The 72,089-nt window shown below is 36.1% G+C and overlaps 1 long non-coding RNA gene across 1 annotated transcript; it reads right to left on the reverse strand.

The window, feature by feature from the left end:
- Positions 1-14,674: 14,674 nt before the first annotated feature.
- On the reverse strand, positions 14,675-46,493 carry LOC125964211 (uncharacterized). The gene is made up of 4 exons (XR_007476969.1): positions 46,380-46,493; positions 44,436-44,477; positions 34,009-34,153; positions 14,675-14,775 (listed from the first exon to the last, which is right to left on the reverse strand). It is a non-coding gene; the product is annotated as an uncharacterized LOC125964211 (long non-coding RNA).
- Between the last annotated feature and the right edge of the window lie 25,596 nt (positions 46,494-72,089).

Here is a 72,089-nt window from a genome sequence, read left to right on the forward strand (position 1 = left end):
AATGGAATATTACTCAGCCATAAAAAGAAATGAAATTGAGTTATTGGTAGTGAGGTGGATGGACTTAGAGTCTGTCATACAGAGGGAAGTAAGACAGAAAGAGAAAAACGAATACTGTAATGCTAACACATATATATGGAATCTAAAAAAAAAAAAGAAAAAAAAAGGTTCTAAAGAACCTAGGGCCAGGACAGGAATAAAGGACACAGGTGCAGAGAATGGACTTGAGGACACAGGGAGGGGGAAGTGTAAGCTGGGACGAAGTGAGAGAGTGGCATGGACATATATACACTACCAAATGTAAAACCGATAGCTAGTGGGAAGCAGCCACATAGTACAGGGAGATCAGCTCAGTGCTTTGTGACCGCCTAGAGGGGTGGGATAGGGAAGGTGGGAGGGAGGGAGATGCAAGAGGGAGGAGATATGGGGATATATGCATATGTCTAGCTGATTCACTTTGTTATACAGCAGCAACTAACACACCATTGTAGAGCAATTATACCCAAATAAAGACGTTAAAAAGAAAGAAAAGGAGAACAGTAACTTCATAAAATGTTCAGCCTGTGCTGAAAGTTTTAGACTGAAAAGAAATGAACTTAAGATGTTTTTGTTAACTTTTCCACCAGTTACTATAAACTCATGAGAAGCCTCTGAGAGTAAGGGAGGCAACCCCCAGAAATTATAGATTTATAAAGAGAATAAAGTTAAGTCTCCTTGGAGACCTAGTTCTTTTAGGTCAGATCTAACTTGGTCTAAAGTAACTTGAACATTAGGAAAATTAACTGAATGTCATCTGGTTCTTTTTCCTAAATCAAGTGAAAATATTAGAGATTCACAAATTTTAGATGAGAATGGGGCTTTTGAGAATAATGAGCACTGCCTCCACATTTTAGACATTATTTCCACTGAGACATATATTTTATGAAGATAATTATATGATGACTATAATTTACATTGTAAGATAAATAGTTAAAATATAATTTAACCTACCTTAGCAATAAAAGGTAGGTTTCCTTAAAATTTCATAGCTATTCACGTTTAGAATCATTAAAATTACTGTGGGGAGATCCTTAATTGCTCCCTAAACATGAAGAGAATCACGACTCTTTAGAATAATCTAGAAAATTATTCTTATAAAATTATCATTTTGCAGTTTATGCCAAAACCTTTGCCTTTCACATTTTTAATCTATTTTTAAGCTCTATACTAGTGTCCAAATCAGTTGTAGTAATTGTGTTAAATTTGATAAATAATATTAAATACGCAAGTGTATACTGATGTGCATGGGTTGGTATAGACACAACTAGGCTTTTGCTTCCAGAATCCATTACACATTAGGTTTTCATTCAAAACTTGAGACATATATTTTATTGAAATATAAAATAACTTGATTCTTCTTCTAGGGCAGTGATTCTTAAAATCTAGTATGAATGAGGATATTTTTTGTTCTTCTGAACAGTATAGATGCTTGATTCTATTGGGGAAATAGTAGGAATCGCATTCTAACAAGCTCCCAGTCTCTCTTAATCTCAGAAAAGGGAAGAACATCCCATATGATTATGGCTTAGGCAATATGGATAATGTCTGCTTGTATTCAGCAGTATATCTGTCTCTCTAACTTGTCTCCTGTATCTCTGAAGAAAGAAGCATAGAAAACTACATTTTTTAGACCAAATCCCTAGCTGAGTTCCAGCTTAGATTCTGCCCAAGAAAGTCGCTTTCACAAGATTTTAGAGGTAGATGAGAAATAGAATTCATTTTAGTCCTAACAGTAGTAGGCAAGCACACTGATTTGGGCTGAAAGCAAGGTTATGTTGTGTCTTCCAGATATTTGCCTATGAATCAATTAATTAGATACTGCAGGTTGCTGAAATTAGCAGCGCTGTTTTTCTATAATTTCTGCAACTTAAAAATTTCCTGAGATTTCCATGAGCCTTCTCTGACGTTTCCCCCACCCTTCCAAGGGTATTGATAGCACACATTTAAACTCCTTGCCTGAAATATTTTCCTGGCAAGACTTTGACATCTATAGCCTGTGAATAAAATGAAAGTTAACGACATGCCTAAATCCTGGTGACTTTTAACTTATACCTAAATGTATGCAAGACTTCATCTCCATATCAAGTCCCCTGACTTTAGTTATGGGCATCCTTCTTAATATATTGTATTCCAAGAGTATTTCCCTGCCCCTGCTGATTAGAAACTTTATTCTCAGCCACAGAAGCTACTCTTGTCACCATATCAGAGAATTCTCTCTAAACCTAGGGAGGAGAGTCTATATACCTGGCCTTCCGAGTTAGAATACAGTAGACTTATTAGCTTATTATCACAATGTTATAAATGAGGGTGAAATAAAATTAACCAGGACTATTACATCTTCTGTCACGTTATAGAAAAAGACAGAGGCTTCTGAGTGTTATAGAAGAACATACACATTTTTTTCATACAATGTGGTATCCCGATGTCTAATACACCAATGGTTCTCTAACATTACTAGGCCTAAGAATCACCCAAAGTTTGTATTAGAAATAAAGGCAGAGTGACACAGCAAAATGGAGAAATAGATGGTTCCCGACTTCAATTCCCCTCACAGAAAGAACAACTGGCACTTATCCATAGACAAGACACTTTTGTGAAGATCCCACTTGGGAACAGGGTTAAAGCAACCTCTTGGATGACAAAGAGTTGTGAAAAACCACCTCCCCAAGGCTGGTCCAACACTACACCAAGGACCTACCATTTCTCCAGTGGAATAATGAAAGCCCAAGGTGGACATCCAGTTTCTCCAGCATTACAGGATGCTTTTAGGGAACCTACTAGGTATTGCCTCCTGGGAATCATTGGGGGAATCAGCTAGAGACATAGAAGGGTGACAGGGATCACAGCAACAAGCATGCAGATCTTGGCAGACTGCATTCCTGCTGGCAATAGTACCCAGGCAGAGAACCAGTGGCTCTCTTTATCTGCAGAGCCAAGCTAGTGGCCCCATCTGGCCAGTAAGCTCGGTCAGCAGTTCTTCTGAGTTTTACTCACCAGCAGGTAGACCATCCCAGTCTCAGAGCCCATTCTAGGACCCTTCCTGGGCAGGGAAGCAAGTCACCAGCCCACTGAAACAGGAAGCCTGGCCAGAGATTCTAGGCAACTAAAAAGCACATACTATAGCCTGCCAGGGCAGAGAAGCAAGTCAGCAGTCCCTCCCAACTGCTGAGAAAGGCTACAAGAAGGGACTGTTTCCTCAAACGCACAGATACTAATGAAAGTAAATGAAATCCTGAAGAGGTATCTGTACCCCCGATGTTCACTGCAGCAGTATTCACAATAGCCAAGATACGGAAATAACCTAAGTGTCCATCCATGAAAGAATGAAGGAAATATATATACATATATATATGTATATATATGAAGTGGAATATTACTCATCCATAAAAAGAAGGAATCCTTTCCTTCTTCATTTGTGATAACATGATGGACCTCGAGGGCATCATGCTGAGTGAAATAAGTCAGATAGAGAAAGACACATACTGAATGATCTCACTTATATGTGGAATCTAAACAAAGTTGAACTCAGAAACAAAGAATAGATTGGTAGTTTCCAGGGGCTGGTGGGGTCGGGGAGATGCGGCGCTGTTGGTCAAAGGGTACAAACTTTTAGTTATGAGTTCCGGAGATCTAAGGTACAGCATGATGACCATAGTTAACAATACTGTACTGTATACTTGAAAGTTGCTTGGAGAGTAAATCTTAAATGTTCTCACCACAACAAAGAAACAAAAGTGTAATCACGGAAGGTGAAGGTGTAACTAAACTTATTGTGGCAATCATTTTGCAAAATGTATGTGTATCAAGTCATCACATTTTACCCCTTAAATTTACACAACCTTATATGTCAATTATATCTTAATAAAGCTGGGGTGGGGGAAGAGAAGAAAAGATGCTTTGTTCTCACCTGCCAAAGGTTGTCAGGTTGGGTTCAGGAACAGGTAAATTTTAAACTGACAGTCTACAACTGACTTTGAACAAGTAGGATATAGGTGCTGACCCCCGAGCACTCAAAAACTTCATGTATAATTTTACACTTAACCCTTCGTATCTTCAGTTTTGCATCACAGATTCAACCAACCGAAGACTGTGTAGTACTGTAATACGTATTTATTGAAAAACAAATCAACTTATAAGTGGACCTGATCAGTTCAAACCTGTGTAGTTCAAGGGTCAACTGTATTTCAACAAAGACACTATTAAAAAATTGTCCTAAATCATTGATGGACAAACAGAACTTTTTTTTTCCAGAAAGTCTAAGGTTTTCTCTTAAACTAAACAAAGAGCTTTGGGAAGAATTTGTTGACAGGAAAACATTCATTTTGCCCTTCAGAGAGTCCAAATTTAACCTGGTGAGCAGAAAGATGGAATAATGTAGGCTAAGGATATTCCCACCTTTAACCCAGATCAGTTATCCTATAAGAAGATAAATTGTACGTTTAATTAGTCAACAAGTGGTTTATCATCATGGTAATGTCCTCCAATGAATTAGAGTCCCTATATCAAGATTCCTCTGCAATATGGTATCATTACTCTTCTTATCAAAAGGTGAAGTCTATTTCTCCAACATCTTCAATGTGGGGTGCATTCCTCACTTGATTTGACCAATAATAGAATGTGCCCATTTTAGAGATGAGGAAGCAAAGGAGGTTAAGTATCTTGCCCAAGGTTACACAGCCAGGAAGCATTTAATCCCTGGCAGTCTAGGTCCAAATTTCATGCTCTAAATAAGCATATTATATTGATGTTAGTGTATTGAATCATCATATAAAGCATCCAAACTATATGATAAAAATTTCCCATTAGAAAAAAAAGAGGAAAGATGTACTAAAGGAAAAACAATGTGCCATTTTTCAAGTCTAATTCAAAGTTGTTAAAATATTATCACCACCATCAGGTGAGAATGAGATTTTCAAAGGACTTTATCATTGGTTTGCTATTATTCTCTATGGTAAGAAATTGTGGACTGTACAAATGGATTCCAATACTTATAATCAAATTGATAAAAATGAAGTGTTAGTGCAAGATAATCAAATGGATTGGAAGTCACCTAAGTGCTACTGAGAAACCACTGGAAGAAATTTAATATATGAGACCTGAAGCAAGGAGAACAGGGGGAGGATAATGTAATAACTGTAGAAAAATGAAGCAGAGTTTTTTGTTTTGTTTTGTTTTTCAGCGGAAGTGTGGTAAGAATAACAAGAAAAAAAGATTTACATTCGGAGAAATTATTAAAGCCAGAGAATTTTATCCTGAAAATTATTCTTAAAATAAATAGTTTTAAAGGCACATTATTATAAAATCATCACTTGATTTTATAATGATGGTTTGAAAATCATCTTTTTCAAATATAGTAGCTATATGCATCATGACCCTAAACAAGATGCAAAATAAGATCTCTGCTGCAGAATCTTCATGCTAAGTAGCACAAATATAAATACTTGGAAAAAACAAATCTCTATAATATGCTACCATCTCTTTAATATTTGTTGACAAATGACAGTGTATTTGGCTGTATATAGTCTATGCAAGGGTTTACATAAAAGACATGATATCTGGTCCCTGTTTGTATTAGTTTACAATTTACAATGTGAAGAAAGATCAAGCTTACAAATGTCACAAATGTTTCGAGGGGGTCAGAGCATCCAGATACACTCATGAAGGATTTCTGAAGAATAGTTTCAACTGATAGTTCTAGAGATATCTTCTAGATTGCTTTTCCCAACAATTATGTATGGTTTGAAAACAGCATCTTTGAATATGTTCGACTGGGTACCAAATTAAGAATGGAAAAAAAGAATGCTTTCCAACCTATATCTGGTATTTTTAACTTTCAACTCTTGAACTGTTAAAAATAAAAGTTGTAATAAAAAAAACAAATTACTAAAACAAAAATGGAAAGCACTGATTTCTTATTGACTGTCAGTAGTGTGAGCAGCTATGGCTGATGAAGACCTTGAGTACCCAAGTCCTTTGCTCTGTCAGGAATGTCATATTCTGATGCTCGATAGCAATGAGGATTAGTATGACATGATTTAGATGAAAAAAGAGAAATCAAAAGAAAATGGAGGAAAAATCAGATGCCAGAGGCAATTTCTGATGAACAAACAAGTTCAATTCAATCACAGTGAAAAATCACAGTGAAAAGTAAAAATGGACTGCTAAATCACACTCTGGCCATTTCAGAATGTCTCCATCGATACTTGGAGTCCCCATCCATTATCTCCGTCTGCCCAGGGAATCTCTCTCTTCCTCCCCATTGACTTGGTACAATACAGTATTTTAAAGTGTCTAAAGTTTTATGGTTCATGTTCCTACATTAGACCTGTATATGCTCTAGAAAACTTCTAAAATATCCAGCTCTCCTCCCTTCTATCAAAAAAAAAAAAATCCTCCAAGTTATTCCCAAATAACATCTGACTTCCTGGATTTATCTGAGCACTCAATTCTGAAACAAAAGTAGAATATTTTTACCTCTGAATTTAACCAGAGATTTGTAACCATTTTTTTTTTTTTTTGATCCATGGATCACCTTGGTAGTCTTGTAAAGCCTGGACTCCTTTTCAGAATAAAGTTTTTAAATGAACAAAGTGTACAGAACTAAAATATAAACCAAACATACTGAAATATAGTTTTAAAAATATTAAAAACAAACTTACATTATTGTTTCTTTATTAGTGCCTAAAATAATAAGTTCTAATAGTATACTTAATAACTACAATAACCTTGAAGTGTTAATGAGCATGAACTGTATCTCAAAATATCTGCAATAAGTGCTTTGTGATATCTAAAATCTCTCATTTCTATTAGTGACAAAGTTGCATGTACTTCTGATACTACAGTGATATAGATATACACTTTTGCCTTTCATAAGGCATGGATTTTTGTGTTGGAACCCTGAATTCTATCCACAGACCCTTGGGAGTCCATGGGCCTCAGGTTAAGAAGCCCTCTCTTATAAGAGAAGCATAAACTGTCACCTTAAAGAGCCCCTTTGCATATTCTTTTCGGACCACTCACAGGGATTTGAGCATTATCTGTTATTACTCTACAAATTAGTATCCAAATACTCCTACAAGCTATCTCTTCTCTGTAAACATTAATGTCAGACTCTATTTATGGTATCTTTGAAAAAGTCTGGGAAAAGAGACTATCACTGCTGGGTTCCTGTTCTCACTTTGCTTGGAACATGGCCTAATATGCATTGTCTCGTATGCTCAAGGTATGCTTTTAATAGGAATAATTTGTTTGCTCACTTTTATTACCTCCCTCACAAGCCACTACCCACATATATAGAATTTGATTGGCACTATGTTTTTAGTAACAAGAAGGAGACTAGTGGTTCTTATGACCTACTACTTATTATGTAAAAGCATTACTATAATTGACATGCTGGTAATTTGTGCCTCTCTCTGCATCCTATAACTGTCTCTGTGGAAAAAATATCACCTAAAACATTTAAATTTGTGGAGTAAAGATGCTGCAAAATGTAGTTCTTTTCACTGCAAGCAGACAACTGCCAGAAGTATAACAATGATACAAATAACTATATACGTGCTGCGTACACTCCTGTGTATACCCCTATTATTCATATAGAAATTGATTTTTGCAAAGTACTAAATAGAAACATATTAATGGAGCATATTTATATGAAGCAGATAGATAGGGCTGGTTATATTAGAGGATGCTGGCTGCACTGGAAACAGAATGTGGACAATCAGGAAAGGCATCCTTGTTTACTCTTTAAAGGAGCTCTTCAGTCATTCCTTGATAAACATTGCATGATCACTTGATTGTGGAAAATAAAATGGAAGAATGCTTTAATGAAATCATTACAGTGAGAGTCCCATAACCAAACTGCCCTTAGTTTTTGTCTTTTTCTTCCTCTGGGATTCTTCTTGAAGGAGTACAAAGGAGTGAGTGATGGGAGAAGTACTTGCCATTTCTTCCCTCTCTGCTCCTTTCACCACATTCTTTTAGGTGATAGAAGTAAATGAATTATATATTTTGCTATGGCTATTTTTAAACTTATTCCATTTTAAATAAATCCCTGTCTCAAATTCAAGAAGTTTTATTAAAAAAAAAAAAGCAAAACCACAGTAGTTATATGTCCCATTCCTCCTTCATTTTCTGAGTTTATTAATCTCAGGAAATAATCATTTGCAACTCTTTAAGCTGATTCTTCTTCTTTTGCCTCTGCATTTGCTGCCATTTCCTGATGTTTGAGGTTTGAATATAACATTTCCACAACTGGAGGATAAGGATTTAGATCTATCATAGTATATATAGCAGATGGTATTCTCTACTCACACTTACACTTCCCTTCTTCATTACCTTCTAAAGTAGAAGCATTGGAATTTCAAGGATTGGTACTCAGGGCACATAATATTGTAACTTGTCATCACTGAGGATTAAATGTTCAATTCATAAATATCAATGGCTGTACGAATTTCAATTTTATTGGAGCAATTAATTCTTTTTTGGTTTGCTTGATTTTCCACTTTTCCATTCACTGCCAATAGAAACATACATAATTTTCCTCCTGTTCCAATGTTTCAATCTGGCTGGTTCCTCCCTAGGTGTGCTGCTTAGCTGTCATCCTGGTATTTCTCTTGCTGTTTATTTGGAGTGTGACCTTTACGTCTGAGGTGTTTTTTAATCTTCTCTTTTCTGAATTCAATATTATCCTATTTCTTGGTTTAGTCATCATTTTGCGGAACTTATCTTCTAGTAGCTCCTGGAGAAATGGTATATTGGATGAATTTTAAAGATACTTCATGTCTGAAATATCATTATTTTCTCCCTCATACTCATTTTTACTGAGCATAGAATTCTAGACTAGAAATTTGGGACCAGAAATTTTGAAGACTAAATACCAGTGTCTAGTATTACTGTAGGGAAGTAATTCCAATCCCTTTTTTTTTTTGATGTTTTTCCTCAGTGATTTTAAGAATCTCTTTATCTCCTCTGAAATTTAATGATGAATATAAATTTATAAGAGTTTTTTCATTAACTATACTAATCATTTCATTTTATGAGACCTTTAATTCTGGAAACTTATTTTCTTATTTATTTGATAAATTTTTAACTATTTTTTCAGCTCTTTCTTTGTATAACTACTTTTATAGGATTTCCCAGATGGATACTCTAATTTTATAACTTTTTCTCTTTTGTGGTATTTTTTGAGATATTTCTCAAAATATTTCCTCTGATCCTCCTGAAAATTTCAGTTAATTTTCATATATTAGAATTTTAAAGAAAACATGTTATTTATATGGTACCTTGGTATTTAGGTTCTGATGATTCTGAAGTGTCTATGATTTCATGTTTTTTTCTTAATGTTTACCAGTTTAATTAGAGTCTAGGTAATTTTTTATACAGGCTTACTATAAAATATACCCATATCTAATATTTGGCCATGTATATTTTTCACATAAACAACACCAAAAATATTGATTTTTCTCATGAATAAATTTTTAAAACATCAAATAGATGAGTTAATTTTACTGAAAGCAATTTATCACTTAAGTATATGTTCATCATTTTTATCAGAAATGATGTGTCTATAGATAGGGTCTAGAGACCCTGGAATAAACTATAAACCACATGACCACTGTTCTATATATTACTTTTCTGCTCCCCTTATGCTAGTATCAAACCCAGGGAACCTCTTCAAGGTCCCCACCCTTACCCACACACACAGGTATACACGTGTGCAAACAGCATTTGATTTCCTGTCAAAATACAAATTTTTAAGATAATTTTCTTCTCTTTTTTAAAGAAAATATGAAGAAGCACTTTTGTAATGGCAGAGTCAATGTCCATCAACTGATGAATGGATAAATAAAATGTGAAATATTACCAGACCATAAAAAGGAATGAAGTACTGATATACAAACTGCATGAATGACCTTGAGAACATTATTCTAAGTGAAAAAAACTGTCACAGAAATACCACATATTATATGAATCCGTTTATTTGAAATGTACAGAAGAGGCAAATCTATAGAAACAGAGAGTCAATTAGTGCTTGGCTAGGTCTGTGGGGTAGAGAGGAGATAGCAACTGACCGCTAATGGGTACAGGATTTGTTTGAGGTGTAATGAAAATATTCTAAAATTATATTGTAATGATGGTTGCACAACTCTGTGAATATGCTAAAAACCATTGAATTGTAGGCTTTAAATAGGTGAATATTATGGTATGTGAAGTATATATTTATTTATTTCTCAATAAAACGTTTTAAAAGATATTTATTACAGAAAATGAAAATTATACAAAATTGAAGAAAAAGAGTCCATTACATATCCCCTTACACAAATATAGCACTCGTGTTTTTTTATATCTTTCTTTTTACTCATATTCTGTTTGCATTCACACTGTTAATTTTGTATTCTAATTTTATGTTACAGACTATACAGTATTTTTTCCACCTGAGGAAAGTTTGTTAATATAATGTATTTTCTTAATGTTCCATGGATTAAACATTTTGTAATTTGCCTAACCAATTAATTAATATTGGACATTTAGTGCTTGGCTCTTCATACTGATCATAGCAGATAACCTAGAACTTCGGAGTGTCTAAGAGATTCATGTATGAGGGTTCTATGGAAATTCATTATGCAAATTCAAGAATTATCTGACACTGAAATTAATTTTGAATGAAATAGATTTGGCTGACTTTTTTCTCTTGTCAATTTCTCCATTTTTATAGAGTCCATCTTTTTACAGTTATTTCTAGAGGACAATTCGTTCTCATTCCACACTTTACAAGTTCCAATCAAGTTTACACAAATCTATTCTGTCACATACATATTATTCTTAGTTCTCTGGGCATTCTTCCTTTTTTAGTTATGAAATAAAAAAGACATTTAGTATGTAAACACAAATCAGTCAAGAAAAAAAGCTACAGCAATCAAAATAGCATAAAATTGGTGAAAGAATAAATAGATCAATGGAACAGAATAGAGAACCAGAAATAGACCCAAACAAATATACTCAACTGATCTTTGATTCAAAAAAAAAAAAGCAAAGACTATCAAATGCAGAAACAAAGTCTTTTTAACAAATGGAATAACTGACATTTAATTGAGACAATTGGATGTTTAGCTGCAAGAAAATAAGTCTAGACACTGACCTGACACTTCCACAAAAATTAACACAAGATGGATCATAGACCTAAAAAAAAATGTAAAATTGTAAAACTTCTAGAAGATAACATAGGAGAAAATCTAGATTCCTTCGTTTTGGCAATGAGTTTTTAAAACACCAAGAGCATAATCCACAAAAGAAAAAATTGATAAGTTGGACTTAATTGAAATTAAAAACTTCTTCTCTGAGGAAAGTACTGTGCAAAGAATGAAAAAACAAGCCTTAGCCCTGGAGAAAACATTTACATAACATATATCTGATAAAAGACTTGTATCCTAAGTACACAAAAAACTCCTTAAGCTCAACATTAAGAAATCAAGCAACTCACTGTAAAATGGAACAGAAGATCCCAACAGACACCTCAACAAAGAAGATATGTGGATAGCAAATATGCATATAAAAATATGCTCAACATTATATGTCACTAAGAGAATTAATAATTAAAATAAAATAATATTCACTATATACCTAAAATCCAAAACATGGACAAGACCAAATGCTGGTAAGGATGTGGAGCAACAGGAATGCTCATCACTGCTGGTGGGAATGCAACATGGTACAGCTGCTTGGAAACAGTTTCTAAGATTTTTACGAAACTAAGCATACTCTTAACATTTGATCCACATCCCATTCCTTGGTATTTACCCAAAGAAGTTGAAAACAAATTCACACAAAAAACCCGCACATGAACGTTTATAGCAGTTTTGCATAACTGATTAAAAACTGGAAGAGACCAAGATGTCCTTCAGTAAATGGATTAAAAACAGCAACGGTAACTGTGGCACATTTATCTGATGGAATATTATTATTCAGAAATAAAAAGAAATGAGCTGCTGACAAGCCACAAAAAGACATGGAGGACACTTGAATGCACATTGTTTAGTGAACGAAGCCCGTCTAAATGACTACATACTGTATAATTCCAACAATATGACATTCTAGAAAAGGCAAAACTATAGAGATAGTTAAAAAAAAAAAAAATCAGTGGTTGCCACAGGTTGGGGCTGGCAGGGAGTAGTGGAGAAAAGGAATGAATGGGTGAAGCACAGGCATTTTGTAGGGCTGTGAAACTATACTGTATGACATGATAATGGTTGATACATGACATTATGCATTTGGCAAAACCTGTGGAACTGTACAACACAAAGAGTGAAACTTAATGTAAACTATGGATGTTAGTCAACAATAATGTATCACTATTGGTTCATCAATTGTAACATCACACCAGTGAAAATGTTAATTATAGGAGAAACAGAGGTGGGGAAAGGGAATATATGAGAACTCCATACATTCTGCTCAATTTTTCTGTAACTCTGAAACTGCTCTAAAAAACAGTCTATTACTTTAAAAAATTGAATCATAAGTGACCTTTTCCACTTAAAATTACCTGTGTGATTTCCCAAAGGACTCCTGGAAAATCACAAAGGACTTGTGCTTTCGTTTTGTAAAAACAGGTGTGCCAGAAATAATTAGGGTTATTTGATATGTTTTACTATTGATGAGTTGCACGGAAAGAGGTGTCAAATCTGAATATATACATAGATTTCCTTGGGTTAAATTTGCATTGATCAAGTATTATCAATATATTTATTAGAGAAAATATATGCTGTATGGGAAGTCACTGTCCTTGCTGTCCATGACATGTTCCTATTTATTAGCACCTTGCAGCTGCTTTGCCCCATATTAGGCACGGTGTTTTCAGTCATAAATTCAATTAATTTTAAAACATTAACTTGGCTGTAATTTACTTCTTTAATCTAAAATAGCCTCTTCTAGAATACTGGTTTTCAATTGAAGATTTATATCACTTAACTGTGGAGTTTTTATTAATATACAGATGTTTAGGACCTCTTTAGACCTAAAGAATTTCTTTATAGCCTTCATATATTCTTAGTATATTCTAATGATATGCTTGGTATACTCATGGTCCACTATGTCAATTTATTTATATGTTATATCTGAAGTTTTTTTACTCTGTAAATATGTGTTTTCATTCGTACTATTAATTTTAATATGTACTATTAATGAAAATAGGCATAATTATTATGTTTATAAATATTTTGTCCAAAAAAATTTGGAGTTGACTTTTGTCTTGTTTTTTTTTTTTTTTTTTTTTTTCCGCGGTGCGCGGGCCTCTCACTGCTGTGTGTGGCCTCTCCCGTTGCGGAGCACAGGCCATGGCTCACGGGCCCAGCCACTCTGCGGCATGTGGGATCCTCCCCGACCAGGGCATGAACCCGTGTCCCCTGCATCAGCAGGCGGACTCTCAACCACTGTGCCACCTGGGAAGCCCCTTTTGTCTTGTTTTGCATTCCACAGAAGCAACCAAAATCTTTTTTCAGCTGCATTATTCTTGTTATGAATTCTCATCTGATCTTTCCGTTTTGCAAATTATCGGTATTAAGTTAACTACAGCCTTTTCAAGTCCTTTGTCATTCACAGGTAGTTTTTGTTTTATTCTGACATTGCCCTGAAAGCACCTGCAATCAGCTACAAGCCAGAATCCTTTATCTTTAACAAAGGACTGTGTCAGAGATCCCTGGAAAAGGACTATGCAAGGTACTTTTTTGGTATAGGCTCCCGATAGCAGTGTTACAAAGGTTTAGGTCCATTCCATTGGACTGTGTCAGAATTTCTAGAACTCTAAGAAAGAAACAGGTGAGTTCATGAGATGCTAACCCAAGATAGATCACAGAAAGGATTGATTACATAAGACTGAGTTGATGAGGGATGACTGTGGATTATTTTGAAACATTTTTGATGTTTTTATATGCTAGTTTTTGGACATTTAAAGAATCTTTATCTTTTCTCTTAAGCTATCTATAATTCATAACAATTTAGTAAATTACACTTTTGTAAACTGAAATGAAACATTTGTAAACGATATCCTTTGCTCCCTGCCTGACCCTCCAGAAATCAAAAAATCTTACTGAATATTCTTATTTTTGTGGAAATATGATTATTTGAATGGATTCAATAAGAATATGTCTTTCTTGTTAGTAGAACATAATTGGAAACATGCGACCAAGCCCTTGCCTAGGATATCATATTTGATACGCTCAGTTTATCAGATGTGACCAAACAATGTTAAGGAACAAAGGCTGACTTTATGGAGCCAATGATCACAAAGCCCTCTTGGGAAAACTGCCCAAGTGTCTGGCTTACAGGATTTCCAGCCATAAAGGTGACTAAGGAAGGTCACTTCCTGTCAAGCCCAGGAAATATAGTATATTTCGGGGACTATAAGAAGAGAGGCATTCACCCACATTTATAGGTATTTCATGTGACGGTCAGATAGTGTGAGTTTTTACTGCTACTGTAACAAATTATTATGAATTTGGGGGTTTAATACGTTGTAGATTTATTACCTTACAGTTCTGTAGTTCAAAAGTCTAAAATGGGTTTTCTAAGCTAAAATCGAGGTATCAAGAGGACTACATTCCTTTCTGAAGGTTCTAGAGGAAAATCCATTTCCTTACCCTTTTGAGATTCTGGAAGCCGTCCACATTCCTTCATTCCTTGGCTGGTGACCACCTTCCTCCATCCACAAAGTCAGCAAGTGCGGGTCAATTTTTTTCTTTCTTTCTTTAGTAAATTAAAAAAAAACAATTAATTGTAGTAAAATACGCATAAAATACAAAATTTACCAAATTACCATTGTAGTGTATAATTCAGTAGTGTTAAGTATGTTCACATTATTATTCAACCAATCTCCAGAACAATTCAAGGTTTTAAAGCCAAAAGGGTATGAAAACTTTATTATAAGTATGATTTTATCCTAGAATTCTAACAGTATTTTAGTATTCTAAGTTTTCCCATTGTTTTGACAAGTTTCTTCTAATTCATAGCTTGTGGGAGTTTTTGTTTTCATTTGTCCAGGTTTATTGAGGTATAACTGACAAACTGTGATGATGTGATATGCATATACACTGTGAAGTGATAACCACAATCAAGTTCATTAACATATCTATCACCTCACATAGTTACCTTTTGTGTGTGTGTATAGTTAAGAAAGCTTAAGAGCTACTCTAGGCAAATTTGAAGTATACCATACAGTATTATTATCTATGGTCACTATCCTGTACATTAGGTGCTCAGAACTTATTTTTCTTATAACTGAAAGTTGTACTGTAAAGTGCTTACCATAATAAGGTTGCTTAACACAATCCTTCACTTCACACAATTACCATTTAGTTATTGCTGTTGTTGTTATGGTATGATATTAAAGCTGTACTCTCGCAGCAAATTTCAGGTACATAATACAGTACTGTTAACTGTAGTCACCATGCGTACCTTAGATCCCCCAAACTCATGTTATAACAGGAAGTTTGTACCCTTTGACCAATGTCTCATCTCCCCTACCACCTAGTCCTTGGCAACTACCATTCTACTCTCTGTTTCTAGGAGTCCGGCTTTGTTTGATTCAACATGTAATGAGATCATACCTATTTGTCTTTCCCTGTCTGACTTATTTCATTTAGCATAATGCCCTCAAGACTATATACATACATACATATATATTTATTTGCATACAGTATCACACTTGGCTGTGGGGTCCCATTGCAGGTGCCTCCTGGTGGCAGTGGTGAGCTGCACTGGTGAGGGCTGGGGCCAGCAGCAGGAATACCCAAGATAACCATAATCCAAGGTAACCTCAGCATTTTATGGTTAGTTGACTAGTAGCCTTAATTCCATCTGAAATTGTAACTCCCTCTTCTCTCATGTAGGGGTCAAATCTCTGATTCCAGGTATTAGATGTAGATATTTTTCTGGGGGGTGGGAGGGCATTATTCTGCCTACTATACCAGTTTTTGGCTTGACTTCTAGGCTTATGAGGCTTTTAAAAGTCCAATCTGACATTTTTTTTTTTTAATGAAAACACCCAGTAAAGCAAATTTAAGGAGGCCAATATAGTAAATTACAGTTCTTGCTTCCTCTATGTAAACAATCAAACCAAATCTACTGAGGCCAGTCTTATTTTGTGATCGAGAATAATCTTTCCTTGAGATGACTTTTGATCAAAAGAGGGGTTACTTTAGAGAAAAAATTTGTGTTTCAATGGTAAACTATGCATCATCTATAGTATACCATTCTGGGTTATCAAATTCTTGTCCTATTCATTGTCTTTTGAGATATATTTTACTTCCTTCTAAATTACAGGTAACTAACAGATACGCAAATTGTCTTACCTTGTGGAGGTTCAATTGACTTCAATCAGTTTTGATACCTACTGGTAAATTGGACTGGATCCAATTCCATGTCCAAATTGTCAATCCTCAACAAATTTTTAATTTTACCAAGTTTCTCTAATATCTGTCTACAATCCTCCAAACTTACTTTTGCAATCTTTCCCTCTACTGTCTGACTCAGTATCAAGAGAAGTAAAACATGACTGCCCAGCTCACTATCATGACTCTCGATTGCCTTGGAGCTGGCCCTTCTCCTCAGGATCTGCAAGCTGAAGCCCAGCTACTTGATATAAATCTTCAAGGACTCACCACTGTTACAGACCATGCATGGGCCAGAATCTTTCCTGGACAAGTTGCTGTCTGGAACATAAAGAAGTCTGGCAAAACACTTGGGTAATGCATTCAAAAGGTCACTGAGACTGCAGCCAACAACACTGAGAACATCAATTTTCTAGCTAAAAAACATCAATTTTCTGAAAACTCAACTAGCAGTGCTTTGTAACTTTTAACAGCTTCTTGGAATCCACTAGACAGGTTAACCTCAAGGTTCAACACTGGACTCTTTAATATAATCTTATATTAGTATTTCTCTTTTTCATTTTAGGCATTCCTCTTGTAAGCTGCCTTATCTCCAGGACAATAAACCATTGTCACCATAAAGATTCTCAACTTTAAGTGACCCAATAGATGGTTAAACTAGTTTTACAGAAAAAATACCAAAAAGAATCCTCCGTAGACTATTTCTTACAAGCTGCTTTGTCTCACTCAGGAAATTTATAATCAACTCAGAGTTGTTCATCAATGAGCAACATTTGCCTTAAACAAAAGACAGAACTGACATGTTGAACTTCATCATGATCTCCATAAAGCTCCCAGATCCCTTTCATATGAGACATGTCTCACTAATGAACATTTCCCTAATATTGTACTATAGTCTGAATAAAATCATCTCCTTAACTGTCTGCTGCACTTTGTCTTTCACAATCTCAACTCTTTATTTAAAGTACACTTTTTCACCAATGGATTATTATGTAATAATATAAATATGATATTGACAACAATGAAAATGATAATGAGACGACGACGATGGTGATGATGATGACAGTATCAAAAACCTATAATTGTGCTTATTCTTTTCCAGACACTATTCTCAGCATGTTATATATAGCAAAGATCTGATCTTCATGACAAGTCTATGAAATGGATACTATTAGTACCTCTCTTTAACCAATGAGGAAATCCAAGAACAAAGATGTTAAGTAACTAGCCCAAAGTCACAGAACTAGTAAATTGCAGAGCCAGGTTTCAAACACATGCTATCTGGTTCCAAGGTCTGTGCTCTTATGTGCACTTATGTGAACCATCTTACTGTTAAGCTTCTAAAGATATATATTTTTTTAATCCAGAAGTCTCCTCCCATATGGTTCTGCTTCTTTGAATTCCTGTTGTGATTACCTTTACTTTTCTTATAGTGGTGCTATACAATGGCCCTAAGTATTCTGCTTATTATGATTGTTTATAAGGGCACAAATGACATGTATTTTATGCTCCAAAGTTCTTCATGATGTTATCTACTTTTTTTTACTTTTATGATTTATTTTTACTGCTATTATATTTTTATATATATATATATATATTTAAAGTACAGTGATTATCAACATGTCTCTAGATCCCAACTACCTTAGTTTGAATACCTGCTCCAACACTTAGCACCTCAGTGACACCTTGGGCATATTACTTAATCATTCTAAGTCTTGGCTCCATCCTCTGTAAACTGGGGGGTGACAATGGGGCCCAGCACCTGGGGTAGATGCTATACTGAGGAAGGCAATGCATGTAAAGCACTTAGTACAGTGCTTGGAACATAGAAAGCCCTTTATCACTATCATTACTTTTTTAAACTCTACATTTCACTGTAAACTGAGGTTAGTGAAGAGTTTAAATTCCTCTTTATAACCCATTTTTAAGACACCAACTTGAACTTACTATATGTTCAATATTTTTTATAAAAATCAAAATAATTTAGGCCCATTTTAGTCACAGCACACAGCCAATTTCTTTATAATTTCTACTAAACATTATATTGTTTCTACTATTGTTCAGTATGTTCACATAACCTTGTGTAACATCCTGCTGTTTGCTACTCATTTAATTACTTGAAAGATCAGTTTTTCCTGAAAACTTTATTTCAATGTACACAGCTTTTTCTAGATTTTATATAAATAGCAAGTAGATATAGTATGTAGATATAATATACTGCTTATATATATGTAATATATAAATTATATATAATAATTTAATACATATATATAATCCTAGTCCAGACATAGCGACCTCTGCTCTCTGGACTTCATAGGATTATTAGCAAAATGAAATTTGATAATTCATATGAAGATACTTTATAAAATACTACACATAAAATTTAATATATTACTGATACTTAAATTATTAATATCTAAGGATGGGAATGAGGATAAGGTAGTATGGAACAGATCTGCATGTGGATATCTTCACCTTAAGGCCTAACACCCCAAAAGTTTTTCAAAATTAGAACTATATTCTTTCCGAACTAAGCAATTCATGTACCTAGCTTAAAATATAAGGTGTGCAATGAAAAATAGGTATTTTTAATCCATCCTTACTTAACTCTAAGTACTGCAGCTGATTTTAAATTTATTAGCTCTTTTTACTTTCTTAATTCTAAAGATCGTGTATTTACCGCTATTTCTCAAGTTTTGAATTTGAGTCACTATCTACTGTGGAAGAGTGTATAGTTCTCTCCCTGAACTTCCTCCAGTTCTAACTTAGTCACACAACCCATCTCCCAGTGAATCTTTATGGTACTTTTGTTATAGCAGCCTAAAGAGACTAAGACATATGTTATACCTTGGAAGTCAAGTGAGATTCCCAGATTTAGTGCCTGGGAGAAAGGGGGAATATAGGTATCTTTCAAAAAAAGAGAGAACAGCGATGAGGAAAAATATTTCATTTAACAGAGCATAAGTTTAGGCAAGGTGAACTTGAGGTCCTTTGGAACATCCAAGTGCATATGTCTAAAAGTTGGATAAAAATAAAGAGAAAAAATGTGAACTAGAAACATCCAGTTAAGCCTCATTAGAATAGAGACAAGGATACCACCTCCTTCAGAAAATCATTTTGAGCCTCTTTAAGGAGATATAAATATTTTCTCTTCTCTTCTCCCATTAACTTATTTACATATCTATCAGTGAAGACATCACAGGACGTAATCATTTGTTTACACATGAATAAATTTAGGATTTCTCATGAAAGTATTTTTTCTGTAGTTGTTCCTATCACTTTCGTTTAAGTTTCTGAAATATACGTTTGAGTTGTCTCACATAATAGTGAATTGAATGAAAGACCAAAAATGTAAACAATATAATTTTCCATAGGTTGTTTAATATGTAATTTATTTGAATAACATAAGCAATATTTCCTTAAGAAAATTCTAAGGTCTTTCCTTATATCATTGATCAAAACTGTTATTTAGTATAGTTTTATCTTAAAGACTGGCAAGTCTACTATTAGAAAAAAACAATAGTTACAAAATTACAATTAAATATTGGTATTATCATAATATCCTAAAGTAAATAATAGTCTCGTTTGCACAGTTAAGGGTATTAACTAAGAATCATAAAAACACTTAGCAGTGTTTTGTTTTTTGGCCATGCTGCGTGGCTTGCAGGATCTTAGTTCCCTGACCAGGGATCAAACTGGTACCCCCTGCAATGGAAGCATGGAGCCTTAACTACTGAACTGCCAGGGAATTCCCAAACACTTAGTGTTGATATCATAGACTATTTCTGTGGCAGTTTCCTACCACTGCTATAACAAATTACCACAGACTTAGTGACTTAAAATAACTTATATTTATTATCTTACAGTTCTAGAGACCAAGATATCCCAAACTAATCTTAAGAAGGTAAAAATCAAAGTGTCAGTAAAGCTAGATTCCTTTTGGAAGCACCAGGGTGAAATCCATTTCCTTGCCTTTTCTGGATTCTAGAATTCCTGGGCTCATGGCCCCTTTACTCCATCTGCAAAGTGCATCATTCCAAACTCTGCTTCCTTCATCACTCCTTCCTCTGCTGTCTCCAAACTTCCTGCCTCCCTTTTACAAGGACCTTTACGATTCATTTGGGCCCAGCTGGATAACCCAGGATAATCCCCCCCACTTAAAGATCTTTCATTTAATCACACCTGCAAAGTCCCTTCTGTCAACATATTCAGAGGCTGGGATTAGAATGTGGATATCTTGGGAGGGGGCCATTATTCAACCTACCATAACTTATTTTTTAATTATGTTTACAGCCAATTTTGGTAGTTTTATACTTAACATAAGTTGTCTACTCATTTTTTTTTTTTTTTTTTTTGTGGTACGCGGGCCTCTCACTGCTGTGGCCTCTCCCGTTGTGGAGCACAGGCTCTGGACGCACAGCCTCAGCGGCCATGGCTCATGGGCCCAGCCGTACCGTGGCATGTGGGATCTTCCTGGCTCGGGGCACGAACCTGTGTTCCCTGCATCGGCAGGCGGACTCTCAACCACTGCGCCACCAGGGAAGCCCAAGTTGTCTACTCTTTTACTTTCCTATCTCTAGAATTCTTAGAGGCTGACACCTAGAAACCCAGAACAGACATAATGGGAAGTTTCAATGATGCAATTTTCCACTGCTCCCCCTTCTTAGATTTGTACCAACAATCTTATTTTAAAAATTAAGTGCAAAACAGCAATAGGCTGAGTACTTTTTCTTTAGTTTGCAGCATTATTCTATTATCTATTCCTTAAAACTATACCATTAAGTTATTGTATGTCAGACTCAGTGATAGGGTTGAGAATGCAAATATAAAAGATATATTATCACATTCAAGATACACATGATCAAATGGAGAATGTAGTTCTATAGACCAAAGTTGTGCTGCAGTGTAATTAATACTGTAAGTATGAACAAGGTCAGTTGTTAGCCTATGGGTCATGTTTTTGCTTCTTTCTTTTCATTTTGAATCTTTGTTTTTAGTAAGCTGTATATTCTCTTTTGATAGTAACGTTCCTTCAAATATTTCCTATAGAAGATTTATCTTCCTTATATGAAAGCAATATGTGTTAACAGTAGGAACTGTTTACTTACCGTAGCATGAAACTTCCCTTTGCCTTCTGTTTAAATATTCACTAGCTGCATGCTTGAGTTATTGCAACCAACTTCTATTGTGTGTCATCTATTGTGCTACCATTGAGATAACAGTGTCATAGAGTCAAATATCTAGGATATATTAAGAAAGTAAGAGAACTCCTACAGGGAAATTTAACAGCTTATTTGTACCTAACTTTCACAGTCAACTCAGATGATTGTTGTGTTCCAACCAATTGTATATTTGGTTGAACTGTTCAACACCTGTCCCATTTTCAGTTACCCCTGCTAAGTGTGCCCATCCTTGAATCGCTTCACAGATTGTTGCAATTTTTTAATGTTTGTTTCCAAAAACAAGCTTTAAGAATAATGCAAACTTATACATATTCTAATGCTATAATGAGGTAACTAAAATATACAAACAAATCCATTGAAAAACTAAACTTTCACTTATAAACAAATAAGCCAGAAAGCAGCATCTTCTATTATGATTATCAGTTGGGATTGTTTGATTGCAAGCAGCAGAAACTCATCTAATCAAACCAAGCAAAATGGAATTTATTGGAAAGATATTTGAAACACAGAATCCAAGGGATGCTAGAAAATCAGACTTAAAATTGTAGAAACTAAGCTATCTCTAGAGTCCAGAAAACAGAAACAAAATAACATTACAGTAGCAGAATTATTATGGTCAAAGTTATAGCCTTGGGATGACTGGAAATGCAACCGTTTTCAGTTCCACTGTCCTTCTGCTCGTGATCCAAATTTTAGGAAGTATATATTAGTCTAGCATAGGAAACATGCCATTGGTTAGTGAACACAGGGGGAAAAGGAAATTTCTCTAAATAAAATGGGTGTGGTAAGTAAGAAGTGGATTCTAGACATTGAAAAAATCTTAAATATTCACCACATACCATGTGTATTCTTATTTTCAGTATTAAACTCCAAAGATTTTATTTGTCTGTAACAATAAGTGATGCTTAATATTTATAATGTTTTTAAATATCCTAATATGACTTTCAGTTTAAGCTTAGAGATGTAGTGAACTAAAAAAGGAAAGTTTCTATCCTTAACACAAGAAAAAAGCTGGACATGCAACAAATGGTTTTTTGTGAAACCATCAAATAACAGATGACACGAGTCAAGGCCAACCCAAAGAAAGATACCTGCAAGGAGAGACAGAAGCTGAGCATTTGCTTACCTGAGAAGAAACCACCAGATACTATGTAATCTTATAGGAATATTAAACTAGAAGTTTTGGCAAATTTCTAAAACATGAGTGTGAGCTGGTAAGAAAGTGAAAATCTCTTGGGAGATGCAGTATTAGGGAAATTCCCACCCATTTGAAGGATTTTACTCCAGGAACTCCATGAAAGATCAGTCGGAATCCTAAGAAAGCTCATATAGTAAGGATGAGGTTGAAGATTGTTCTCCCTGATGGAGCAAATGTTCAATCTGCAGAGGGAAGAACAGAGCCTGAGGACACATGCAAAACTCATCTCAGAGGAAGGGAACTCCACCCAGGCCCAGTCTCCCTATCTGTATTGGCTTTCTAGGGCTACCATAACTAAATACCACAGACTGGGGGCCTTAAGCAATGTAAGTCTATTTTCTCATATTTCTGGAGGTTAAAAGTCCAAGACCAAGGTGTCAGAATGGATAGTTTCTTCTGAGGTCTCTCTCCTTGGCTTGTAGGTGGCTGTCTTACTACAGTGTCCTCACATGGTCTTTTCTCTATACATATGTATCCTGGTGTCTCTTTCTGTGTCCAAATTTCCTATACACAGACACCAGTCAGACTGGATTAAGGACCACCTTAAGAGCCTCATTTTAACTTAATCACTTCTTCAAAGGTTTTATTTCCTAATACAGTCACATTCTGAGGTACTAGAGTTTAGGGCTTCAAGATATGAATTTGGGGGAGGAGGGCACAATTTAGCCCATAACACTATCTCACCTGAGGGAAAAAAAATAAAAGTCTCAATCTGCAAGGAAGAGCACCTCAAGGATATAGCTTTTGAACACTAGGGGACACTCACTACTGCTGAGAAAAGAAATGGGGAGAAGAAAAACTATATATATGGTGGAAGGACAGGCACATTTGTGAAGGTCATACTTCAACTACACAGGCTCACTGAACACTCCAAGGACGAAGACTTACTCAGTACATTAGCATAAGCTTCTCTGCCCTACACCCTACCACTACACTACAAGCCTCCAATAATAATACCAGTGAATTACAGCTGGGAGATCTGCAAGAGATAGATTCTCTAGGATTTTAGAAAAGGGAGACCTGAAGCCAAGAGTGGGGAATAAAAGGATAAAAGGTCACTAGAGGAGCCCTCTGGTGCCCACAACAACAGCATACTGCAAATACAGCATAACTATATTAACACAAATCCTCACTTTACATGCCTATTACCTCAGTGTCTATTGTCCTATATAACATACTCCACTTTCAACAAAATATTACAAGGGATGACAAAAGGCAAGGGGGAAAAAGTCTAAAAATATAAAGCAACTACCAGAAGCAGACTCAGATATGATAATAGATAGTTATTTTCAGATATATATATATATTTTTTTTTTTTTTTTTTTTTTTTTTGTGGTACGCGGGCCTCTCACTGCTGTGGCCTCTCCCGTTGCGGAGCACCGGCTCTGGACGCGCAGGCTCAGCGGCCACGGCTCACGGGCCCAGCCACTCTGCGGCATGTGGGATCTTCCCGGACCGGGGCACGAACCCGCATCCCCTGCATCGGCAGGCAGACTCTCAACCACTGCGCCACCAGGGAAGCCCCTCAGATATATTTTTAAATAACTATAATTAATATGTTGACAACGCTAATGGAAAGATAGTCAAACATGCTAGATCTAGATCGGGCAAATAATTTCAATACAGAGATGAAACTATCAGAAATAATCAAATAGTATGGCTGAGTTGCTTTGCAGTGCACATGAAACTATCACAACGTTGTTCATCAGCTATACTCCAATATAAAATAAAAAGTTACAAAATAAATAAATAAGAAATAATCAAACAGAAATACTAGAAATTAAAAACACAATAATAGAAATGAATATGCCTTTAATGGGCTAATCAGTAGATTCAAACAGCTGAGGAAAGTATGAGTGAACTTGAAAATATGGCAATAGAAATTATACAAATTATCTCAATTTGCAAAAAGAAAAAAGAGTAAAGAAAAAAAAGCAGAGCACACACGAACTGTGGTAAAATATGAAACGATATATATAGCATATGTGCAATTGGAATACCAGAAAAAAGAGGTGAGAGCAGAGCAGAAGAAATATTTGAAGAAATAATGGCTCTAAAATTTCCAAAATTAGTGGTAACAGACACCAGACCACAGTGAACACTGAAGAGAATAAATACTAAAACAACAAAGAAACTAGGTATATCGTACTCAAACAAAACCAAAAAAAAAGGGAGAGAAAATCTTGATGGTAATCAAGGGTGAGCTGGGATTGGGGAAGACACCTTACATACAATTGAAAAGATAAGAATTACAGCAGACTTCTCATTAGAAACCATACAGGACAGTAGAAAATAGAGTGAGATCTTTAAAATTTTTAAAGAAAAAAAATATCAACCCAGAATTCTATATCCAGAAAAATTATCCTTAAAGATGAAGAAGAAATAAAGATTTTATCAGGAAAAGAACTGATAGAGTTTATTGCCAGCAAACTTATCCTATAAGACAGTTAACAAGAAGTTGTTCAGGCAGAAGTAATAATAAGTTGATAAATTTACATTATACACCAAAAATAAAAAGCATCAAAAATTGAATGAATGAATATAAACATAACATTTTTCATTTATTGTAACTGCTCTAAAAGGTAGCTGATTATTTGAGGCAGTAATATATACCGTATTTTTTCTTTTTTACAGTATATGTAAAAACATCACTAAGAGACACTTTTTGATTATGACATAAGTTCTGATTCTGTGACTACCTACTGGTATCCCTAAAATACCAACAATGAGGATAGGTTTCCTTGACATGATTAGTTAATATAAATTTATAATTTGCCTTGGATTGATTTCAAAAGTTTTATTCTGTTAGTTTCTTCCCATAACAAGTTCCCATTCTAATAGATCTTTCACAATGTGTTTTTGCAAATGTGACTCTCCTGAAACAATACATTCACACTTGGATACAGCAAACATTTTTTGACATGCCGCAATTAAAAGAGGGTTTCTAATACAGATAGCCAAAAAGCACATGAAAAGATGCTCAACATGGCTAATTATCAGAGAAATGCAAATCAAAACTACAATGAGGTATCACCTTGCATCCATCAAACTGGTCATTATCAGAAAGTCTACAAACAATAAATGCTAGAAAGGGTGTGGAGAAAAGAGAACCCTCCTACACTGTTGGTAGGAATGTAAATTGATACAGCCCCTGTGAAGAACAGTATGGAGGTTCCTTAAAAAACTAAAAATAGAATTACCATACGACCCAGCAATCCTATTCCTGGGCATATATCTAGAGAAAACCATAATTCGAAAATACTGCACCCCAATATTCATTGCAGCACTATTTACAATAGCCAAGACATGGAAGCAACCTAACTGTCCATCAACAGATGAATGGATAAATAAATGTGGTACATATAGAAAATGGAATATTACTCAGCCATAAAAAAGAATGAAATAATGCCATTTGCAGCAACATGGATGGACCTAGAGATTATCATACTAAGTGAAGTAAGTCGGACAAAGGCAAGTATCATATGATATTGCTTATATGTGTAATTTAAAAAACGATACAAATGAACTTATTTACAAAACAGAAAGAGACTCACAGACTTAGAAAACAAATTTATGGTTACCAAAGGGGAAAGGTGTTGGGGGGAGAGGGATAAATTAGAAGTTTGGGATTAACATACACATACTACAATGTATAAAATAGATAATCAACAAGGACCTACTGTATAGCACAGGGAACTCTACTCAGTACTCTGTAATAACCTATATGGGAAAAGAATCTGAAAAAGAATATATATAGTTATATGCATAACTGAATCACTTTGCCATACACCTGAAACTAACACAACATTGTAAATCAACTATACTCCAATATAAAATTTTTTAAATTAAAAAAGTAGTTTCTTCCTAAAGAAACTACCTGAGTTTCTAAATAATGCTTAGTAAGAGCAGTTTAGCCATCTCTTTTAACCAAATGAAGAGAGCATTTTACTTACAATATATTAAAATGCCTTGTTAAAATTATAAAAAGAGGCATCATACAATACAGATTTTAAACATAGTTTATTATATTGATCATTTAGAAATGGTTGCAGTCCTTTTCCATCCAATTAGCATACATCTCGATTAATTTGTGCCTTATTGAAAACATAATTATAAAGAAATTATGGAACCTTAAAATGTCATTAACTTCATCCTCTATGGATTTAGAAGTCTAATATGACTCATCTAAATTTTGGAACTTCCTGTTAAAATCAGCCAACACATAAAAGAAAAGAAAACTTGTATATACAATCAGGATGCTTGTTCTTTTCTTAAAATTATTTTCCCAAAAGTATCTTGTTTATTAATTTGTCACTTTCTCATCTTTCTCTAATCTCCAGTGTCCTTTTAAAATTTATTAGGGTTCCATTAAATATCTGACCTGAATTTTTCTCTTTACATTTATGTATGTTTGCTATGTATAGGTATTTGTCACTATATTCCTATCATTTGCTGTGGAATTACTGTACTGAAGGGAATATAATATGCTTGTGATCACTGACAGAAAAATTAAATCACTGATATAAAAACTTGCAGAATATGCTTATTCCTCATAGATAATACTATTTGATCTGATTTCAAGTTTTGGGCTCTCGTGCTTTTTCCTCTGAATTTTTAAAAATTTATTTATCATCTATAGAAAGGAAAGAGAATCCTGAATGAAATCCTGAATGATGAGTATTACAGGCATTTTACTTTGATTCTATTCTCCAAAAATCACCAAAACTAGCCAAAAAATGAAAAAGAAAAATAAAAGCTATCTTTGGGCTTCCCTGGTGGTGCAGTGGTTGAGAATCTGCCTGCTAATGCAGGGGACACGGGTTCGAGCCCTGGTCTGGGAGGATCCCACATGCCACGGAGCAACTAGGCCCGTGAGCCACAACTACTGAGCCTGCGCTCCGCAACAAGAGAGGCCGCGATAGTAAGAGGCCTGCGCACTGCAATGAAGAGTGGCCCCCGCTTGCCACACCTAGAGAAAGCCCTTGCACAGAAATGAAAAAAAACCCAACACAGCAAAAATAAATAAATTAATTAATAAACTCCTAACCCCAACATCTTAAAAAAAAAAAAGCTATCTTTGTTGAAACAGGTAAGTGATCATCATAATACCAAATAAGAATCTGATATTACCGGCCAAATCATTTAAATATGGTCAAAAGGAAGGGACCTACTGAGAAAACTCAAATTCTTCTTATGCAATGGTAGCAGATGGATGCTTTTTTCACAAAGGCAAAATCTTCTTATGCAATTGTACCAAATGGATGCTTTTTTTCCCACAAGTGTTGTAATTTTAAAAAGCTTAAAGTGACAAGATCAAATCTGGTAACATACTAGGTGCTTATAAACACATACCACACAAACAAAACATACCCTACAACATTTATGCATAGTATTTGTATGTTTGTGACAAATTTTACAGAGGTATGGAAAAATAGAGAAGATTTACTTTTCAAAATACAAACATCTTTATATTATTTTTTATATATTCCTGGACGAAACAGCCTTTATTTACCTTTACAGCTTCATGCTCCCTCTCTACTTTTCCCCAATCTCATTAATTGTTTCCTTAGGTAAATTTAGTACTATTCTTTGCTCCAGATTTGCCTGCTAATATGCAAATAATGTCCTTCAAACATGAACTATTTACTTCAGATCTCTTTCTATTCAGCCTCTCTTGATCGTCTCTGCAGTAACTGCAATAACTTGTAAAGAAATCAACTGTATATCATGTCATGGTAAAATGATTACTAACATTTTGAATGCCTACTACATAAACTACAAATATGTTAATATTTTAATCCTCACAATAACCTTACAAGGTATATAATTTTCTCTCCAACTATAGAAATAAGTGAGAGGCCAGAGAACAACTTATCCAAGGTCACAAAGTCAGTAATTGGAGGAGCCTGTGAATTCTATCTAAACATCAGCTCTGTATTTTTTCCATTACATTTATCTGCCATTATGAATCCAGGTCATCGAAGAATAGTCAGATTATACTCAGTACCTCTTGTTTAATAAGGCACTGAAGTATGTAATTCATTTAAGAATGATATCCATCAAAAATAGTTAAAACAGAAAATAACTGGAGCACTTAATGGGGTAAATGTCAATCATCTGAATATTTCCTTTAGGTGGAAGAACTCTTCCTCTGATAATACCAGATAAATTAGGTATCTCTACATTTTAATTATTATCTGTTTTGCTTCTGCTTCTTTGCACATTTTTCATTTCCAACTAGCATTCCATTGTTTGATTCATTTTCAGTTACCAGTGAAGATTTTTGTCTATTTTCTAACTTCAAGCATTTAAAAATTTATGGTAATTTGATTCACACCAACGTATCCCCAGTTTTTCATTTTAAGATGGCATCATTAAAATTGCTAAGCATAGTATGTGCTTGCAGTGGCATTAACTTTGGCACAGGCTTAGAAACAATTTCATTTCTGCTTGATCTTGAAAGGTACTTTTGTCCTTGCTTCATGAAGCCCCTCCTGGTATACCTTTTGTCTCCTTAATAACACTCATCTCAACCAGGCTTTCAATATACTTAAACCATTCTCTGGACAGTTTTTGTTTAAATTAACCCTCATTTCACCATTTAAAATTAAGATTTGAGATGCTTTGCAATATTACATAAAAGGTATTTTTTCTCATAAACTGCCTTTGTCTGTCAATATTTGAAACAGTTAATTTTTATCACAGGAGTTAAACACTGTATAATGACTTTGCTTTGCAATTCTAATATTTTCTTTCTCTTCGTTTCCCATTCTCCTTCTTTATACTTTTGCTTCAGAACTGAGGTATACTGATTTAATCCACCAATATCACAGATGATGATTATTGAATAAACAACTCCTGACGGTAAAGACTGTAAAGTGCTAGATATTTTGAAAACAGGCTTTCAAGCTAAATAAACAGATATATAGTTTCATTTCTACCAATCTTCTTCAACATTTTTCTGGACACATTTCATTACAACTTGACATCAGCCCCTAAAAATATTTTCAATGAAAACAATGATGATGATTCTGTGGCAGACATTTTCAGCAAATTTTATCTACTAAGGACATAAAATTCTAATTGGCAATGTTTGAGGGATATACTGATTTAATGCTTTATATGCAGATGCTATTAATTTTCTGGAGGTTTGCCATTTCTAGTTATAGTTAAATCTAAATAATAAACACCTGTCTATAATTTGGACCGTGTAAGGCATCAGAAAATAGTAAAATGCTCATGATCTTTTTTTTTAAACATCTTTATTGGAGTGTAATTGCTTTAAAATGGTGTGTCAGTTTCTGCTTTATAAGAAAGTGAATCAGCTATACATATATATATATATGTATATATCCCCATATCTCCTCCCTCTTGCGTCTCCCTCCCTCCCTCTCTATCCCACCCCTCTAGGTGGTCACAAAGCACTGAGCTAGACCCCTGAGCTATGGGGCTGCTTCCCACTAGCTAGCTATTTTACATTGGGTAATATATATTACTCCATGCCACTCTCTCACTTCGTCCCAGCTTACCCTTCCCCCTCCCTGTGTCCTCAAGTCCATTCTCTACATCTGCGTCTTTATTCCTGTCCTGCCCCTCGGTTCTTCACCGCCTTTTCTTTTCCTTTTTTTTTTAGATTCCATATATCTGTGTTAGCATACGGTATTTGTTTTCCTCTTTCTGACTAACTTCACTCTGTATGACAGACTCTAAGTCCATCCACCTCACTACAAATAGCTCAATTTCATTTCTTTTTATGGCTGAGTAATTGTTCATGATCTTTGAAGTCATAGTGCATGCAGTCTATGCTTCAAGCGTCCATCTTTCACCTGAATGAAAATTAAAACCGACAACATGGCGGAGGCCAGACCAGGCCGCTGCCCTCCACGCGTTCAGGGACCGGGAGCCTCGGACCCGGCCTGGCCGCGGCACCAGCCTCACTAGACTCAGGGTGGCCGCGCGCTCCTGCCCTGCGCCCCAGCCGTCGGTGGCCAGGCAGCCACAGGCCCGGGACCATCCGAACCTCTGCCGCCGTATAGTCCTTCCCAGTCATTAAGCAGGAGCACGTTGTATCACACAGAATAAAGTAGAATACACCTGCTTCAACAAGTCAAAGTCCTAAAATGACATCAAGCCAGGGCCAAAGAAATTTCTCACATGTTAACATCATTGCTCAAAGAATATATAAAAGTACATGGTCAAGGCAACACAGTGTTGAGAATGACCTACTAAATCATCAGTAACTGTGAATAGATATTGCTACAGAATGTGGTAGACTGATGTGTGATTTAATACTGATTTGAGGGGTTTGAATATTTAATCCCTTCAAGTATAGTGTCAAAAATATAACACATAAACTTTCCAACCCACATACTTAAAATTAAGAACTTTCGCAAATATGAACAGTGTTCCAGAGCAAGACCCTTTGCCACTTTCCAACAGGGAGCAGAAGTCCTAACAGAACAATTTAGCCATGTCCATTGTTCTGATTTTGTTTGTTCTTTTTTGTACTTAGTGCTAATCTATTAATAGTAAACATCACACTTATGTTGAGTGCAAAATAATGAAAACATTGAAAGTGTCTACTAACATGATTTATAGATTATGATGGTAAGTAAAGATTAATATAAAAGCACTACCTTTATCATTGAGTTCTTGAGAAACCTGCAACTGGTTCTGTCTAGTCCAACTTCAATCTAGGGGCAAATCATTCCCTTTATGCCACCAATGCCCAAGATGTTCAAGTTTCCTGTTTTCTGTTAAATGGCTTATGCATGTCTAATTACTGTTATATTGTAGGTTATCTCCAGGTGATGGGCTTTGAAGGGAAGGGTTTGACCAACATGGCCTTAACATTCCCCATTCCCATGATGGCCTAAACTTTATATTTTTTCTTCCTAAACATAGACTTCTAACCTTCCTTTTCTTAGAAAACCTGCAATTGTAAATTTTTTCTCTGCTCCTTTGAGACATAAATCTTCTCCCAGCCACTTGCCAATTTTACAAACCAGGAATGTCTTTCCAGGACCTAGAAGCCATCCCTTTGAAATATAATTGTCAAGAAAGATTATGCCCCTACCTCTTAGTCTCTGTGCCAGCTAGGAGTCAACTTCAATAAGTGCCAATTAACAGTCTAATCACATTTACCAACCTCCCACCAATGTCCTCCAGTACTTTTCCACCAGCTCACTTCAGTGCCTAAAACTCTCCTCCCTTTCATTTCAGCAGAGTTGAGTTCTCTCTCCCCTATTGCAATAGTCTTGATCTCTACTGCAACAGTTTTTAATAAAACCTCCCTTACCTGTTTAATTTGTCTGGTGCAATTTTTCTTAGACAAGTTACCCAGTGTCTAACGTACTCGGTACACACTTTAAATTCCGTGTTTTATCAGTGTAATAGTTGGTAGTTGATGTTCTTTTCTGAACTGCAACCAGAGGCAGAGCCTAAAGCTGAGACATTCTCCACACTGCTGCCTATTATTTTTAACTAAAGGTCCTTCTTTCAAATCTGCTGCATTCTGAGTTGGTTACTCAGCCTCTTCTTCTTTCATGCCCAACCAAAACCTGGTCCACATTCAGGAAACTGACCATAATCTTTTCAGGTATGCATCCCAATCTTCTCTCTGGTCCTTGGTAAGTAGCTTTTTCCTTTTTTGCTACTGCTTTCCAAGAAATTGAATTATCCCTACTGGAGTCAAATTGGAGATACAATACTACTTTGGAGATGTTGAGAGATGCAAACAGAGATAATACTTTCACAGTACTTTAACAGGGCTTTGAACAAGCCTCTAGTCCTCATTTCCTTAAATCCCTGATCATCAGAATCATCACACCCTTGAAATTACCATAAACCCTCTTACTTATCACTCTGTCTTCTCCTGATAAAATCAACTTCAATTGAAGCAACTCTTGCTACTCTTTTACCTGCACCACACAGGTGAACTGTTTGAATAAAATCTCATAACCACACTAATTTGTCTCATTTTAAACTCATGATCATTATCTTCAAGTAGGCCCTTCCTGTTTGCAAGCTATCCTACCGTATTTCCCTAATTCTTTAACTCTCTCACTCTTTTTTCTGGATCAGTACCTCTCAAACTTGAATCTGCATATAAATTACCTGAGGATCTTGATAAACATAGTTTCTGATTCAGTAGACCTAGAATGGGACCCAAAATTCTGCATTCCAGATGATGAATGGCTGCTGATTTGGGGTTCCTACCTTGAGAAGCTTTGCAGGATAGTTTTTCTCTTTCAGACCATTAACACTCTTCCTTCTTATCGTTTTAACTTGATGACCTCTTTCATATTTTAATGAGAATCAGATAGAACTTCCACAAGCTTTTTTCTGTAAAACTACCTATCTACTTGCATCTGTACCCACATAGCCTATCTTCCTTCCTTTTGGAATTGAATCACATGCTACTATTTCTGAGGCCAAACCCATAATTTATTCCCTGGATTCAATTCCTTTTCATGTACTCTGGGCCACTGTTTCACTAACTCACCTCTTTCATCACTGTATCATAAATTTTTTTCACTATATATATATATATATATATACACACACACACATATATAGACACATATATATACACACACACACACACACACAGAATCTTTCTCAACTGTATATAAACACGTGGTACTTTATCCCATCTGAAAAATCCCTTTCTTAATTCCACAGCCTTACCAGTGACTACACATTCCTCTGCTCCCTCCTTTACAGAAAAACTCCTTAAAAGTGTTGTCTATATAATATTTTTCTAATTCTCCCACCTTCATTTTCTCTTGAACCCAGAGAACCATCTTTTATAAATTTACACAGGATGGCCACATTGCTGTAGCCGATGACCAAGTATTTGTACTTATTTTACTTAGCCGATCAGTAGACATGACGTAATTGGTAACAGCCTCCTCCTTCAATTTCTTCACCTGGCTGCGGGAACCACACTTCTCCTCCCTCTCCCTCTCTCAAAATTAATCAACGGAAACCTTAGTCCCACAGAGCTGGGAGACCAGAAGAGAAAACTCTCGCACCTGTGACAACAGCAGAGCCCAACAGGGAGAAGAAGAACCCCTCTTCTTCCTTGACAAGGATTCAGTCAACGAAAAGCCACGGACTCTTCGTTTACTATAGCCCTCCCAGATTCCTTCTCCTCTATAAAAGTGTTCTCCCTCCCTTGCCATATGGGAACTTGCACATGACTCACCATGGCTGCAGATCCAGAATTTCAATTCTCTGCTGGTCCTGAACAAATTCATTTTTGCAGGTGAAATATCTGGCAGTCTATTTGTTTGAGGTAAACATTTGGCGGCCCATACTGGGACCAGAGAAGACTCCCGAAGGCTCTGAGGCTGGTGAGAAAACAGGTGCAGTATTCACAATCAAGCCCATTGTTTACGGCTTTCTCCCTACCCTGGAGTTTGATGCTACTTCTTTCTCCCGAATCTGAGCTCCTACCCTCCTTGCACTTGAGGCTCTCCAGGCTGTATTCAGGATCTATTTTAAGGTTTCCTCTTTCTCCTCAAGGCCTTGTTCTGTTTACAAGTACTCATTTGGCACTTTGGTCTGATCTTGAGATCAGACTGTTTCAACTGAAGCTGGCTGAAAATGCCTTCGGCCCAATTCCTTTAGAAGGAGTTGCTTCAAATGAAACAGCGCTGTGTGTTCAGGCTTCAGCCCGTTCCTCTGGAAGGGCTATTCCCTAGACATGGGCTGAAAAAGCCTTTGGCTTCGCTTCCCTGGGACCAAGCAGTTTCCTTTGAGTTGGCTGGGACTGGCTTACCAGCTGTTTGAGTTGAGCTGTTTGTGCTGTAAGTTGTTTGAGCTGTTTGAAAATTGTTCTTTACTCTGGAGGAAAGACCTTTGGGAAATGGGATCCCAGTTATCTAAGTATTTTGAGGACACCTCCCCCTCCCCCTCTCCAGGGTTCTGGCCAATTATATATTTAAAAACCATAGTCCTTCCTCTTGAGAATTTCTAATGAAATGGACTCACCTGACCAAAGGCAATTTAGAATATCAATGACCATCATGAGGAATTTTCAAAATCCACAAACCTAATTTCCTTAAAACCGAATTGGACTGCAATCACTAAACTTTCCAGACCTGAATGGAATGCTTATTTCATTTGGTATTTTGAGGCTTCCCAACTTTATCAAGAGCCTAAAATTGCCTCTTCGAAAACTATAATTTTAAGATTAACTGCGGCAAACAAAAAATTAAAATAAGATAAAATGGCCCCCAAAACCCCAGGCTCTTCTTCCTTGGTTCCTCTGTCTCAGGCTTCACCTTCGGCGTGGTCATGTCTCTCTCTCTCTGCTCATCACGGCCAGACTTCACCTCCTGCATCATCTTCTGCCTGTCCTTCTACGCTGACTGTGCCTCCACTCTACCCTCAATTATCTCATACTAATTCTCTCACCAAACTCCCCCTTTTCTCTGAAACTCTCCTTACTCCCTTTTCCGCTGAACTTGTCAGAACCTGCCCCTTTAAAATTAAGAAACCAGAGACTAACCCCTTAATTTCTTATACTCCCTGGACTAAAAATGAACTGTGAACCATAGTCAAAGATTTTTTCCAAAGTAACTGAAGATCCTCACAAATTTGCTGAAGAATTTAATATTGTCATTCAAACTTATCAACCTGGTTTCTGACTTATATCGCCTGGTTCATGTTTGTCAGTGAAAGCCAGGCTCAGCATTGGATGAAAACTTGCTAAATGAGAATATCCTGAAAGGCCCCTAGAATTACAACTGGGCAACCAGCCCACTAACTTATTACAGCTGATTCTTGAACAGCACTGGTTTGAACTGCTCAGGTCCACTTACATGCAGATTTTTTTCAACAGTGAACATTACAGTACTACACAATCCTTGGTTGTTGAAACTGAGGATGTAAAACTGCAGATGTAAGCAGATAGGGTAGGGAGTCTCCAGAGAAAGACAATCAGGCATGGGTTTCTTGACATAAGAGAAGCCATTTTGGGCATAAGCTATTTTATGAGCTAAGCCTGGCCACAATGCTTGTCCTTAGACAGGTGTTAGTAATTAGTGTTCTTAAGGGAACAAAAGAATGCAGAAACACTGCCTATTATCAGGAAAGAGAAGTAATAAGAGCAAAGATAATATGTTATTTGGAAAGACTCCTAAATCTGTTTCAATGGTAAAGATTATTAGCCTCAAGCACTCAAACACCAAGTCAACTGGAACCTAAGGGACGATGATGTCGACCTTTTCTATACCTCAGTCAACTAGAGCTTGGACTCTGTGGATTGCCCAAGCCCCTTCACAAATATGCAGGTATGTTTAGCTTAAAACTTCCCCAATTTTGCTGTTCTGGGAGACCGTGCTTTGGGAAATATCCCCCTTGTTCTCCTTACTTGCTGCAAGTAATAAATCTTTCCTTCCCCCAATCTTTGGCTTGGTTGTGTCTGTTGGCTTGATACCCACCAAGAAACAAACCCAGTTTTGGGGTAACACAGATACAGAGGGAATGCAACCACATATACAAAGGGCCGACTATGAATTTTACATGGATATTCAGAGGGTTGTACCCCTAACCCTCTCATTGTTAAAGGGTCAACTGTATATGATCAGGCTCAGGCCTGATCACTAGGTAACTTTATCCAACAATTGTTATGGCTTTTCCAATGCCTGTTGATTGGAACAAAATTCAGGCTTGCCCACAAAAATCTGAGGAAACTGCTCGTAAATATTACAATCAACTTCACATTGTTTTTAAAGAAAATTCTGGTCTTCCTTCAGATGTTGATTCTTCCCAAGCAGTTTTTATCTGGCAAACCAGCTCTCTTGTACTCTAGACGAGTCACCTCCAAGGAAGATCACCAAAGTTCTTATTCTAACTCAGGCAAACGAAGGCTCCTAAATGAAACCAAAGCCTCCTAGTCTCCGCCATTATTGCAAAAAGTCAGGACGCTGGAAAAGAGACTGTTACAAATGTAAGCACTTTAGGCTCCTTCAGCCCTCTAACCAGGCTTTCCAAAAGTCCTCCAGTTCTCAATGACGGAGCTCCAAAGAACTACAAGGCCCTTCCCAATTCTCCCTCTTAGTTGGCTTGGAAAAACATTTCTCCAGATTGGAGATGAATCTCTTCCAATCCTAAATGACATTGGAGCCACATTCTTGGTTCACAGCCCCACTACAATATAACAGCCCCTGCCTTGGAGTACTAAAACAGCTCCAATAATGGGGATCTCTAATGAATCTCAAGAGGTTCCTGTCTCTGAACTCTTGGGCTGCACCTCGCAGGCCTGCAAGCCTGTACTTGCCCAGCTTCAAGACTGAAGAAGGAGCCCAGAGTCAGCAAGAGAGACATCAATGGTTTCATGGGTTGGGGAACTTACACGTCTGAAGCAAGGTCCTGGAGCAACACCCCACTGCCTGCACAGCGCAGCGAGCAGGCGACAATCTTCGCTCCCGGCTTGCGGGTGGGGGGAGGGGGCGGAGATGACCACTTATAGGGGAATTGACATCAGGTGGGCTCATTAGTTACCAGGGAAACCAGTGGAGGGGCACACCCCTCACCGCCCCTTGGATAAGAACGATCACTAGCTTGGGTCTGGAGCGAGTACAAGGGAAAGTCAGTCAAGTGAGTAGGGTGTAGGTGACGCAGGCACTGGTCGGCAGGGGATGTACAGAGAGCAAGAGAGCAACCATCTTGAGTGGCCTGACCATACAGAACCCATTCCCTTTTGTTTAGGCCCTTTGAGAGATACACACCTTTTTTCCCCTTAGTTTCTCCACCCTTATCCATTTACTACGCTGAGACTTCTTAGAGAAGTATCATGCCAGAATTTCTTTCTCCCAAAAGGGGGAAATAATTCTAGAAATTGACAGTAGTCATCAAAGTGAGCCACCAGGTGAATTAAATGACCCTTTGACATCTTTTATTTGTTCCATCTCTGACAGTACTTACAGCTGATTCTGGAAACACTGAAAATTTGTCCCTCTTGAATCAGCTACAACTTTCCTTTGAACAGAATCTCCAACTGATGACAAAATTTACAGCACACCTCCCAACAAAATTCAAACAGACACCTCAAAACCTCTTCCCAGAATTAATATTCTGTAAGTAAAGAAGCCCTTCAATGCGTGAAGACCATAACAGAAGATTACAAGGCTCAAGGCCTCTTTATCCCTTGTACTACCACATATAACTCTTCCATTTTACCAGTGAGAAAACCTAAGGGCCAAGGGTGGAGGTTTGTCCAGGATCTACAAGCAATAAACAACACTGTTATCTCTAACCCTCATACATTACTAGCATCCATTCTACCAGAAGTAAATTCTTTAGTGTAATTGATTTATGCAGTGCATTATTTAGTTGATGAAACCGTTCAATACCTTTTTGCCTTCACTTGGGAAGAAAAACAATGTACCTGGACAGCAGCACCTCAGGGTTATACTGAGATTCCTTATTTCTTGCAAATTCTGAAGGCTGATCTGGAGGACATGAAGTTCCCTAGAAGTTCTACTTTGTTGCAACATGTGGATGATTTGCTTCTTTGCTTTCCTTTTCAAGCCTCCTCACAGGAAGACAGCATCCACTTAATAAAGCGTTTAGCCTTAAAGGGACATAAATTTGCCAAATAAAAACTGCAGTTTGCCCAAATATAGGTTCAATATTTAGGGTATCTGATATTAGAACAAGGGCTACACCTACATCCAGATAGACTTCATGGAATCCTAAGTTTCCCCAAACCCAAAACTAAGCACCAGTGAGGTTTTCCCAGGCTAGTTGGTTCTTGTTGAAATTAAACTCTAAATTTCTCTCTACGGCCAAACTGTATATGTTTTACTCAACGGTAACAACCCCAACCCAATTTTATGGGTGGGACCGGACAACATAGCCTTCAAGGGCTTAAAGAGCATTTGATAAACCTACCTGCCTTTGGGCATCCCCATTATCAGATGTCCCTTTTTCTTTTTGTATATGAAAAGGAAGGAAATACCCTGGGGGTTCTCACCCAAAAACACGGACTGCCATTGACCCATGGGGTCTTACAGCCAGCAACTGAACCCTCTGGCATGGGAATACCCTCTTTGCCTTAGAGCCATTATGGCCACACCCCTTTTGGTTAAGGCCACCCAAAAAATCATTGTGGGATCCCCTTTGACCATTTTTGTACCTCATGCTCTAGAGGCTTTCCTGAATTTCTATTAAACTCAGCACTTCTCAGGCAGCCGCCTCACCTCCTTTGAGGTCTTTTTGTTAACTGCTCTTCACATAGCTCTTTCACATGGTAATAAACTTATCCCTGCTGCTCTTCTCCCCTCCATCATCAGTGAAGTCCCTCATGACTGCTTGAGGCTGACAGACCACCTCCTAGCTCCCTGTGATGATCTACAGGAAATTCCACTGGGTAACGCAGATCGCTCATGTTCACTGATGGTTCTTATTTAAAAGGTGACGATGGCAAATACTGTGCCGGGTGGGCTATTACAACTCCTTTTGATGCTGTTGAGGCAGCATCTTTACTATGGCCTCTTCAGTCCAACAGGCTGAATTATACACTCTTACGGGGCATGTACTTTAGTCAAGGACAAAACTGCCAATATTCATACTGCCAGTAGATAAGCTTTCAGAGTAGCTCATGATTTTGGAATATTGTGGAAGCAATGTGACTTCCTTACTTCCAGTGGGAATACAATTTAAAATGGCCCCTATGTTCAGGAATTATTGAACGCAATACTTTTACCTGCTACTTTAGCTATTATTAAGATTCTAGGGCATCCTAAACTTGACTCTCTGGAAGCTAAGGCAGATCACCTTGCTGATATTTCTGCAAGGAATACTTCCCTTAAAGGGACCAACAACAGCCAAACCTCTGTCATGGCCCAAAGGGATATTTCCCCAAAGATAGTTTAGAAAAGCTGGCTAGAGAAGCCCAGTAATTGATCTCAGAAAAGAAAAAAGCAAGATTGGAAATTCAACAATTGTTGTTTTATAAAAAGAGAAAGCTCTGATTTGAACCAAATAACAACCCAGTCCTACTGGAGACTCCAAAATTCCCAATCCTCACCACTGCAGATGCATTAAACCATTAGTCTACTGACAAAATGATAGCCTTCCTGAATCAATATCGGGGGAGAAATATTAACAAAGCTGCAAAAAGTGCGGTCTTGTCACACTCGTCCAAAGTACAACCCAGGGAAGCCTGTTGATACTGCTCCCAGACATTTTACTGCCTTAATGGACAATTTGAGCTGTGGCAAGTAGATTTTATACAAACTCCTCCAACAAATGGATACAAATATGTTTTAGTTATGGTATGTACATTTCCACACTGAACTGAAGCCTTCTCTTGCAGACAGACTACTGCCTCTTCTCTGGCTAAAGTTGTTTTGGAAAAGATAATCCCTACCTGGAGAACTCCTCTCAAACTTCATAGTGATCAAGGAACTCATTTCACTGGCCAGGTGCTTAAACAAGTCTGTGCTGTTTGGTCAGTTTTAACAACACATACTCTTTCTTACCACCCTCAATCCTCTGGTTTAGTTGAACACACTAACAGTATTACTAAGACTCAATTTGCAAAATGTATAGAGGCTCTCCAACTACCTTGTCCAAAGGCATTGCTGTTGGTCCTTCTAAATCCCAGATCCATCCCTTTAAGAATTCATAAACTCTCACCCGTTGAGATAATCACGGGACGCCTAATGCACTTAGCTCCTTCTTTTGACTCACAGCTGATAAAAAGAGAGATACTCCAATATTGCTTCTATTAAAAATAACCATGTTTTGATAGAGCAGTCTTTTCACAGGACCCCTTCAGAAGATGAAGACCTTAAGCATCACACCTTGCAATCTGGAGATTTTGTCTATCAGAAAAGACGCCTCCAGAAGAACTCTTTTCAACCTCTTGGGAAAGGCCCCGTCAAGTACAGCTAAGTAACCCTTGTGCTGCTGAACTCCAAGGAATAGACTTGCATTCCTGTGACACACCTAAAGAAAGTGCCAAACCCTGACTGGACCTGCACATCATCTGGTGACCTGAAAGTCAAGATTTCCCAAAACTGAAGCAGATGACATCTGATGAGACATCCTTCCCAGGATATCTGGACCAGGCTTATTGGAAGTTTGTTGCCAAAATTTAGATGATGACATAACACTTCAGATTATGAACAGACACCCCTAATGTCTATGATCCTGATAACATATGGACTTTAGATTAAAAGTGCCTGAGAGTTCTCTCTCCTACCCCTCCTTGTTACTTGAATGTGACCTTAAAAGATTTCCATGGTGCAGTTTCCTTTCAGTGTGAGACACTACACCCAGAAAAGTTCCTTCCTGACACTGAGGGACAAAAAGCCCCTGAAACTAGAAAATCTGACTCTAGATCAGTTATGCTTTCGGAGAGAGATATTGATCAAAAGGGAGAAATATTTAAAACGAATAAACAAAAACCTCAATTAAACAGAGTTGGGAGACCAGAAGGGAAACTCTCATGCCCTGATATAGCAGAGCCCAACAGAAAGAAGATACACTTTTTTTTCCTGATAAGGACTCATCGAGTGTAAAGCCATGGACTCTTCATTTACTATAGCCCTCCCAACTTCCTTCTTCTCTCTAAAAGTGTTCTCCTTCCCTTACTGTTTAGGGACTTGCATGTGGCCCACAATGGTTGCAGACCCCAAATTGCAATTCTCTCCTGATTCAGAATAAGTCCATCTTTGCAGGAGAAATATCTGGCAGTCTATTTGTTTCAGGCCAACACTCTGTTCTCTCTCTCTCTCTCTCTCTTTTGTCCTCTCATCTCTCACTACCTATTCCTTCCTGGTCCTCATTTTTGGTTTCTTCTCATCTCTGCAACCTACAGATCAATGATTCACAACACTGGCTATACACTAGAATTACCTAAGGATTTTTAAAAAACAGATACTGGAACCTTACCTCCAAGGAATCTAATGTAATTTGTTTGGCACGGGACCTAGACAGTGATAGTTTTTCCATTTCCCCAGGCATTTCTAATATCTAGCCAGGATTGAGAATCACTGTCCAGCCTCAGTTTGTACCTCTTCTCTATCTGGATTCGTTCCTAGGAGATAGCATTTTGCAAAAGAAAAACTCTATTCAAGTGTGGAAGGGAGTCAGATATCAGGAGTACTGATTTACCAAATAAAAATCACAACACATATTTGAATGGGGGAAAAAACCCACAAACCTCTCAAGGGTAGTAGTTTGCATTAGTCTGTTCATGACAGAAAGATAACAACTTTCTCAAATTATTATATTCACAAAGGTCATGCGTATCTTCAGGTATCAGTATATCATAATTCAGGGATGATTTCTTTTTGTTACAAAATCCAGGTTTATGAGCAATAGTCAAGATTTTACTAATTTGAGGGCCAGAAACAATAAAGGCAATCTTGGTTTTGCCTTAATTTCAGAGCATAGAGCATTTTGTTTGTTTGTTTTTCCAACTGTAATATGTAAAATGCTTTACGATAATGAAAGCAGGCTAAAGTGTTTGCTTTTTGCTTCCTTACGTTTCATAGGTTTTAAATATTCTCTATAAGTAAAATGCCTAATCTGTACCTCCTACATAAACAACCCTAAAGTTTTGACTTGTATGTCCTATTGCCAACTCAGCATCGATTACTGAATGCCGAATTGCTATTTCAGATTTCAAAAACCTTATATATGTCTCCAACCAATTGTTCTGAGGTCATCCCTAGCTTAATAGATGCAACTCCATCTTTTCAAGCTAAAAATGTTGGGGTTGTCTTTAACAACTCTTCTCATACCCCAAATCTAAACCATCATAAAAATCTTCTTGGTTTCACTTTTCAAATATAAGCAAAATTCCATAACTTCTCATCACTTTCACTGCCACCACTCTTAACACTGCATCATCTCTCAGCCGAATTAAAATTCCACTTGCCTCCTAATGTTTCTACTTATTTCTGTTCCTGCTACCTACATGTTATTTTCAATAGAATAACACAGCAAACCTTTTAACATGTAAGTCAGATCATAGTTTTCTTCTGCTTGTATAACTTCTGCTTAAATATCTTATCTCACAGCAAGCATGGTGGTTATTTCAGACACAACTTCCCCATCCTTACCATTACTCACTTTAGTGATGTGCCCCTTTCCTGTCCCTCAGTCACTCTGAGCACACTGCAAAGTTTAAGCCTTATACTTCCATACGTACTGTTCTCTCCACCTGAATGCTCAAGATATACGCATGTTTTGCCCTCTCAACGCCTTCAAATCTTTGTTCCAATGTCACCTCCTCGGCAAAGCCTTTCTTAAGAAGTATATTTAAAAATCACAACCCATTTCCCCTATCCTTGCTCTCCTCATCCTTCCTGCCTCCTTACTCTGCCCCAAAGCATGCATCACCATTTGACAAACCATTAGTAAATGTTTATTTTCTGTTTCCTCCTTCTACTGCCCACTCTGCAATGGATACTCCATTGAAGGCAGGGACTTTCATTTGTTCATTGCAAAATAACATTATTCTAGATCAGTGCCTGGCACACTGTAGGGTCTCAATAAATATTTACTGAATGAGCGGATACATTATTCTGTGGAGAGAAGATTAGTCCCGTCTTCAAATGCTATGAGCCCTGTATTGATTCACAAAAAGACTTCTATTGGTTTTGATTTGTTTGACTGAATTGAATGCCATGTGCAAGGAAATATGAGGAATACTTAAATCAGTGATCTTCTCCCCCCAGATATCAATCTTCAGCTTTAATACTACAGGTAGATTATACCTTTTGCAAATCATATGAACACTCAACCCCCCTTCTTCTTGCCCTATCCCCACCACACTCATACAACATAGAGCCCTCAATATTTTTGGCAGAGACCTGCAATGAATAATGAGGTAGAGAAGAGAATAATGTAGAGAAGAGCAAACATCAGTGTCTGGGGTTTTCCTTCCTTTTAAAGTTCTTTCATTTACTAACCTCCAATATGCTAATTCTGAAGGGCACCATATTCTACCCCCTTTAACACTGCCCTAAAAACTCTTTAATTATGCATTGAAAAATGTTCCTGGAGCACAAAAGGGTTGGGAAATACTGTGGTACACGCTATCTGATTCTCTTTACCATTTCCAGGACTCCTGTTTTAGAGGTATGCTGCAGCTGCTCTTGGTGTGCAGGAGCTAAATTGTGAAACTCCTGTGTTTGATGGAATGTTTGCCTGGCCATATAGCTAAGGGAAGCATAGTTCTGCTGTTGAAGGAGCAAAGGAAAAACCATGGAGAAATATTGGGGTTTATGTTGAGGCCAAGAATCCCTGTTATCTGCCTACCAAATTTAAACTTGTCTCAACAGAGCTGGGGCAGCACTGACACCACCTTACATGCTTGGGGTACTGTGACTCAAAGAAGGATTTTTTTCTGCTTGGCAAAAAAATTTTCCCAGGGAGTGTGACAGCAGCTGGCTCCATTGGTGGTAGAATTTCCAACTGTGAAGCTACAGATCTGTACAGGGAGAGTGAGTTGACTCTTGCTTATTTGGTGCTCTGAGTGGGAGAAAGGGGGCAAAGGTGGACCACTTTCTTCCCAAGAAGGCAATTCCTTTTGGTGTATAGCAGCCTGCTTCAATTCCCTAAGGTGAGGAAAATCAACCTCATTGATATTCCTGCCCGCAGTACCTTCTGTTATGCCCATGTGGTTAGCTGGCATCGACCTGCCTCCTAGAGAAAACAAAAGACTCAAGTGGCTCTTCTGTTAAAACTATCTGGTTTTTTCTCTATTTTATTCGACTGTTAGGCTCTTTATTTCATCCTTGTTTCACATACATGTGGATATATTTCAATTTATCTAAGAGAAATTTCAAGGTCATTAAAATTAATCTTTTGAAGGTCACAAACGTGCACTATCAAATTTGTAGTTTTGAAAGAGTCAGCCTTTAACCTTTCTAATAGATATTCCATATAATCTATAATGGCATGTAGTAGAGAAGAAAGGCTTTATTCAACTATATCTTTGAAAAGTAATAATCACTGCAAGCATTGATGAGTTGTATCATGAGAGATATTTTTCTAAGAGTGAATAATTCTATCTAGTAATTTAAGTAAGGCTCATATTCGGAATGACTGATAAAGATTAAGTAAATGCTAGGTAATATTTTGTAAAGTATTTATTTTTTGTTCTAATAACATAATCTCAGTGTACATTTACCAAAAAAAAAAAGCATATTGCCATTCTCAGGTGTGGCATCCACATTTCCACAAGCATTTTAAAACAGAAATTAAATATATATATATATATATATATATATATAAAATGCAACTGAACACCTAGCATCATTCTGGCAACCAAAAAAGCCATATGCAGGTACTATTGAAATTAGAAAGTTAGATTTTAACCTCTAATATATTTTTAACATAGCTAACACATAAGAAACCAGCTGGGCTTATTACGGGTCCCGAACTTTCCAAATCAAACGTGCTAAAAAAAGAATCTAATCATGCAGAGACCGTTTTTTTTTCTTTATCTTATTCACTAATATTTAATTTCCAACAAATACAGATTGCAAGCTGTTAACTTCCTCTTACTGCAAAATGAGGATAAGATATTTAATGCCAGTGGCTTTGTATTTATGACTGTTGCCCATAAATTACACAGTTTTGGTTGAGTATTTGCTTGCATTTTTCTCTCACTTGAAATTTATTTCAAATATGACAAACTGTCTAATTCCCTGTGAAACAACGTTAGTTGTTACCTTGAGAAACTACTTAGTTTGTTCAAACATCCTTTGGAATCTCTATAAGTAACTAAGTAAAACTAGAATTGGGACATTAGGATAGTAAAGGATCTATAACTCTTCAAACATACCGTCTTATTTCATTCCGGTCAAATCTAAACCGGAAAATATTGAGATAGAAACAGGTAGGTATTTTTTTAGGTTAATTATCTGAGTTCTAGTGTATTTTATATAATTTAAATAAAAAGATTACTATTATTAATTAATTTGAGACAGCAGTTTAAAACAAGAACTGATGTGGGTGGGGAAAAAAGCAATAGTCACCTTAGACTAAATCAAAGATGTAAGTTATTAGCACTAAATTTCTTAAATGCCAGAAATCTGTTATATTTTCTGTGGCATTCCCTAATGAATAATGTTAATTACAATTTCACATATTATAAGATTTATCACTCTAATTAAAATAAACAATTGAGCCAGTAGCAACAAGTGCCTACTTTTCTTAAGAACAGAAAAAAATGGATGTGAGATAATTCTGATGTCTCATTTAGTCTTAGAAAAAATGGAACAATGCAGAACTGAGTTTGATCTGAAAAAAGATGTAGAGAATTGTTAGATGGTGAAGGCATTACTGAATTTCTGTATAAACCATTTTTATTATTTTTTGATGAAGATTCTAAAAATCTTAAGTAAATTCATCTTAATAAGGAAACTTTAGCAGTATAATTGTAAAATACATCATGATAGTTTAAAAGAATGGATCTTAATATATACCAGACTTTGAATATATCAAAGCATTTAGAGAAAAAGGTCCATATCAGTCAACATTCATTCAGAACCACTAGAAAATAATGTAGAATAAGAGACATGTAACGTGAAGCAAACTTACACGATTGTAGGAGCTGGTAGGACAGTCTCAGTGTCACTGTTTCCTCTTTGCTGGTGTTGAGTGTGAAGTCCCTGGACAATCAGAAGGGAACGTGGGGATGAGCAGTGACACATGAAGACCTCAAAGAACAAGATGGGGCTTGTGTCTGTCTTTCATTAGAATCCACGATGTCTCCAGTGTGCTCTGGCCTCACTCACACCAGGATATGGAGAAGTGCAAGGGAAAAAAATCTCTTGGGAGCTGGCAGTGAGGAACCCAACTGTTGCCCAATCAACAAGGTGAGCAAGCAGATTCAGAAAGACATACATGATTTACTTCAACCTTCCAAGAATAAACATTGCCACTGCTTCCGAATCTCTCATATATTGTGTCCTGACCAATCTGAGCCAGAAACATTCTAGGAAGAGGATTCCAGGAAACATAGTTCAGCTTAGCCAAAATGACACATTAGAAGCCAACCATACTGACAAAATAGAAATATCAACAAGAGTTACAACTCCCTAAACAAACCTTCACCTTAAAATCCTTATGCCCTATCCTGCCTGATTCCTTTCCTGGAGAATTGGAACCTCTTATGAAGTTCAGATCACAATTCTGGGATCAAATAGCCCTTAGGGTCATGAGTAGCTTTGATTATAGAGTTCAAAGGCTTTTATTGGCCCTTGGTGGTTCAGAATCACCAGGTGAGAAGGTTCAATATTTCTTTACCTATTAACTGCTGTCTTTAATGAAAGAAATCTCTTGTTTTCTGTCTTTTTTCTTGGTGAATCAAGATTCACATGTGTGGTTTTGCTGGTGTTTTTATGAGAAAAAAATTTAAAAGCAGAGAAGCCCATTTATTACATGGCAAATATATTATGCTTAGCCTTTTGCTTTTCCTTTGGATATTATCTAAGGACCACTAGCTTCTTTTTTGTTTTCTTCTGTTTTCCTATTGGTGCCTAAGTTTTTATTTCTTACCACAAAGAAAAGGAAAAGATAAAACTACAGGATTTTTCTACTACATAGTCTTTATTAATCTGGTCTAACTGTATCATACTTTTCTCCTACAAGGATCCAAATTTATCTCCATTCCTAAGGAGACCAACATCTTTCAGCAAATGCATTCTCATCCCTTCCCAATTTCCAGTAAGGTCTCCACTGCAGGTCTGCTATTTCAGCAAAACTCTTGTTTAGATTGCTTCACTGATTGAACTTGTATCTTGAACCTGTATAGACTTCTAAACAAATGAAAAAAAAGACAGATTTGCTCAGAGAGAATCAGCATAGGGAGAGAGAGTGATTTCTTCTTTCCTTCTCGCCTTGAAGCAGCCAACATTCAGGGCTACAAATGTGGATGGTTTCACTGAGCAGCATGTGCCCGATATAGCATGTCCCTGCCAACTGGGCAGGATGAGCTGACCCACTGCTCCCATTAGGGCCAAATGGCTTTCTACCAAGATACCGTTATGGGTGAGCCGAGATCCTCTCCAAGGTCACTTCATACTATTGACACACTTGGAAAAGAGATTTGGAATACTTACATTTGTTCAGTTTACTCTCTCATTAAAAACACAAGGCAGGCAGTGAAGGTGAATTCACATCAAGGTTACTAACTAAAGTTAGCTCATAAGACATGAAAATACCACTTCCTTTCTCTGATAAGCAAGCTGAGCCAAAAGAACTCTGCTATCAATATTAAGTGAAAAATATTATAGACCCTATACAAATTTTCCAAGGGGCAAACCTATAATCTTCTGTCTCAAGAAATTCCTGCCAGTGTTATCCTAGATACCCAGAAATGCAGAGACACACTGCAGAGGCTAAATAAGGTTAAAATAACAAGGGAAGTTTCATGGAATTTTTGTTTTGAATGCATAGAAAAACCTGTGCTAGTATACAGTATAATTCAGAAATTAATGTCCTCCCTGCACTAATAATTGATTCAAATAAAATAAGACAGTTTTACGGTAACTTCTGAAAAAATAGCAAGAGTTATATAGTAACTTTATAAGAATATATTCTGGAAATGATTGATTTTTATGTCATTTTATGTGTGCTATAAAGGAAGGTATTTTTTCTAGAATCTCATTATTTTCTGTTGCATCTTTCATTGAACATTTTTTTTATTCTCAATATTTTCTTCCGTTGGACATTTTCCCCCTCTCTTTTATGTATCAACATTTCTTCATCCCATTTTGAGAGCACTTTGAATGAATTTTACCTGTTAGAGTATATTTTTTTCTTTTTGTGCCAATACAGAAGGCCTTCTCTATTTTAGTACACTTCAAGGTCTGCTATTATGTGACAATTTCCTTTCTCTCCTGTTCCCTATTTCCAATATATAAGACAGCCATTCTGGCACAGATATAAAATTACTTTTGCTCAATGGATTTCTTGTCATGCGTGTGCACAAAGCTTCATTTACCTTCAATTTAGATTTTTGTTTTCCTCTGGTGACTCATTTTGCTGCATCTGTGTTTATTCCATAACCTGTGGATAAGGCATGTTTCTCTGACTGGGAGCTGGCTGCGCATTTGCTGCTGGCTGCCATGTGTTAGCAATTCATTTCCTGAAGGAAGTTCAGGGGTGCTCTATCTACTGCATCAGATATTACTGCTTTTTATACATTTCCTATGTGGCATTCAGCTTAGAACGCTTTTGTTTATCTCTGGGATTTGTTGTTGCTGTTGTTATTTATTTAGTATATCACAAATGCTTTTGTTGTATTTCCTGATGGTAAATAAATACAAGTCGTACTGATTTTGGTGATCTATGTCAGATATTTATTATACTTACAATTGATGCTTTGCCCCTATTCAAAGGCTTTGTTCTCTATCCTTTCTAACATTTCCTCTGTACATCCTTCTCACGTAACAATGCAAACTCATTTCAGCCACAAGCTTTTTCACAGACAGTTCATAGGCTATTGTTTACAAACATGTTTGTCATCATGGATTAGTACTCAGATGTGTTTGGGATTTTTTTTTCCTTCTAAATGACTGAATTATTTAACCTATTTTATAATTAGTGCTTTTTTAATACTTCCTGAGACATGGATCTTGCTTTCTGAATGTACTTGGTTAAGGAGTGGGCTAAGTAGCAGTAGGGGAAATAAGCTTATGCATGCAATAAAAGTTGGCACAGGGAAAAGTTATTTGAAGTTTGCTTAAATCTTATGTTTCGGAGAGCAAAGGGATTTCAAGTTAATTAGATTTAGATTTAATTTTTATATTTAAGCATAGATGGTTACTAAACAGACTTTTCGCATACATGGATGGAGATCTGTTATCCATTCATGTGGACTGTTTAACAAATAACTCCCTTTTTGGCAAAGCTACTTGGTTCTGGAATAAAACACCTAGCCACAAATTATCCATTCCTTGAAAATACCTAAAACCACAACTCTAAGGAAGTAGAATTGCTCCAACTGTGAAACCGGGGAATTGATCTAGTCCTGTCATATGAATAATATATTTTTAAAATCCTACTGTATCAGAACCATGGTCATTTTTTCCGTATTAGGTGATGCTAACCACGAAAGTCCACAATGACTTCAATATTTTATCAGTTTCCTAGGGCTGCTTTAGCAAAGGGCCACAAACTGAGTGGTTTTAAACAAAGAAATTTATTCTCTCTAAGTTCTAGAGGCTAAAATTTCAAAATCCAGATGTTGGCAGGACCATGCTTCCTCCAAAGCTTCTAGGAGAGGATCCTTTCTTGACTCTTCCAGCTTCTGGTAGCCCCAGGTACTCCTTAGTTGGTAGCAGCTTAACTCCAGTCTCTGCTTCCATATTCACATGGCCATCTTCCCTCTGTGTTTGTCTGTCTCTGTCTTCACATGAGGTCTGTGTCTGTGCCCAAATTTCCCACTTCTTATAAGGATACCAGTCATATTGGATTAAGGTCCACCATACTCCAGTATAAGTTCATCTTAACTAATTATATGTGTAACGACTCCACTTCTAAATAGGTCACATTCTGAGCTACTGGAAGTTAGAATTTAAACATGCTTTAGAGGAACACAATTCAACTCATAACAAGGAAGTTTATTTCTTCCTAAGGTAATATGCTGGATAGGTAAGAAGATTGGCAGAGTCATCTTGCATGCAGTCATTCAAGATCCAGGTTGACAAAAGCTCTACCATCTTCAAAACATAGGTTTCCAAAGTCATCCTAAAAGTTATGGCCATGTCAGACACCCAGAAGGGATAAAGGACACAGAGGAGCAAGAGTGGGAGGTTTTGATAGGCTAGATGTGGAAACGGCACTACATCTAGTGCCACAGTCCACTGACTACAATGATAAAGAAGCAAGGAAAATGTGGTCTAGCTGTGTGTCTAAGAAGAAGAGAAGAATGTGGATTTTTCTGAGCAGAAAGGAATCTCTGCCACTCTTCTATACAATGGGACTCCAGGGCATTGTATGAGAGACTGTAGATGTTATCTGATGTGATTGGAGTAACCATACTTTCTAAATTCCCTAGGACTACATCAATTGATGCTTATTGTCTGAGAAAAAATTATCAGTTGCATTTTCTCTCCCTCGCAAAAGTAACCTGAATTAGATAATAATTTATATGGTCATCCTACCAATGAGGATAAAATCTCAAAGATAAGGTAAAGGGGGTAATCCCACATCCCCACAAACCGTTCTGTAAAAGAATATATCAAATGTGCCAATTGAAAACAAGATTTCAGGGACTTCCCTGGTTGTCCAGTGGTTAAGACTCAGCACTTCCAATGCAAGGGGAGCAGTTTCGATCCCTGGTAGGGGAAATAAGACCCCACATGCCATGCAGTGCAACCAAAAGATTAAAAAAAATTATTTTAATATGTTTTTAATCATACAAGAATGATATTTGGCAAGATTGTGGACCATATGTCTTTAGCATTCTCTAAACCAGAATGACTGAAAAGGTGTTTAAGACATTTTAATAAAGTGTAATTGTATACCTGTCTAAAAATCGTGTCCTTTAAAAATGTAATTTCTAACTGATCTGAGAAAAGTAGATTTTGAGGCATCCATAGGCATCTATATAATAGTCTTATTTGCATCAAAAATAAATATACCTTAGGCACTTTCCAAATGAAAGTTTTAGATGGGTGATCATTGTAATGAATATTAATTAGGAAAAAGATTGCCTAATGAAGAACTGATACTAAGCCCCTAAGTGATTGTGAGTCTGCTTAACTGAGTTGAATGTGGCTTTACTTTGCTTGTAAAAGCACATGTTGAAATATTTTTAAGATTGTCCTTGAGATTTCTTTACACTTCTTGGAATTCCTCATCATAATGAAATGTTCCATTCACTGTATGTACTAGATTTAAGAAATAAAGTACCCTCTCATTTTTTTAATTAGTCAAAATATAAAGAAAACTTGAACTAAAAAGAACATTTATCTTTTGCTACGCCTCTGCGGAGTGCTTCCATAGCTCTGTTGCCAACCCCCTGTAAAAGAACTCATAAACTCTGAAATTTGAGCTTCAGTTTTCCTGTAGAGACTTTAGGGAGCCCTGGGTAAGAAGATATAACTTAGCTTTTATAGAAGAGTTTGTTAAAGTAATCAAGGTTATACACATGCCTTTTATAAGTAGTTACTTTTAAGTAATTCACATAAGAATTCAAGCATATGTGTGAAAGGCATGATTGAGAATATGTTTCCCATTAAACACTTTACTGAGGTCAATGCATTTTATTACATCATGATCTTCTTTCTCAAGGGTTACATGTGAGAGTTTATAATCATCCCACATTCTTGCCAATATCTGTCAGCTCACAATGAAACACAGCTGAAAGGGCTTTGCACTATTCACTGACCACAAACAGAGATTTTCTGAATGTCCTGAGTTTTATATAAGTCTCCTGTGGCATTATGCTGGGAAAAAAATCTTACTCCAATTCTATTACTACTACTTGAAAATCCAGAATAGTTTGACTATGCTTAATAGCTAGCTAAGAAGATAGAGATGCTATTCTGCATAGTAATAATAATATTACCAGTGGTTTCAAATGTAACACACTCAAAAATAACTCTTCAATTACAATCATAGATATGTTACCCATTTAATAGACTATAAATTTGGATCATAAAATTATGCTCAATGTACATGCCAAAATATTTCATTTAGAAAGTATTTAGACTAATTCTCAATTACAAAAAAAGGAAAGGTAGAAAGGGAAGAGAGAGAAAGAACATGATTAGGTGATGTAAAGCTTTTATACTTTTGTTTTTAGCACTATGAATAAAGCTAGAATATTCCACCATAAAAAAAATGAATTTATATCAACAGTTTGGCTGACATGTGCTTCATAACTACTGTAACAGCAATTAACATTTCTTCCAGTGATATAATTTTCAAGAGTTTTTGAGTCATTAAGATAGATAATTAGCACTTGATATTAATAGAGATATTTGTAATCCAGATATTAATACTTGCAACACTTATTTAATAATCACTTCATTCTGCACAAGTGTCCACATTTTCTGAGCACATACTTTGGAAGAGCACTTTAGAAAATAAATTTCTCATTTTTAGCAGCCTAATAAGTAACTCTCACTGAGGTGTAATTTTTTTTTAAGGGTGTAAATAAAATCAATTAAGATGTGCAGAAAGAGTAGTGTGTATGATTTGAGTTCCAATGAAGCATGAAAATAAAGCAATGCTGGACATTTGTTTGACAAATGTCTTACAAATGGATTTTAGATGACATATTTTAAAAGAAAACATTATTAAGTGAAGAGTAAAAAAGCTGTTTACAAGCCTCTAAAAAGGAAAGAGTGTCACCTTCAAAATCTTATTTTTGGATTTTCAGCGTATGAATCACTATTGAATTTTGGACTCTAAGGTCTCATGAGCAAAAATGGTTAAAAATTTCATCTTGTTTTTATTGTCTTTCAATTATCTTACAGAAAATATTCTCAAACTCCATTCCAGCTATTCCTGCCTAAATCCACCATTCCCCTGTACATATTCTTCCTAAAAAAAAATTATAAATATAGATGGCAAATAATGGCATCCATTTTTAATGCAGCCCTAGTTAGTCTGGAAATTGTGCTGTCATCATTTATTAGGAAGCTGTTTTTTAGTATTATGACAATAGCAACACAGCTAATATTTATTAAGCACCACTGTGGTCAAGGCACGGTGCTGGGTGCACAGGTGTGTGGAGGCAGGATCCTGGGATTTTTAGTCAAATAGATTTGGATTTCAAATTCAACTCCTTTCTTTACTGGTGTGTGCTCCGAGTAAGTCACTGAGTTTTTCTGAGATTGTTTTCTCTGAATCTCAGTTTCCTCATCTTTAACATACTTAATATTCCATATAGAATGAAACTTCTGAGGTAGAAATAAAATGTCATTCTTAAAATGCTGTGCAGAGAGTAAACACTCAAATATTAGTTCCAGTCCATTCCTGCATTGTGCTTTTGTCTCTTTTATTCACTTATTTTCTTTTTATGATTACATTACAGAACTTTATAGATTTTCTCACTATCTACTCATTATATTTTTGTAAAAATTCAAGAAAAGCCAGAGGATGTTCATTCTATTTCAAGAACTTTACTATCAAAGACATTTGTACATTTTCTTCTGAACTGCTGCTACCGTCCTTCTGTGGTCTACATTCAATGTATTTCCTTTTTTAAAAATACTTTCACTCTCTACATTCCATTTACTGCCTTGTAGTATGAATTGTACTCATAGTCACTATTTGTCTGTGCTCTGGATTCACTCTGAGTAGGGCACTTTGTTGGTGCTCATCCTCTACTTATTCATATTTTTTAGGTCATCTGAAGCCCAGGTTTCCTGGTCCATCTCTCATGTAATTGTTCATACGTTCTATGGATTTCCCTGACCACACAGGAAACTGTTTGACCACACAGTCAAATGTTTTGACTTTTTCCTAGCCCCTTCTGTGGGATTCAAGTTGTAGTTACTTTTTAAAACATATTTGTTTCATGGAACAATACATTAAGGATTTGTAAAGGTTGTAAAATATTCTTCTCTAATGTTCCTAATGGCTACATATGTAAGATGTGTCATATAATCAGGACCATCTTGTTACATATGTTTTTCTCCTATTTGCTATCATAAACAATACTAAAGTAAACTAAATTTTTGTACATATTTAGGAATGTTGTTTGTCAGTTGTCAAAGTTCTCTTTTACTCAGGATGCCTACTTTATTTAATATGTTTTTCAAATATATTTTTTCCAGTTTGTCCTATTTCTCCTTGGTTTATTTTGCTTTCATTGTTTTAGGTTTTATTTTAAATAGTGTGCTGAAGTTGAAAATGTCTATCAATATTTTCTGGTTTTTTTAACCTTAAAATATTGGAAATATTGTCCTCACTTACGGATATGTAAGTATTCATCATAAATATAATTCCCCAAGTAATATCATAATTCCATGTTTTAAAATTGTTTAAATGCTGCATCTACCCAGGACTTACTTTGGTGCATAGAATTAAATGGAATCCTAGGTTCCTATGTATCAACAAAACCATTTTCACACTGATTTCAAATTCAGCTTTTAACAAATGCATGCGTATGCCTGCGCACATGTGTTGTGTTCATATAAATATATATATGTCTGCTTTCAGAATTTCTGTTCTGCTTATTCATTTCTTCTTGTGCCAATTTTATATCATTTAATTATTATAGCTTCATAATAATTTGTGTGTACAAACATATGAACACACTCATTAGTATTAATTAGTATTAATTTTCAAACTCATCTTCCCTGTATTCTTAATCTTTGAGATGAATGTGTAAATAAAAAAAATTGAGAAGTTTTTCATTTAGCTATTATATTTGAGAAAATTGATATTTTTACAATATAAGACTATACCATCTTTCGATTTCTTAAAATTCTCAGATTTGTAATTTTTTTCATATACTGACACTGTAAGTTAATTTTATTTCTTTTATGATTTTTTAAAAATTCTATCATCTTAGTGTTTAGTTGTTATTATATGCTAACTATGGACTTCTGAACATATGGAAGTGTTTCACAGGTGTTAGGAGGCTGAATCCAGAGTCAAACTCTTAACAGCTATGACAAATATATTATGTTGCCTTTCTTCACACATATATCACTATAGCACTATAGACCAGGATTCTCTGAACAGTAATAACCTAACCAGTAACAACTTCTAAGTTTTCACTACAGTTTCAAATTTAAAACACAAAAAGTAAAACAAACAAACATATTTACTAGCTGTATGAATTTGAGCAAGTTACTTTCTTTTTTATGCCTCAGATGCTTCAACTAGAAAAGCACTTTTAAAAAAGTACCTTTCGTTTTTATTTCCATTACTCTAGTAGGTGGGTCAAAAGAGATCTTGCTGTGATTTATGTCCAAAAGTGTTCTTCCTATGTTTTCCTCTAAGAGTTTTATAATGTCCAGTCTTACATTTAGGTCTTTAATCCATTTTGAGTTTATTTTTGTGTATGGTGTTAGAGAGTGTCCTAATTTCATTCTTTTACATGTAGTTGTCCAGTTTTCCCAGCACCACTTATTGAAGAGGTTGTCTTTTCTCCATTGTATATCCTTGCCTCCTTTGTCACAGATTACTTGAGCATAGGTGTGTGGGTTTATCTCTGGGCTTTCTATCCTGTTCCATTGATCTACATTTCTGTTTTTGTGCCAGTACCATACTGTCTTGATTACTGTTGCTTTATAGTATAGTCTAAAGCCAAGGAGTCTGATACCTCCAGCTATGTTTTTTTTTTTTTTTTTTTCCTGAAGATTGCTTTGGCTATTCAGGGTCTTTTGTGTTTGCACTGCTGGGGGGAATGTAAACTGATACAACAACTATGGAGAACAGTATGGAGGTTCCTTAAAAAACTAAAAGTAGAATTACCATATGACCCAGCAATCCCACTACTGGGCATATACCCTGAGAAAACCATAATTCAAAAAGATACATGCACCCCAATGTTCATTGCAGCACTATTTACAATAGCCTGGTTATGGAAGCAACCTAAATGTCCATTGACAGACAAATGGATAAAGAAGATGTAGTACATATATACACTGGAATATTACTCAGCCATAAAATGGAATGAAATTGGGTCATTTGTAGAGACATGAATGGACCTAGAGACTGCCATACATAGTAAAGAAAGTCAGAAAGAGAAAAACAAATATTGTATATTAATGCATATTTGTGGAATCTAGAAAAATGGTAAACATGAACTGGTTTGCAAGGCAGAAATAGAGACACAGATGTAGAGAACAAACGTATGGACACCAAGGGGTGAAGGGGGATGGGATGAATTGATAGATTGGGATTAACATATATACACTAATATGTATAAAATAGATAACTAATGAGAACCTGCTGTATAGCACAGGGAACTCTACTTTACTCCGCTGTACAGTAGAAACTAACACAACATTGTAAAACAAATATACCCCAATAATAATAATAAAAAAGTGTCTCTTAGTTTTTTGTTGTGAAGATTAAAAGGACCATCAAGCAAAGCACATACACTGGTATGTCAATAATTATTGTTAGTTTTGTCATAGATACTTGTATTAATATTTTTAGGCAAGCCATAGACCATTAACATTGCCTATTGAATTGACCAGTTGAACTAGTTAAAACTTTTGATTTCAAAAGGCAAAAACTCAACTCGCATGACCTCCACTCCAAGATACTGGGGAACATGTTCAATAGCAGCATTGGTAAGATGCTCATCAATTATGTCCAGATGAGAAATCACAAATCAAGCTAGTAGCTGATATTAAAGCCATATTCTATTGGTTTTTAAAATTATATATATGCTATATATATATATAATTATATATGTATGCTATATATAAAAAATCATATATACATATTAACATGAATAATATACTTATTATTTTCAGATTTTCACTTTTTACATATTTTACTTATTTTATTTGGGTTTACAATGCACCTTTTTTCCTAGTCTACTGAGTTGAAAGCTTAATTTATTTTAATTATTTTTTACATTAAAAGCATTTAAAGCCACAATTTTTATTTTTCTTACTACAAGTATTTGGGCAACTCATATGTTTAGATATGAAGAATTCTCAAGAGTATCACATAAATAAACTGAACTTTGAGGGTTTATTTTTAATTTCAGTTTTAGTTTTCATTTTGAAGGAAGAGATACATAGAAGCATTAACTCTTTTTAATTCTGTCATTTAAAAAATAAAAACTCTCCAGAAAATGGGCATAGAGAGAAGCATTCTCAACATAATAAAGGCCACATATGACAATCGCATGGCAAACATCATACTCAATGGTGAAAAACTGTAAGCATTTCCACTAAGATCAGGAACAAGATGAGGATGTCCACTCTCGCCACTCTCACTCAACATAGTTTTTGAAGTCCTAGCCATGGCAATCAGAGAAGAAAAAGAAATAAAAGGAATACAAACTGGAAAAAAAAGAAGTTAAACTGTCACTGTTTGCAGATGGCATGATACTATACATAGAAAATCTTAAAGATGTCACCAGAAAACTATGAGAACTAATCAATGAATTTGGCAAGGTTGCAGGATACAAAATTATTGCACAGAAATCTCTAGCTTTCCTATACACTAACAATGAAAAATCAGAAAGAGAAATTAAGGAAACAATCCCATTTACCATTGCAACAAAAAGAAAAAATAGCTAGGAATAAAGCTACCTAAGGAGGCAAAAGACTTGTACCCAGAAAACTATAAAATGCTGATGAAAGAAATCAAAGATGACATAAATCAAAGATGGAGAAGTATACCATGTTCTTGGATTGGAAGAATCAATATTGTGAAAATGACTATACTACCCAAAGCAATCTAAAGATTCAATGCAATCCCTATCCAAATACCAATGGCATTCTTCACAGAATTAGAACAAAAAATTTTACAATCTGTATGGGAACACAAAAGACCCCAAACAGCCAAAGCAATCTTAAGAAAAAAAGAACGGAGGTGGAGGAATCAGGCTCCCTGACTTCAAACTATACTGCAAAGCTACAGTAATCAAGACAGTATGGTACTGGCACAAAAACAGAAATATAGCTCAATGGTACAGTATAGAAATCCCAGAGATAAACCTATGCACATATGGTCACCTAATTTATGACAAAGGAGGCAAGAACACACATGGAGAAAAAACAGCCTCTTCAATAAGTGGTGCTGGGAAAATTGGACAGCTACATGTAAAAGAATGAAATTAGAACACTCCCTAACACCATACACAAAAATAAATTCAAAATGGATTAAAGACCTAAATGTAAGACTCGACGCTAAAAGTCTCTTAAAGGAAAACATAGGAAAAACACTCTTTGACATAAACCACAGCAAGATCTTTTTTGAATCACCTCCTAGAGTAATGAAAATAAAAACAAAATTAAACAAATGGGACCTAAACAAACTTAAAAGCTTTTGCACAGCAAAGGAAACCATAAACAAGATGAAAAGACAACCCTCAGAATGGGAGAAAATATTTGCAGATGAAGCAATGGACAAAGGATTAATCTCCAAAATATACAAACAGCTTATGAAGCTCAATATCAAAATAAAACAAACCACCCAATTAAAAAATGGGTAGAAGACCTAAATAGACATTTCACCAAAGAAGACATACAGATGGCCAAGAGGCACATGAAAAGGTGCTCAACATCGCTCATTATTAGAGAAATGAAAATCAAAATTAAAATGAGATATCACCTCACACCAGTCAGAATGGCCATCATCAAAAATCTACAAACAATAAATGCTGGAGATGGTGTGGAGAAAAGGGAACCCTCTTGCACTGTTGGTAGGAATGTAAATTGATACAGCCACTATGGAGAACAGTATGGAGGTTCCTTAAAAAACTACAAATAGAACTACCATATGACCTAGCAATCCCACTACTGGGCATATACCCTGAGAAAACCATAATTCGAAACGACACATGTACCTCAATGTTCATTGCAGCACTATTTACAATAGCCAGGACATGGAAACAACCTAAATGTCCAATGATAGATGAATGGATAAAGATGATGTTGTACATATATACAATGGAATATTACTCAGCCATTAAAAGGAACGAAATTGGGTCATTTGTAGAGATGTGGATGGACCTTGAGTCTGTCATACAGAGTGAAGTAAGTCAGAAAGAGAATAACAAATATCGTATATTAATGCATATATGTGGAATCTAGAAAAATGGAACAGATGAACCTATTTGTAGGGCAGGAATAGAGATGTAGACATAGACAATGGACATGTGAACATGGGGGGGAAGGGGAGGGTGGGATGAACTGGGAGATTAGGTTTGACATAAATACACTACCATGTGTAAAATAGATAGCTAGTGGGAACCTGCTGTATAGCACAGGGAGCACAGCTCAGTGCTCTATGAAGACCTAGATGGGTGGGATGGGGGTGGGGGGTGGGAGGGAGGTCCAAGAGGGAGAGGATACAGGTATACATATAACTGATTCACCTCATTGTACAGCAGAAACTAACAAAACATTGTAAAGCAATTTTACTCCAATAAAAAAATAAAACCTGACAATATCAAGTGCTGACGAGTACAGAGCAACTGGAACTCTCGTACATTATACATAAGGATGCACAATGGTACAGTCACTCTGGAAAACAGTCTGGCAGGTTCTTAAAAAGTGAATCATATTCTTGCCCTCTGATGCAGCTCTACTACTCCTGGCCATTTATCCCAGAGAACTGAAAACCTAGGTCCATGCAAAGACATGCATGTTCTTAGTCACAGAGGTATGAATGTTCATAGCAGCTTTATTTGTAAAAGCCCTGAAGTGAAAACAACCCAAATTCCTTCAGTTGGTGAATGGATAAAATGGTACATCCCGACCATGGACTATTATTATTCAGCAACTATTGATACACATATCACCTTGGATGGATCTCAAGGCCATTATGCTGAGTGAAAAAGGCCAATCTCAAAATATCACATACTGCACAACTCCATTTTCTAAGAGACAAATGATGGAGAAGAGATATGTGGTTACCATGGATTAGGAGAAAGGGGAGGACGTGACTATGAAAGTATAGCACAAGGGAGTTTTCTGGGGTGATAGAACTGTTTTGTTTCCCACTTGTGGTGGTGGATACACAAAGTTATACACATGATAAAATTCATAGATCTGTACTCTAAAAAGATGTCGGTAAAAATGCAATTGAAAAAAAGACTAAAAGAAAAATAATAATCACTTGTTATTTCATATTTTATTGGATACCTGTCAGATTTTGTCTACAGTATCAATTTTTGGAAATGTATTGAGGTATTGTAACATGAACAATTATTTCCAAAGTTCCATCTACAAACACGTATTTTAAAGTTCTAATTTTTTTTTAAAACATTTTAAAATTTAAAAGTGTGTTCTGAAATCTAGTTCTTCAGTCATCTTTCTGAGAATCCTTTGAATCTGAGTATTAGACAATAGGACAAATCTAATAAACTTCCTTATCCTTGTATTGGGTGGGCCAAAAAGTGCCTTTGGTTTTTTAAGTAAAAATAAAAGACACATTTTTCATTTTCACCAAGAACTTTATTGAACAATGTATTCACCCTTTTGTTCCACTACCTTCTGCCATTTTTAAGGCAACTTCATAATTCCATCTTGACAAAATTTTTTATCTTTTTGAGCAAAGAACTGTTCCAGGTGCCTTTTATATCCTTCCAGGGAATGGAAATTTTTTCCATTAAGAGAATTTTGTAAAGACCAAAATAAATGTAAATCCGAAGGTGCAATGTCTGGTGAATACGGCGGATGAATCAGAACTTCCCAGCCAAGCTGTAACAGTTTTTGCCTGGTCATCAAAGAAACATGTGGTCTTGCATGATCCTGATGGAAGATTATGCATTTTCTGTTGACTAAATCTAGATGCTTATCATCGAGTGCCGCTTTCAGTTGGTCTAATTGGGAGCAGTACTTATTGGAATTAGTCGTTTACTTTCCATGAAGGAGCTCATAATACAGGACTCCCTTCCAATCCCACCATGTACACAGCATCACCTTCTTTGGATGAAGACCGGCCTTTGGTGTGGCTGGTGGTGGTTCATTTCGTTTGCCCCACGATCTCTTCCGTTCCACATTATTGTACAGTATCCACTTGTGATCACCCGTCACAATTTGTTTTAAAAACGGAACACTTTCATTACGTTTCAGTAGAGAATCGCATGCAGAAAAACGGTCAAGAAGGTTTTTTTAGCTTATCTTATGTGGAACCCAAACATCAAAGCGACTCACATAACCAAGCTGGTTCAAATGATTTTCAACGCTTGATTTGGATATTTTGAGTTATGTCGGCTATCTCCCACGTGGTATAATGTTGATTGTTCTCAATTATTGTTTCAATTTGATCACTATCAACTTCAACGGATCTACCCGACTGTGGAGCATCATCCACCGAGAAATCTCCAGCACGAAACTTCGCAAACCACTTTTGACACGTTCAGTCAGTCACAGCACCTTCTCCATACACTGCACATATCTTTTTGTTTGTTTCAGTTGTGCTTTTACCTTTCTTGAAATAATAAAGCATAAAATGCAGAAAATGTTGCTTTTTTTCTTCCATCTTCAATGTTAAAATGGCTACACAAAAATTCACCAATTTTGATAAGTCTACTTTTAAATGCTCACTGATATGACAACTGTCACATACAATCTAACAAAATTGTTTCAAATGAAGTTAAAGACAACTAAGTGCTTCTAGAGCCATCTTATGGAAAAAAACGAACGAACATTTTGGCCCACCCAATATCATCTTCATTTGAAGGAAGTTTCACCATTTTTAATATGATCTTACCTGCTTTAAATGGACTTTTACAAACCTACACAGAAAATGGCCATTACAAACTGTATTACCTCCTTCTCATGACAACTAAACCTATAAGCTCTTCACACTTGTGTAAAAGATAAAAATAATAATAAATAGCTATAGGTTCTGTGCCTTGAAATTTTGTCAGACACTTTGCTAATCACCACACATTTTTCTCCTAACAACACTCTGAAATTCATATTATTCAGTCACAATTTCACAAGTGGTGACTATATAATAGAAATCAAGTAATTACAGAAATTAAGTAATTAATAAGTGAAAGATATTTTATTGGAACCTAAGTCTATCTGACAACAAATTCTATAATGTTATCCATAATAGAAATATAATTTAATATCAACAGGTAGAATAATGGAGTAAAACTAAGTGTCATGAGTAATAATGTGCACTAGTTTCATAATGTTAAATAGGATGTTTATAATCATCCCCAGTCTAGCAATACAAATTGTGGCTCAGAAAAAAAAAATATATATATATATATACAGTGGTTGCTAATTTTATATTCTTTCTTTTTCAAATAAAACTCACCCTGAAAAAATGGTGTTGATATTGTAGGCTGACTACTTTTAGTATTTATTTTCGCCATAGGTTTTTTATTACTATAAATAGATATAAGTCTAAAATGATAAATCCCGGGGTGAAGACTTCAGCCTTCTGCTTGATTTTAATAATCCTCAAAAATACTTCTGTTTTCCTTAAATAGTAATTTTTCCTTTAGGTGGTTTTTGAGAAACCACTTTAAATTATTTAATATTACATGATTTAATATTTTCATGATTTTGTGATTTAATATTTGAGTAGTTGGAAAGTTATGTATAGTAGTTAAGTGACTGTCAAAGTACTTTTAAAGAAATACTGGCACTCTAAAGCTCACTGCTGTGTTATAAATAATACTTGTCTAACTAACTCACTCTCTGTATACTTTTCTATTTCTTGTTTATGTCTCTACTTTCTCTCCCTCACTCTCATTCTTTTTCTTTCACCTCTTCTTTTCCTTCTATTTTTCCTTAATTTAAATCCTAAGGAAGTGAAGTATATGTTTACACTTGGATGTCCTTACTGAGTAGACTGTTATGTCTTCTATTATTTATTTTTAAAAATAGGGAAGTGGAAGCTGATATTTCTCTTTACAAGTGGAGTAAAAAAGGAAGTAATAAATAGGTAACATTTTCTGTAAAACACTGGTTGTCTGTAACATTGAATCTAGCCCTCATCTCTAACAAGGAATAGGTCATTAGTATTCACTTTCTTATACCCCAGCTTTTTTGTATTTTAAGTCCATCTGATGCAAATTCATTCAAATTCAACTAAATTTTAACACAGTACTTTTTGTCTCTCCAGGATTCTTCCAACTGTTTCTCATGTGCTCTAGATGAGAACCATATTTTTTTAAACATTGTATTCATCAAATTATTTTCCCTTATGTATAGATACTTTCCAACTCGACAGGTAACTGCTGTAAAGAAGTACAGTGTACAAAATTCCTTTATATAAATTTTGAATTGGTGATATGATTGCTTCCTTGTTTCAAGATCGTTTAAATTCCAGGTATACTCCTCCCCTTTTTCTATATCATTGAAAAGTATCTCTCTGTTTAAAAACTGTTTACAGTTAGCTTCAGGAGGTACTCTAATAATTTTTAATACTAAAGATATTGCCTGTAGACATTGCTACACAGGTAACAATGTACAAGCTCAGCTTCCATTGTTATGTGAAAAATATTCCTTTTTACTCTCCCTCATCTTTTCTTTTTCCTCAAATGCACTGCAAATTTCCTTTATATCACATCATGATAAAGCAGTTTTTTTTGATGCAGTTGACAGAATGAAATGAAAATCTCATGTTTAAAAATAGTTTTTGCCTAAATTCAGCTATGTTAGTACTTCTCTATTAAATAATACTTTAGAGATTTTAAGTTTAAAATATTATAGATAATATGTTTGTATTTTATTGCATAATTGTAACTACATTGGTCATTTCAGGAATCATAGTAAAATATTAAAATTACAGAGCTTTGAAAACCTTTTCTTATATATATAAGAATATGCCTTTATTGTAATGCTACATCTGCACAAAGAAATCCTGCCTCTTAGAAATGATCTTATATTTATAACCAAAGCTCAATCTAGGCATATTGGTTGAAATATACATCAATGTTATTAGGTATATCACTAAAATTCTAAGGTCAAGATATATTGACATAAGGTGATTTTTTAACTTAATTACTTATTTTCAGTTTTTATCCAACTGAATTGTTTGTACTGGCTAATATGTCAAATTACTCAATAGAGTATAATATATAAGTATACAACATAAAGCTGAGGATCTTGTTTTTCCTTCTATGAGATATATTTTTATTTGTGACACATCTCCATGGGCTACTACATAAATAAGTTAAATTTCAGGTTAAGTACAATTACTTGTAGCTTAATCATTTTCTCCTAACTGAATTACAACAAACCAGCAATGTATGGTTATGCATGCCCAGTTCAGTTGTCCTAGGATATTTCATAAATCCTTTGAGGGTATCCTAAGCACTCAATTACTATTCTAAAGCTCCTTCAGAACTAAGTCCCTTTCCTACAACCACAGCAGGTATGTTGGACACTACTTGAAAATCCCTTATAAAATTGAACAAATTGAACTTATTTGTGGTTGTCTGCAGATACTCAAATTGACAGCAGTGGATGTCTTTCAGGAATTCATTGAGGTGGCAGTGTACCATGGCAGAAATAAATTGCTCATTTGCTTGATGGATGGGCAGAGGAAAGCAAGCAGTGTATGGAAGATTTCCCCAAAGGTCTCTGCTTCTTATGGCTATGGAGTATGAATTGAGGCATCACTTTGGCTGTTAAATGACTTGGCTGCTGAATTGGAAGCAATAACTGCTAATGTTGGACAGAAGATTAAGAGTTGCCATGCCCCCTCTGCTTTTGTTCTCTTAACCAAAAGAGACTTCACTACACCCAGAAGAAAATACATATTTATATTTCTGTAATGGCAATGTGGCATAAACTAAGTCACCAAAAGGGCAAAGTTTTCTATTAAATGTCTAGTAATAAATATCTCCATACATAATGATAGTTTGACGTCCTTCTGTTTAGTTTGGCTTCATGCTGAAGGCTTTCAAGTCATTATTTTAATGAACATTCTGGCACAAATCTATGATGATTCTGAGTTACTGACCTTAAGCAATCAATGCTCTTCATGAAGGCACTTTAATGTACTAAGCATAGTAGTGGTATCACTGGCTCAGGTATGTTTGCTTGGAATATATAGACTACTTTTTGGATTCAAATGAACTGATTATAATATATATTTGCTCAATCAGTTCCTAGTTACTCACGAACTGCAGCAGTGTGTGTTTTTTTGTTTTGTTTTTTTGCAGTACGCGGGCCTCTCACTGTTGTGGCCTCTCCCGTTGCGGAGCACAGGCTCTGGACGTGCAGGCTCAGCGGCCATGGCTCACGGGTCCAGCCGCTCTGCGGCATGTGGGATCTTCCCGGACCGGGGCACGAACCCGTGTCCCCTGCATCGGCAGGCAGACTCTCAACAACGGCGCCACCAGGGAAGCCCAGCAGTGTGTGTTTTATACCGCAAGCACAGAGTTATCAGTCTATCATTCCATCTGTTTCTTTTAAATTTGAAACATTAAAAAAATAAACTATCTCATCTCATCTACTTCTAGCCAACTTTTTATTTAGCAGTTTTAAATCTCTTGAGATGAAAAGCTTTGCAAGACTTTATGAAATGTACAAATAATTGATAAGCTTTTAACTATTTTAGATATGCTAATTTTCCCCAAAACATCTAAAAATTCTATCCTTATTACTTAGCCTCTTTTTTTCTACTGATGAGTTATTTAGTCAATCCATTTTTACCACCACCTCCTAAAAATGGATCATTGCTTAATATTTATGCTGCAGTAATTTGTGCGTACCTCAAAAATACCATATATTGAATCATGGTCCCTGGATTTCCTATTATTTAAATTATACACATGAATACTTTTTTTTTTTTCTTTTTTTGTGGTACGCGGGTCTCTCACTGTTGTGGCCTATCCCATTGCGGAACACAGGCTCCGGACGCGCAGGCTCAGCGGCCACGGCTCACGGGCCTAGCCGCTCCGCGGCATGTGGGATCTTCCCGGACCTGGGCACGAACCCGTGTCCCCTGCATCGGCAGGCAGACTCTCAACCACTGCGCCATCAGGGAAGCCCACACATGAATACTTTTTAGACCCTAAAGTACTGCCAATTTACAGGTGTGATTTTTAATTAGTTAGATCTTACACATGACAACTCTGTATATGAGAGTAGGGAACACATTGACAATTTATTTACAGTTAAGTTATTCGAATCGTTCTAGTAATGGAAGTCAGTAATACCTCACCTATACGTAACAACAAGATATGATGATACTATATGTTATACTTTATTAAATAATAGACTAATAAAATAATGTCCTATAAAGAAGGAAGAAGCACTATTATTTTCTTTAAAAATGTACTTTGTGAAAAACTTGATCTAAACTTGTCTCTGAATACCTATAAATTTCAAGAAAAAGTGTATCTGGTATAAGAAAACTAATGTCTTCTACTTTCAGGTGATGTGCGTGTGTGTGTGTGTGTGTGTGTGTGTGTCTGTGTTCAACCACACACACAGTTGCATCTGCACATATTATTTTTAAATTTAAAGTCCCCTTTTAAAAATACAAACAGACATACTTTTACTATTATAGATAAAAATATCCTGTAAACTTCAAACTGCAAAACTGTAATTCAATGTGTGAAACCAATACAGTCCATACTGACAGATAAAATTATATGCAGAGTGGAGGATTCAATTTAAATTAAGGTTAATTGATGCCATCTCTGTCAAAATTCCAATGATGGTTTTCACAGAAACAGAGAAAAAAATATACTAAAATTTGTGTGGAACCACAAAAGACCCTAAATAGTCTAAACAATTTGAGAAAGAAAAAAGCTGGAGTCACCATGCTCCCTGATTTCAAACTACTTTACACAACTATAGTAATTAAAACAGTATGGTATTGGCATAAAAACAGACACAAAGAGTAACAGAAAAGATTAGCGAGCACAGATATAAATCCATGCATATATGGTCAATTAATTTACAACAAAGGAGCCAAGAATATTCCATGGGAAAAGGACAGTCTCTTTAATAAGTGGTTTTGGGGGACTTCCCTGGTGGCACAGTGGTTAAGAATCCGCCTGCCAATGCAGGGAACATGGGTTCAATCCCTGGTCCGGGAAGATCACACAAGCTGCAGGGCAACTAAGCCCATGTGCCACAACTACTAAGCCTGTGCTCTAGAGCCCATGAGCCACAACTGTTGAGCTCATGTGCCACAACTACTGAAGTCTGATCACTGCAACAAAGAGTAGCTCCCGCTCTTCACAACTAGAGGAAGCCCGCGCACAGCAATGAAGACCCAATGCAGCCAAAAATAAATTAATTAATTAATTAATATACAAAAAAAAAATGGTGTTCGGAAAGTTGGGCAGCCACATGCAAAGAAATGAAACTGGATGACTATCTTATACCATACATAGAAATCAAATCAAAATGGATTAAATATTTGAACATAAGACCTGAAACCATAACACTCTTAGAAGAAAACATAGGCAGTAAACTCCTTGACATAGGTGTTGGTGATGATTTTTTGAACCTGGCACCAAAAGCAAAAGCAAAAAAGCAAAAATAAACAAATGGGACTACATCAAACTAAAAGGTTTATACACAACAAAGGGAACCATCAACAAAATGAAAAGGCAGCTTACTGAATGGGAGAAAATATTTGCAAATTACATATGTGATAACAGGTTGATAAGCAAAATATATAAATAGCTCATACAGCTCAATGGCAAAATAATAATCACCATCATCATCCCATTAAAAAATGGGCAAAAGATCTGAAGAGACATTTTTCCAAAGAAGACATACTGATGGATAACAGGTTCATGAAAAGATTCTTAACGTCACTAATCATCAGGGAAATGCAAATCAAAACCACAGTGAAAAATCACCTGACCCCTGTTAGAATGGCTATAATTAAAAAGTTAAGAAATAAAAAGTGTTGGCAAGGACACGGAGAAAAGGGAACACTTGTGCACTGTTAGTGAAAATGTAAATTAGTGCAGCCACTATGAAAAACAGTATGGAGTTTCATCAGAAAAGTAAAAATAGAACTACCATAGGATCAAGCAATTCCACTTCTAGGTATTTATCTGAAGAAAACGAAAACATTAACTCCAAAAGATATATGCACCCCCATGTTCACTGCAGCATTATTTCCAATAGACATGATAAGAAAACAACCTAAGTGTCCATTGATGGATTAATGAACAAAAAAATTGTGGTGTATATATACATAAAATGAAATCTTATTCGGCCATAAAAATAATGTAATCTCGCCATCTGAAATAACATAGCTAGACCTCCAGGGCTTATGCTAAGTGAAATAAGTCAGACAGAGAAAGCCAAATACCATATGATCTTTCTCATACATGGAATCTAAATTTTTAAAAAACGAAAATTAAAAAATAAGCTCATAGATATGGAGAACAGATTGGTGGTTGCCAGGAGGAGGAGGATAGGGGAATGGGCGAAATGGGTGAAGGGGTCAAAAACAAAAAAATAAAAGATCACCTAGCCAAAAAAAATCCACTGGAAGTCCAAATGGAACAAAAAGATGCAAAAAGGGCAAATTCTCCCTCTTTCTTAATTCCCTAAAAAAGATAAAATGGAAACTTGAATGGTGATGAAGATACCTTTAATATCCTTGTAGTCTTCTGTTCCTGAAATATTTATTATTGATACGTATCGCACATAATAAATGCCGAATAAATATTTCAGGATCAGATTGAATTTATGACAAAATTATGTGGTTTTTCTTCATAACAGACCATTCAATAGTAAAACTAAATAAGAAGGTTAAAACAATTAGCTGAATATGTGATAAAAACAAACTATATTTGAAGAAGAGATCTTGAGTAGCATTGGTATACATATTTCATACAGGAAAAGGGATTGCAGCTCTCTTCTTCAATTCATCTTCTCAAAGCAGGAAATAAGTCCATGTCCTCTTGGGCTTGTAAAGCCATCATTTACCAGCTATTATCCCAAATGTATATTTTCTCCTTCTTTTGGTCTTGGTGAATTATTGCATAGCATGATGATAAGCACTGGTTTTAAAGAAGAGACTTTCTCTAAGAAATAAAATATTTTAATTCCCTCTGTAAAATTCCTGTTACATCCAGATATCCACCTGTGTTATTTTTCAAATGCATGTGGGACGACGGGGAACTAATCAGATGAGATGCTGCTGAATATTTTAACCATATCAGAACTCAGGTCTATGAGTGAGAGAAGGCCAGTTCCAATTAGTACCTAGAGCAAACTTTTCCAGAATCCTTTCAGCAACTTTACCCATAAAAAAGAAATTAAAGGGAAATAATGGACCAGATTTTCACCATTGAGAGAAAGAAAGAGAGTGCCTCGTATCTGGGCCAAGCATTTGCTTTGAGAATGTTGGTAACTTGACACTCCAGAAGGTGGGGAAAGCCAGCTCTGCCAAGAAATGGTCACAGTGTTATGTTTAAACCTCTCACTGGAAAGAATCAGTGAGGGTTTGGCCCTAGGGCAAAGGATTGCTCTCATCCTTCATATCAATACAACTCAACTGTGCAGAACCCTTCTTTATTTAGCTCTGTATGACACTAAACATAGATCTTGGAAAACTTAAATCTTTAGGTATGATAGGAAGGGGCAGTCAAATAAACATTCAGCTTGACTAAGGCATTTGACAGAATCAGAGACTTCACAGTCAGCAGGGGAGTTGCTCTGCCAAAAATCAAATGAATCAAAGAACTTGCCAAGAAACCAGCTAGCAAGGAGGGGGTGTGCAGGCAGCCACTACAGAGCCCAAGTCTGCTCCTAGAAAATCTGTTCAAGAGCTTGGCTTCTGGGGGTTAGGCTGCCAATGGCCAAGTGTGTGGCCACAGCTGTTCGTTTGAAGGGAGAAGCTGAAGTACACAAGGGTAAGGGGGAAGAGTGGTCAAGAACACAGCAATGTCAAATAGATCTTCTAGATCCGAAGCTGAGGTGTTTTCTTGCTGTCATAATATGCAACTACTTTTGAGTGGAGGTGGTTTCGTTTTTCTGAATTGCCATATGATGCACCAGAGGTAAAGGATAAGCCACTGCATAGAACTGAAGTGAATTCTGCAATACCCTTTGAAAATACCATCCTTGATGTTTTGGCAAATCTAAAATTATGTAGCAAGCAGAAACAGTTTCAGTACACTATTTCTATTCGTCTCTCATTACAAAGGCACTGGCTGATTTAATGCCAACCCATAACAATTCAGGGATCAAGGGGCCTGCTTGCACTTTCCTCCTAAATTAAGCCCCAAAAGACAAACCTTTCCTCTTATGTCATCCATATCCTCAAAACTGATCTTTCGTAAGCTTCATTCTCACACACCTATTTGCTCCTCTAGAAATGATACAAAAGTATAATATCATTATTGTTAACAAAGACGTATGCTATTTTAGGTCTAGTTTGAGTTTTGGAGGCCCAACCCCAGAGGATCTGGTTCACAGAGTTGTAGAAAAATAACTCATTTGCCTCTAATAGTAAATCAAGGAAATGCACTGCTCAATGGTAGAGGCAGGTTAGGAAGCATCATACAAGCAATGATCTGACAGCTGTTACACCACAGGCTCAGGTCATTTAGAGGAGACATTGGCCATAGTTCAGGAGCTGGCTTAGAATCCCTTGCTAAGTCAGAATTAACCCTTTTATTTCTGGATGATGGGGATGTATAGTGGGTGCCAGAGAGGACTTGTTGGGTGACTCAGGGGTTCTGGGGATTTCAGAGCAATGGCTACTTACCAAACTACATGTAATTATTTCAATATTTGATCAACTGGTTTGTTCTACCATTGTGTACCATTTGAAGTAAGGTAATAAGCATTACAGAATAAATAACGCACTGATTTAACAAAACTAAAACACAGAAATGGTATAAGGGAGACTGATCAAGAGCTACTTTGTTTGAGGCTCTCTGAGTTGGTGACATTTGAATTGAAATCTGGATAATGAGAAGGAAAGTGTACTGGAAAACTGTTGGGAAGAATATTCTAGGGGATGTGACCAGCAAGCACACTATGTGACTTAAAATAGAATCAGCATTAGAGCACATGTATTCATATGTTCCTAAACATTTAGAAATTAATGTGAAAATATTATATAACAAAGATGCTAGAGTGAAAGAAATGAGAAAGAGCTAGGAGAAGCAGAGCTGTCAACAGGGGATAGCTTAGGGAATTATGGTTAAAAATATAAACACTATGGAAATTTGAATGCAAATGCTAATTTCTCAATGAGGGGGTCATTAATTACATAAAAATTAGGCCTAAAATTTAAGAACTGTGGATGGATCAGATGCTTGGTTTTCAAGGTGCCAAGGGAGAGACTTCTGAAGTATGACCATGTTCAAATATGAGATCAAGTATTTGCAACCACTTGGTTCATAGTCTCCTGTATCCACACTTTTGAGTATTTTTCTCTGACAATGAATCTGAGCTTGGCCATACAGTTTGCTTTAGCCAAGCAAATGTGATGCAATGAAAGGCTTTAAAAGTTCTTGTGCATCAGGGCTTACTTTCTCTTCCCGCTTTTGGAAACCTGAGATCACTATGTGACGAAGTCCAGCTAGGCTACTAAAAGGTAAGGGACCACTTAGAGCAAAGAGACCCAGCTGAGACCACCAGATCAAGCCACCTGCCCACTGCAGCCTCCACTTGAACCATCCTAGCCAAGAACAACCTAGCCAATGCACAGAACCATGTGAAATATCATATTTGCTTC

This window comes from Orcinus orca, chromosome 4 (genome assembly GCF_937001465.1).
Source record: "Orcinus orca chromosome 4, mOrcOrc1.1, whole genome shotgun sequence".
Lineage (NCBI taxonomy): Eukaryota > Metazoa > Chordata > Mammalia > Artiodactyla > Delphinidae > Orcinus > Orcinus orca.